General features: G+C 39.5%; 8 protein-coding genes, 1 long non-coding RNA gene and 1 other non-coding gene across 30 annotated transcripts in view; 5 read left to right on the top strand and 5 right to left on the bottom strand.

The window, feature by feature from the left end:
* The window catches only part of LOC103985751 (uncharacterized), a 3,631-nt gene extending 1,118 nt beyond the window's left edge, over positions 1-2,513 (bottom strand). Inside the window, exons 1-3 of one of the 3 annotated variants that reach the window (XR_010486666.1) lie at positions 2,256-2,513; positions 2,030-2,130; positions 415-540 (exon numbers count right to left, since the gene is read on the bottom strand). This is a non-coding gene — a long non-coding RNA (uncharacterized LOC103985751). Of the gene's footprint in view, positions 541-2,029; positions 2,136-2,255 lie in introns of all 3 variants that reach the window. The other 2 variants (XR_010486664.1, XR_010486665.1) reach the window with 2 other exon arrangements.
* Positions 2,514-4,882: 2,369 nt separating this feature from the next.
* On the top strand, positions 4,883-10,127 carry LOC135584359 (uncharacterized). 5 transcript variants are annotated; one of them, XM_065109432.1, is made up of 3 exons: positions 4,883-5,178; positions 5,290-5,511; positions 6,775-10,127. In XM_065109432.1, the coding sequence occupies exon 3, from the start codon at positions 6,887-6,889 to the stop codon at positions 9,905-9,907; it is 3,021 nt and encodes a 1,006-aa protein (XP_064965504.1). In that variant the 5' UTR covers positions 4,883-5,178; positions 5,290-5,511; positions 6,775-6,886; the 3' UTR covers positions 9,908-10,127. The 5 variants fall into 5 exon arrangements, with proteins under 5 accessions (XP_064965504.1, XP_064965505.1, XP_009401838.1 ...); XM_065109435.1 differs by lacking the exons at positions 4,883-5,178; positions 5,290-5,511 and adding exons at positions 5,844-5,985; positions 6,072-6,198; XM_065109433.1 differs by lacking the exon at positions 4,883-5,178 and having other exon boundaries at positions 5,495-5,833.
* A 3,113-nt stretch (positions 10,128-13,240) lies between these two features.
* On the top strand, positions 13,241-17,056 carry LOC103985747 (uncharacterized). 5 transcript variants are annotated; one of them, XM_065109441.1, is made up of 9 exons: positions 13,247-13,464; positions 13,798-13,827; positions 13,917-14,016; positions 14,490-14,701; positions 15,273-15,423; positions 15,560-15,684; positions 15,905-15,967; positions 16,067-16,135; positions 16,925-17,056. In XM_065109441.1, the coding sequence occupies exons 4-9, from the start codon at positions 14,513-14,515 to the stop codon at positions 17,033-17,035; spliced, it is 708 nt and encodes a 235-aa protein (XP_064965513.1). In that variant the 5' UTR covers positions 13,247-13,464; positions 13,798-13,827; positions 13,917-14,016; positions 14,490-14,512; the 3' UTR covers positions 17,036-17,056. The 5 variants fall into 5 exon arrangements, with proteins under 5 accessions (XP_064965512.1, XP_064965513.1, XP_064965511.1 ...); XM_065109440.1 differs by lacking the exon at positions 13,798-13,827 and having other exon boundaries at positions 13,241-13,464; positions 13,966-14,016; XM_065109439.1 differs by lacking the exon at positions 13,798-13,827.
* A 283-nt stretch (positions 17,057-17,339) lies between these two features.
* On the top strand, positions 17,340-19,133 carry LOC135612776 (uncharacterized). Of its 2 annotated transcripts, none has more exons than XM_065109437.1 (3): positions 17,340-17,540; positions 18,040-18,161; positions 18,225-19,133. In XM_065109437.1, exons 1-3 carry the CDS (start codon positions 17,340-17,342, stop codon positions 18,886-18,888), a joined length of 987 nt encoding a protein of 328 aa, XP_064965509.1. In that variant the 3' UTR covers positions 18,889-19,133. The 2 variants fall into 2 exon arrangements, with proteins under 2 accessions (XP_064965509.1, XP_064965510.1); XM_065109438.1 differs by having other exon boundaries at positions 18,300-19,131.
* A 7,294-nt stretch (positions 19,134-26,427) lies between these two features.
* On the top strand, positions 26,428-26,498 carry TRNAG-GCC (transfer RNA glycine (anticodon GCC)). The gene has a single exon. It is a non-coding gene; the product is annotated as a tRNA-Gly (tRNA).
* A 4,465-nt stretch (positions 26,499-30,963) lies between these two features.
* On the bottom strand, positions 30,964-37,871 carry LOC103985745 (AT-hook motif nuclear-localized protein 20-like). 9 transcript variants are annotated; one of them, XM_065109446.1, is made up of 5 exons: positions 37,131-37,801; positions 35,905-36,052; positions 34,826-34,880; positions 34,679-34,738; positions 30,964-33,208 (listed from the first exon to the last, which is right to left on the bottom strand). In XM_065109446.1, the coding sequence occupies exon 5, from the start codon at positions 32,105-32,107 to the stop codon at positions 31,295-31,297; it is 813 nt and encodes a 270-aa protein (XP_064965518.1). In that variant the 5' UTR covers positions 32,108-33,208; positions 34,679-34,738; positions 34,826-34,880; positions 35,905-36,052; positions 37,131-37,801; the 3' UTR covers positions 30,964-31,294. The 9 variants fall into 9 exon arrangements, 4 of the variants coding, with proteins under 4 accessions (XP_064965518.1, XP_064965516.1, XP_064965515.1 ...); XR_010487095.1 differs by lacking the exon at positions 30,964-33,208 and adding an exon at positions 34,265-34,580; XR_010487094.1 differs by lacking the exon at positions 30,964-33,208 and adding an exon at positions 34,265-34,606.
* Positions 37,872-41,313: 3,442 nt separating this feature from the next.
* LOC103985744 (uncharacterized) lies at positions 41,314-43,609 on the bottom strand. 2 transcript variants are annotated; one of them, XM_018825829.2, is made up of 2 exons: positions 43,261-43,609; positions 41,314-43,106 (listed from the first exon to the last, which is right to left on the bottom strand). In XM_018825829.2, exon 2 carries the CDS (start codon positions 43,021-43,023, stop codon positions 41,365-41,367), a length of 1,659 nt encoding a protein of 552 aa, XP_018681374.2. In that variant the 5' UTR covers positions 43,024-43,106; positions 43,261-43,609; the 3' UTR covers positions 41,314-41,364. The 2 variants fall into 2 exon arrangements, with proteins under 2 accessions (XP_018681374.2, XP_018681375.2); XM_018825830.2 differs by having other exon boundaries at positions 43,218-43,596.
* Positions 43,610-51,969: 8,360 nt separating this feature from the next.
* LOC135612778 (electron transfer flavoprotein subunit beta, mitochondrial-like) lies at positions 51,970-57,249 on the bottom strand. Its single transcript, XM_065109447.1, has 5 exons — positions 57,072-57,249; positions 56,709-56,996; positions 55,066-55,146; positions 53,044-53,138; positions 51,970-52,445 (listed from the first exon to the last, which is right to left on the bottom strand). The coding sequence occupies exons 1-5, from the start codon at positions 57,225-57,227 to the stop codon at positions 52,220-52,222; spliced, it is 846 nt and encodes a 281-aa protein (XP_064965519.1). The 5' UTR covers positions 57,228-57,249; the 3' UTR covers positions 51,970-52,219.
* Positions 57,250-61,982: 4,733 nt separating this feature from the next.
* Positions 61,983-64,163, bottom strand: LOC135611794 (RING-H2 finger protein ATL16-like). The gene has a single exon (XM_065107434.1). The coding sequence runs from the start codon at positions 63,384-63,386 to the stop codon at positions 62,409-62,411; it is 978 nt and encodes a 325-aa protein (XP_064963506.1). The 5' UTR covers positions 63,387-64,163; the 3' UTR covers positions 61,983-62,408.
* Positions 64,164-67,865: 3,702 nt separating this feature from the next.
* Positions 67,866-69,346, top strand: LOC135611795 (ethylene-response factor C3-like). The gene has a single exon (XM_065107435.1). The coding sequence runs from the start codon at positions 68,307-68,309 to the stop codon at positions 69,006-69,008; it is 702 nt and encodes a 233-aa protein (XP_064963507.1). The 5' UTR covers positions 67,866-68,306; the 3' UTR covers positions 69,009-69,346.
* Positions 69,347-69,418: the final 72 nt, after the last annotated feature.

Consider the following 69,418-nt stretch of genomic DNA (forward strand, 5'->3'; position numbering starts at 1 on the left):
TGAAAGATTCAAAGCGGAATCGACATATCGCAGCATCTTAAGCATAGATAGGTACTCGGCATGGCAATTACACGGGTCAAGAAGCATGCATGGAATCCATGGATGCATACATACATCATGCAAAGACAAGAAAAGATAGGACGGGGATTCGGTGAAGGCAATCAACCGAGGTGGTACAAAGGACCGTGTCAATGACATAGGTGGCATCCGCATCGCAGCCGTCACGTAACGTGCATGCTAGTCGCATGCAGGTGGTGGGAAGAACACGATATGGTGGCTAATGGATCGGAACAGGACCAAATAATTTGGTACCACCAATTCAAACATACAACGAACGCATCATCTAAAATATCCTCCAAAGACGTGGAAAATAGTAATTTACTTACATTGTAAACATGCGTCTACTTTGCTCACCTGTCTTGTTTATAAGGAATGGGGAGTAGATATAAGTGGAGAATGATTGTTGTATCTTTTCTTTGTATTGTATGATCCCAAGCTCAGGTCAACGTCGTGTGTGTTAGCACCGAGAAGGACGACTTCCTGTTTCAACATATGGTGGCTAAGGTTTCTTGCATGCGGCTACTATGTCTAGAATAACTATAATATTTCAGTTTAGTTCTACATCAAACATGAGAGATGATTGGAATCACAATTGGATGAGTCTCTTATCACTAATGTAGATAAATGAATCAATTATCTAATCAAATCTTATCATAATAGAGTTTTTTAGACATGTCATGTCATGGTCCACATTACTTATTTTCTCGTTCAGATTCTTAGATATTCAAGTTGGATTCTCTGCTTAACATGAGAGATAAAGAGAAGGCATGAGAGAAAGAAAGATCTTACCTTTATCATAAGAGCTCCTCCCTTTTGTTGAGCTCAAGTCGATTGATAGGGAATGATCTCAATACTACTCAAGTTCCAATAGCCAAAATCCTTTATCCAAACTTTGCCCAATTAATTAAAGAATATCCAAAGTCCTATTGTTCATTATCCAAATCTCAAGAGGCAGTTTAAGCAACAATAGAAGAGACCAAAATCAATAGTAATCATTAATTTTATCGAGAACACACAGGTGCTATCCAATGACTACTTATATTTTTATACATCTATAAGTTTTCTATCATGTATCTACAAGTTTACGAGCAATAAATATTGTTTTCATTTCGGCTTTATGTTTGTTTCTAGTGATAACTCTTTCACCGCAACTTCCATATGAGAGGTGATATCAAATCTATGGATTGTCGAACCTAAGCCTTATTTGGATCATCAATAATGATCAAACTATTTGCGACCCCCAAAGGATCTTCTTGTCCATACATTTCTTGTGAGCAACAACAACTTCTTACTCACAACTTGATCCTAAGAAATATAAGTTAGTCATTCTTTAATTGCATCAATGACCTCGACTCGAGCCACTAACATTGACAATGATAATTTGATGGTACTTGCGATCTCATCAAGGATTACGATCCATACTTAGATGACCAAATTCCATCTAGTGAGGAATGCGTTACTACGAACGCATCCGAATGATATGACATATGCACTGTGAGAGCTTTTCCAAAGCCCACAAGTTTAAGTGCTAATCCATGCTCGGGCTTGTGAATCACATAACAGACGCATAATGTAGTGAGATGGACTACACGGGTTACTGTGGCACCATAGAAACTCCACAAAAGCTAGCATGCATGTATTCAATTGAGTTGGCCTCAGTGTTGTCTCTTCACTGGTGTGCACTCAGAGACTGTTTCCACCGCTACCTATTTGTTTGCAGCCTTGATGTGCGAGTTGCTTTGTGGAAGTCAGTGAAAGCTTCCACCGGATGTGTCCTTTGTTGCTCTTCCTCATCATTAGGTTTGGCAATGCCAAATAATTTATATGATACTCTTTATTATATAAAATTACAGAAATAAGAGTGTAGAAATATCATAGTATGATAGGTGAAGATTTTGATCGTGAAAATTAACATCGGAATCAATTTAAAATTGAGATATGATGAGAGATTCGAATTCGGATAAGTTACCTCTTTGAGGCAATTCGTCGAGCACCCACCTGACATCTCACCAGCCGAACAGCTGGGACATCACATCATCCTTGGACTTGTGTTGCGCTCCTCTCTCCAACCTGGGCTGCGTCAGAAACCATTTAATTGTCGGCAAGCATTTCATCAAGCAGGTGGAGTGCAAGTCGCCGTATCAGGGAAGAGCATAAATGCCGGCGTATGTACAAGCAACAATAAAATGGCTTACAAGATCGATAGAGGAACGTCATGTGGTCCATCCGCACCGTCGCGCATTATGTCGAGCAGATGAGGAGTCCCTTTCGCGCATGACGTGCGAGGCATGTGTGCCTTCTCCTTCCGGGCCAGCGTGCGACGTGATGGGCGACTGAGCTGCCGCGATCCGATGCCGCTTTCGGCTTCATCAAACCGATGCGCCCATGGCGCTGGGACTCCACAAGGGAATGGGCCGCCTGTCGGCACATCAGGTCGCGTCCTACTGCGTGATCTTTGTCTGTCTCCGACAAAGTAAACCGTCTCCATCCAAATATAATTAGTTTTAAAGATTATATTTGTCTCTGAAAGATCATATGTTCTTTAATTAAATTTTATTACTGATAAGATAATTTAGTCCGATATTAGTTGATGAGCATGAGAATCAAGGGTTTATAAATCCGTCAAATCTCTTTTACCTTCAAATATGTCTTTTGGAGTTCTGTTCAGAAAGGACAAAACTGACTATCGCACAAAGCAGATCATTCCACATAAAGGGAATCAAGGTCCCTTATCATATTGGCGCTAGAAAGATGACCCCTACAGGAGGGAACACCGATAAGATTCCAATACTTAGGTTTATGCAAATACCATGAATCGTGGAATGCATGTATCAGTGTTGCTGTAGAAACCAAAGCCTCCAATTAAATGCTGTTGCTACTATTATTGAGCTGACAGCCCACGGTGAGTTTTACCCTTCACATTGGAAGAGTTTTCTATGTATATCTTGATGTTTTTATCTGATTATAATTTTTATTTAATTCCATTAAACCTGTTAGTATTTGTTCATATACAAAAATTTATTTTCCTTTGTATCCCGCTACTGAGCAGCACACAATGGGCTTGTTATCTGTGTTATCTCATCATCAACGCCGATGCTTTCACTGCAACAAGTGGATTGACAAAGAGAAGACACAGACTGGTTGATAACACTTTAATCTATTGGTTCTTCTTGCTCAGCACCTCAAAGAGCATGTGAAGCAGTGGATAACACCTGCAACTCGACCACCTCTGTGAGTCCACATGCACGAAACCCCACCATGAGAGATCAGAGACTCGTCTTGCAGCCTCACATGGGATTCAACTCGATGGCTTTGATTCGCAACCCGAAAGGGAAAGCCAAAAGGTCCACAGGTCTCATGGCAATGGGGCTTAGTTTAATTGTGATGACAGCAATAATGCTCTTCGAAATAATAATCTTAATTAGCTGCATGCCTACCCCTAACCCTAATTCTCTGAATGATCCAAAAAGAAATGGTGAGATTGTTTAGGGTTTCTTTGCCAGCTGACACAATTGTTCTTATCACAACCAAAGGCTGAAACGGTAACCCAACATGCTATCCACCATAGATTCACTATAGATCATTGGCCATATATACTAAGATATGCTTAAATTCCCTTTTAGATTCTATTATCCTTTTTAGTAATGAGTCCCATTATTTCCAGTTAGAAGTAATGAGGTGACCTAATTGATGGACCTGTTCAACTCTTGATTAGGTTGTATTACCTAATGAATCTATAATAATAATAATAATAATAATAATAATAAGAGAAATATATGTTTTCTCATGTTGGCACATTGGGAATGTTGTCTTGAAGTGACAAGATGCCTTTGGTTTCCTCATGCACCAACCATATCTTGTCAACCAAAGCCGGAATTCCATGTACTACTTGTGTTGTTGTTTGCATCTAACTCAATCGAATGTAGCAAACAATGGAGGATTCTGGCCAAGTAGCAGACCATCTCTCCCAAGGTTTGTGCTGTCCCATGGAAGAAGAAGAAGAGTCGTACATGAGTCCCTCCTTAATACCCTGTGGAGCGTTGTCTGCGTTGATAATGACACCCTCCACATTCTTCCATCCCTCATCCCCAGACTCCACCATGGTCTCGAGCACACCACATGTTACTTGTACTTCGGAGGACATATATCCTCCACCATCAGATGTGGTGAGCAGATCTCTCCGCCCACATTGGTGGACCAGATGAAAGCTTCCGGTGTTGGCCATGGAGGAGTAGCAGATGTAGAGGATGAGGCCATGACCACATCCTGATTACTTAGTTGCATGAGGAACTCATGAAGTCAAGCAGCTGCTGGTTTTGCTTGGGTTTTACCTGCTATTACCATCCAACACTGTCAGATAGAAAGATGGTTTTGTTTGGGTGCATGTCATGTGTCGGCCACAGAAGCTGATGGAATCACCATCTTCTCTGAACTCGTTACCAACCTTCCTGTGTTGGCCATCAGCTGACACTGTGTGACAGAGATATTGCAGTCAGGCAAAGTGTAACTCCATAAACGCCCCCTGAAAACCTTTCATATATGGTAGCAAAATCTACAAGGGAAGACTGGACAGATGGAGAGAGATGCACCAAAACAAAACAAAGCACCAATGTTTTCATCAACTATCACTAACTAAGAATAATAATAATGGTGGTGATGATTCCTACAGAAGTACATTACAGAGGCTGGTGACTCTTTCAGTTGCACCAAACACTAGAAGAGGAGGAAGAGAGGGTACTTCCATCTTCCCCTACCTCAGTGTCAGATGCACACCCTCATGCTGTTCTTGAGAGAGGGGAGGGCTCTACAGCCTCCTCTACCAGCAAAAAGGGGCCTAAAGAAGGAAGGATGGCAGGACAATGGCAACAAGTGACAAGATCAAAGCATTGTCGACAGAGACCTCCTTTAACATAATTGCAGCTCTTTCAAGGCCTCGGAGACCAAAGAAAGGGAAAAGGAAACAGTAACTCTGGTGCTCCCATACGGTCTTGCTTTCTGTTATAACTCTTCCCTGGATAAAAGTCTGAGATCAAGGCCAGGAAACATGTTGGGTTTTGTTTTCGGAAACACTTCCATCGATCTTGAGATTTGAGCTGCACCACAGCGTAAAGCTTTGAGGTGATTATTGGATTTTGAGCTTGGAAACAATAGAATTGAGATTTATGCTTCAGAATTTGATGTTTGCTTCTCCTTTATTATCATCAAACCGGTTCTTGTTTTCAAGAACAGGAAACACGAAACAGAAACAGTACAAAACTGCTGCTTGTTGTCACGCGCCGCCTGTCAATAAACAAAGGCACCAGCTTTGTCCCCTCCGATATATCTTATCGCTGTTCACGGTGGAGCTCCGCTGTTTTCTCAGATTAGTCTATTTGGCGAGAGTGAGAAGGGGAAGTGGAGGCAGGCATCCATGCGAGTGCGCGTCGGGGAGGGGAAGAGAGCAGGAAAGATGTAAGCTTTCTTGATCTCCACCCATCAAAATCTCTTCGTGCTCTGTTTTTTGCCAGAGATTGGTGGCTCTCAGGTCCCTGTCACGCCCTCAATGGCCGCCAGATCACCTTCCTCTTATGCGTCTGTTCCATAGCCCTCAGGGATCTCGTTCTTTTTCCTTGGCCACAAAAAAGGAACGATCTTGCGAGCAAGAATCACGAAAAAGATTTGGTTTTTTCGCTGTTCCTGCGATGTTTCGCTGTCCCTTGTTGGTTCTTGACGAAGCGACTCATTTGTTTTGTTGACATTTGGTGGGATCCTTTTGGATCTCGCGTGCATTAGGGTATTAAGAACATGCCTTTTTTATCATATGCAATCTTAAAGGCTGGATCTTTACATAGAGTTCATGAAAGGAGGGAAGCCAGCACAGATCTGGCAGGGTCGCTGCATCTTTGCATAGTGAACTTGTTGGATCGAAGACACATGCGGCTTTAGGTTCTTGGAAGCCCTTCTCCCATGTTGTGAATTTGAGCTCTTGTGCAGGGATCTCGCCTCAGTTTCCTTCCCATTCTTGTTTTCAGATTTTGCTCTCAGAATGCATTTAATCTGACGAGATCTTCGCCATTTTCTTCATCGTGAATGTATAAGGAAATGGAGGGTTGTTTCCTGAAGTCCTTGCTCCGAAAACTTCAGAGGATTCTGCTCCATGTTAGGAAGTTTAAGCTCACGAGTTGCTTTCCTTTTCGAGATCTATGCCAATAAGTTTCTTTCTTCTGCTTTTGATTGGTTTCTCAAGCTTAGGACTTCGTTTTTGTCTTCATCTTCAGATGGTCAGATTACCACCAGCACATATCTGTTTATCCTCTTTGACTATATTTCTTTCCCATCAAAAAGGAGAAAATTTCAGATTTGTAATCTACCGGATGAGAAAATCTGTATTGTTATAGTAATTTCAGTTTGAAATCTTCAGAATTATTTTGTTAGGTCAGCATAGTTAAGATTGCCCACGAAACTTGGTCGGTTTTCTTGAAACTTGACGTGATGACTGTCATCGCCATGGACTTAGGTGATGATCATGGTGATGACTGTCATCACCATGAACTCAAGCTTCTTACAGCTATGACTCATTTACCTAGAAAGAAAAGAAGAAATTCAAAGTTGGTGCACTGATTTCTTGATTTAGCTGTCAGCTTTGAGTTTTTGTCCTTTTAATCTCAAGATATTGTTGTGTTAATTAGATTTCTTATTTGTGCCATACTAATACTTGATCCTTTCTTATTTCAGAACACCACTTTATTTGGAGTTAATACATTTCCATGTTTCTGAGGGACAGCAAAGTCTAGTTAAATCAAATATCAAACACTGAAAGTGGTGGATATCTTATGAAGATGGATATATGGAGCTTCAACAAGAAAGCTCCAATGTCGGGGCGTTATCTGCCACAACCCTTCGGAACCCTTCATCTTCTTCTTCAGCGTTCGTCTCTGCTAATCAGTCCCCTTTCTTCTCCCCACGGTCACCATCAACACATACCTCTGAACCTCTAAAACATGACAGTGCCGCATGCCCAAACGGTGTCGGTATTACCGTGGATCATCTTGGCTCCCTAACTGGACGGTTGCAGTCAATATCTAATATCCATTTTGTTGCTTCCAATATTTCTCCTGCTCCCAGTTTCTGTTCTTCCAGTAATTTTGGAACTCCAGGAGCCGTATATAACAACCTTACTCTGGTTTCCTCCTTTAATGGTGTTTGCAATGGCAGTTCATCTAATAATAGCCAGGGAACAGGAAATAATTTCTTGGGTCGAGGGGAGAAGCAGAAGAGATTGGGCAAAAAACAGGGGAAGCTTTTGTGTTCCAGGCCTTCAGCTTCAGTTTCTTCAACTAGTAAACTTCGGAGCTACGATGTGTACATAGGCTTTCATGGAAGGAAGCCATCTTTGCTGAGATTTGCCAACTGGCTTCGTGCGGAGCTGGAAATTCAGGGGATCAGTTGCTTTGCATCTGACAGGGCCCGATGTAGGAATGCTCGCAGCCATGATGCAGTTGAAAGAATAATGAATGCTTCTGCCTACGGTGTGGTGATACTCACAAAGAAGTCATTTGGGAACCCTTATAGCATAGAGGAGCTTAGATGTTTCCTGAACAAGAAAAATCTGATACCAATCTACTTTGATTTGGGCGCTGGTGATTGTCTTGCCAGAGATGTAATCGAGAAGAGGGGAGAATTATGGGAGAAACATGGTGGTGAGTTATGGATGCTTTATGGTGGCTTGGAGAGAGAATGGAGAGAGGCCATTGATGGACTCTCAAGGGTGTTGGACTGGCGGTTGGAGGCATGTGATGGCAACTGGAGAGATTGTGTACTGCAGGCAGTTGTTTTTCTAGCTACAAGATTGGGGAGGAGAAGCGTGGTTGATAGAATTAATAGATGGAGGGAAAGGGTGGAAAAGGAGGAATTCCCGTTCCCTCGAAATGAAGATTTTGTTGGGCGGAAAAAGGAACTCTCCGAGTTGGAGCTTATTCTGTTTGGTGATGTTAGTGGAGATGGAGAAAGAGAATACTTTGAACTCAAGACGAGGCACAGGAGAAAATCTCTGGTTATTGGGCGCCCTGACAAGTATCGTGAAGAAGAAGATGCAAAAGATCAACAATCAGAGAGCAGCAGCAAAGGAAAAGAGCCAGTTCTATGGAAGGAATCTGAGAATGAAATAGAGATGCAAAGGTTGGGAAGTCCACTAAAACGATACCGCCCTCTAAGGCCAAAGAATGGAAGCAGGCACACCAGGAGAAAAAGATCCATGAAGATACTATACGGCAAGGGTATTGCTTGTGTCTCTGGAGAGTCTGGAATTGGCAAGACAGAGTTAATTTTGGAATATGCTTACAGATTCTTTCAGAGATATAAGATGGTTTTATGGGTGGGCGGAGAAGCCAGATATTTTCGGCAAAACTATTTGGCTCTGCGAACCTTTTTGGAAGTTGACCTTAGCATCGAGAATCATTCTCTTGAGAAAGGAAGAACAAAGTGCTTTGAGGAGCAGGAAGAGGAAGCCATTGCGAGTGTTAGGAAAGAATTAATTCGAGATATCCCGTTCTTAATTATTATAGATAATTTGGAGAATGAGAAAGACTGGTGGGACCAAAAAGATATCATGGATCTGCTGCCACGCTTTGGTGGAGAAACACACTTAATAATAACTACATGCCTTCCTCGGGTGATGAGCTTGGATCCCATGAATCTGTCTTATTTATCTGGTGCGGAGGCACTGTCTTTGATGAAGGGAGGTGTAAAGGATTATCCCATGGTGGAAGTTGATGCTCTCAGGGTCATTGAGGAGAAGCTCGGCAGGCTTACACTAAGTCTTACCATTGTTGGTGCCATTCTTTCCGAGCTACCCATTACTCCAAGTAGACTTCTTGATACTATTAATAGAATGCCTGTGAGAGATATGGCATGGACTGAAAGAGAGGCTCTTACATTTAGAAGAAATGCAGTTCTTGTTCAACTTTTAGATGTCTGTCTTTCCATATTTGATCATGCTGACGGACCAAGGAGTTTGGCCACCAGAATGGTTCAGGTAAGCGGTTGGTTTGCTCCTTCTGCAATTCCAATACCACTCTTAGCTTTGGCTGCACACAAGGTTCCAGAGAAGCGTCGTAGTTCCCCCCTTTGGAAGAAGTGCTGGCATGCATTATCCGGCAGCTTAACTGCTTCTCGTATCAAGAGATCTGAAGCTGAGGCAACTTCCATGTTGATCAGATTTGGGATTGGGAGAAGTAGCACAAAACCTGACTGTATCCATTTCCATGAACTCATCAAATTATATGCTCGCAAAAGAGGGGGCAATCGGTTTGCTCATGCTATGGTACAAGCAGTTTACCTTAGAAATTCCATTTCTCTATACCCTGAGCATCTCTGGGCAGCTTGCTTCTTACTTTTCGGATTTGCAACTGATCCCATTGTTGTAAGACTAAGACCGTCCGAGTTGCTATTTTTCATGAAACGTGTGGTTCTGCCACTTGCAATAAACATGTTTGTCAACCTATCACAGTGCAATGCAGCATTGGATCTTCTCCAGCATTCAACTGATGTTCTAGAAGTTGCTGCGGACTCCCTCGTTTCACGAGCTGAGAAGTGGCTTGATAAATCATTCTGCTGCGTCAGACAAGTTCAATCTGATTCTCAGAACACATATCTCTGGCAGGAATTATCACTCTTGAGGGCAACTGTTTTACAAACAAGGGCAAAACTAATGCTCAAGGGAGGACAGTATGACAAAGGAGATGACCTCATTCGAGAGGCTATATTTATTAGGACTTCCATATGCGGCGAGCATCATCCGGACACCATATCTGCTCGAGAGACACTAAGTAAAGTTACAAGGCTTCTCATGAATGTCCAAGTTAGTTAATTTTTATCTATTTTCTTCACAATTTGCTACACATTCTTTCATGTGGTTTCACATTAGAATCACAGAAATGTCTCGGCTTCAAATAACATGGGAATAACTTTCACTTTTTTAATTCTCCTCTCTTCTTGATTTACTTTCTGACAGACTTTTCTCTCTTTGGCCCTTGTAAAATTTATGGCCAATATATATTGAGTTAGATCCGAGCGGTGACATTCTATTATGTGGTTGCTTTTGTCTAGATGTTATACTGTGCTCGTTCATTCGGCATAGCTGAATACCGTCACTTGAACTGAGCTGTTAGCATATTGACGTCGAAGTGGTTGACACTGAAAAATTCTATGTCTAACATTATCCTCACTTGTATTTTAGATTCTTCGACAGCATTTGAAAATAGGAAAATTAGCACACTCTTCCCTGAAATGTTGCAATGAGTTGTATGTTGTTCGAAACTATCACAAATACCGTTTTTAAGAGTAAACATGGTACTTAGTTGTCTTAGATTCTGTGCTTGAGAGACGCACGACTCATTGCAACATTTCAAGAGAAAAATCTGATATTTCTTTCCTTGCTTGCTGCCAAAGAATTAAATTTACTGATCGGAAATATTACTATAGGAAATGCCTTGGACACATGACATCTTAGGAATGTATCTTGTGACCTCCAAGCCACAGAACCATGGAGCCACATTGGCACTCATATATGTTGCGACTCCTTGGTGGATTATATGCCTGTCGATGTATAGTTTTATGATACCTGAATTTGATTTGAATAACAATCTTTTGGCTTATCAGTAAACTGATGAACTGAATAGATATTGTCCTTAAATTTGCATCAATTTTCTTCCCATTCTATTATATCTAACTACACTGCTTAGGTTGAATTTGTTAATAACCTTGTTAATATGATATGAATTTTAGTGATTGCATTTGGTAGGTTTATGCCTTCTGAGACTGCTGCTTTTAACTGTTCTCAAGATTCTTGTTGAAATGTTATGTTAGTTGTGGAGCATATCATGGAAAACAAAGAAAAATGCAATCACCTGAAAATGATTGCAGCAGTAGATATGTCATTAATTTGTTCATTTAGAGTTCTTTGTCTATGTTATCTGGGTTGATCATATCAAGAATATGCTACTGTGGAGCAGAGACTCTGCTCATCTCAAGTACTATTTTGCCTTGAAATCTTTGTGCAGCTGACACTAGAAAGAATCCTTGTGGACATGTTATACAGATGTAAGGAAATATGGCTTATGTTTTGTATTGGTTACATTGTGATATCTCTCTTAGAAGTTATCATTAACCTAAACATACTTCTATGTGTTGTTTAATACAGTAGCTCAATTTCATTTCTCTCTCTCTCTCTCTCTCTCTCTCTCTCTCTCTGTGACACTGCTTCCAAGCTATTTGATATTTAATGTCTTTAGTAGCTAATTTAGTTGATATCTTTAATAGAAGCAATATTTTTTTATAAAAGTCAGATTAAGTTATTATAGATAGGATTGGATTTGGAATGAATTTAGATGCTCTAAATAGAGGAAGGATGCAATCCATGGAAGGTTCATCAGAGAGTAATTATTAATGTGGAACTCATCATCACTAATCACCTTTGTATTTCAATCCTGACCTAAATTTGACTCCAATGCCACTTTTCTATTCCAACTCATCCTAAATCTAATTACAAGAGTAGATAAATCCAATTCAAGCACCTTAGATAGATTTGCTTAACAAGATTTTAATATGTTTTTTTTGAGATGAAAACTGTAAGATGATTTTCTTAAAAAAGATTTTTTTGAGCTTTTTCAAAAAGATGTCTTGAGTTTTTAAATTTTTAATTTAAATTTTTAATATTTTAAGTATCTCTCGTCATTGTCGATCGTCGTAACGGGTTTCTTTATTATTATCATCATCATCTTCATCATCAATGAATATGATAAGCTACAGATTGGATTGTGAATTGATTAATGGATCTTTCGTTTCCATCTTCGATCATTAGGTGATTAGAAACTACAATATGCTCACATTTTGTCTAGCCAAGAGGGGGAAATTGATGACATGATTGATCAAAGCTCCATTCAAAATGTCCCCCTTATCCTAACATGTCCATTACTAATCAGTTGACTATTATAACCTGTATTTGACCCATAATTAATGTTGACATCTCTTTGTACATTATAACCCAAATATATGGTGCAAGTTCAGATGAAAAATAAATATTTTTGATAAAAGTACCAATAAAGGAGACAGATATAATATTTAAATTTATATTTACAAATATTTTTTATTAAAACACCGACAAAAAAAAGACAATTACAACATTCAAATTGGGATTTGATTTAGCCACCTATATACTTAGAGCAAGTGTTCTTTCTCTCCTCCTCATGAGATCAACTCATTCATTTCCAAATCATTCATCTAAAATATCTAAGATTCATTTAAGTGGTACAATAATTAAATGTATACTATGGTCCAATCCATCCCTATTCCACCATGTTCTATTCTATTGGTCTTTCTCTCATCAATTTTGGATGGATATGGTACGGTTCTACATGGTTCATGAAATGGATGTGGGCCCACGTCGGACACGTAGGTGATAATGCAAGTATATATTATCTTCCTTTCTATTTTTTTAGTTATTATTATTATTATTTATTTATTTATTTTTGAATCCGAGACCGGACTCCAAATGCTTCCTAAATTACGGACTTGTAGCGCGCCCTATAGATCTGTCACTCCCGGGCGCGCCGCACGGCTGGACGAACGCACCCACCCGACGCGTACCCGCGCGAGAAGCGATGCGGGCCCGCTCGGGTCCCCGACAGGGTAGTCGACGAGTCCGTTCCTCGCGGGTCGACGACGGCGTCTCCTTGCGGATTAGATCCCGACAGCCGGATGCGTACGCGTGTCGTTGTCGTTTGTTCCCCATGCGGCTCGGCTCAGCTCGGCTCGACTCGACTCGACTCGGCCAGTCGGCAGCTCACGTGAACCCACGTGACTCGGGTGAATGGAAAAGTTCGAACGCGTTGAGTGGTAAAAGCGTAAAAATAAAAAAATAATTTTAATCATATTTCATCGAATTTTATTTTACGAAAAAATAATTTGATTGGTTTATGATCTTTTTTGTGTAAGAGAAAACACGAAAAAGTAAATTAACTGAATCAAAATAATATAAATTTTGGACGAAAATGGTTCGGTGAACAAAAAAGGGTAAGAAGGAGTATAACGGTACAGAACCGTTTTAAGACTCTACCGGGTGAAGCCGAGCCGTAGCCACTGCGTCGGCTTCCGACCGGAAGGTTCCTTAAAAGCCGGTCCGAAACGCTCCCCGGCTAATACTGCAGCAGTCGTAATGCATCTACTGTGCCCTCCCCTGCGCTCTTCCCCTTCTCCCCTCCCCAAAAGATCGCACGAATCCCTTTTCCGGGTTCCAGTTCTCGCAGATCTGCCCGTTTCCGTGATCGCGGAAAACCCTAGGTCTTGTGATTTCCTCGGCTAATCCCCCGCATTTGGGCGGTTCGTTCGAGTTCGGTCCTTTGCGTCGTTGCTGCCTGCAGCATTGTGGTATTGCCTTTTGATCTGCTTGTTTGGTTTCTATTTTGATGTTTCGTCTTGGTTTGTTGTTGGATTTGTTTAAGGACTATAAGGAATTGAGATTTAGATCCCCGACGATGGATTTGAATTGGCTTCTTTTTTGGTGGGAGATTGGCATTCTGTTCCTTCAGTTGGATACTTTATTCTCTGGATTTAATGCATGCTTTATCCGAAGAACCACATTAAAATGTAATCTGTTCGTGTGAGATCAATTTAACATGCTCGCCTACTCTGATTTATGATTTTGCATTTAGTTTCCTTCTCTAATTTCTAATCCTTGGAGAGATCGATATTGTGATACAGGATGGTGTTGAAAAAAGTAATTTTTTGATGGTAAATATACAGTCTATTCTTCTCCGAGTGTCTACGAACTTACTGCTTGATTTGATATGCGATTTCAATTATACATTTCATTTTTGTAGGACTCGTAAAAGTAGGCTTTCGTCTCAGCACCTCTTTAATCTATAACAGGGTGATCACTCCATGAATATGTTGTCCAAGTTGCTCGGCTTATAGAATCAGGTGAGTTTGTGGAATATGTTGACATGCATGTTGGCATCGATCACTGTGACTTGATTTGTTCCCAAGTCACTCATTATGTAGCCTTCAAATAACTTTCAGAAATGTTGGTTTCTGAGAGTAATTTTCTTCTCTGACAAGATTTGTTGGATGTCGAGTAGCCTGTTACAATTTTGAGCATTTGGATTATATTCCAAAGTCCAGTCACAATCTGTTTGGTGTTGATCGAGCTTCTATTGATATTTTTTAGGTGCGGGTCCTGCATGGGGATAAGCCTGCACCTGAAAGATGTGATGTTGTACTCATACATACACAATCACCCTACTTATTCCTAATTCAAATGTCATTGCATTACTACGTGCCATATCATTTTTTTGCTTTTGCGATCTTGAATTATAGTATTGAGTTTATCTAACGGTTGAGCTTCTCTGTCTAGCCGAAGAAATCTGATGTATTTTTTTCTGCTTGGAACTCAGGTGGTAAGAATTTTATTCAAATCATGGAGGCCGAGTTGTGTTCAGCCCGGACCCTATCTACATCTCGGGAGGAAAGTGGTGATGAAGAGCTATCGGTGCTTCCCAGGCACACTAAAGTCATAGTAACTGGTAACAACAGAACAAAATCTGTTTTAGTCGGGCTTCAAGGTGTTGTGAAGAAAGCTGTTGGTCTTGGTGGCTGGCATTGGCTGGTAAGTAACTGTTTTTCATCGTATCTGTTCTTTTACTAACTTCCGCTCTAGTTCTTGCATCACAGAACTCATGATGATGGAATATTCTGAGGAATTAATTACCTATATCCATAATTCAAATTCCAATTAGAATTAGAATTCTTTTCAAACTGATGTAGAGAAAGTGAAAAAAAAGGAAAAATTTTTCTGCTAAAACAACCATTTCCAGTGTGATTTATTGAGCCACAATCAGCTTACCATATCAGTTCATAGTTGACTGTCCTTACTTTTCTAAGTTTTATCAATATGTTTAGAAATGCATAGGAGAGAAGGCTATAGTAAGTCACTTATTAATGTGTTTAATTTAGCTCACAGATATTATCTAAAAAAGTTTTGACTAGACCTGTGTGATTGCTTGTTCGACTCTTGTCATTATCCTTTCTAATAATTTGAGAAAACTTGACACTTGATAAGTTCCTTTTTGATTATTTCCATATATTTTTAGCCATACTTAATTGCTTTTATCTAATAATTTGAGAAAACTTGACAAATAAAAAGCTCATGTTATGACACTACGCTGACATTTGATCAGGTCCTAAAGAATGGGGTGGAGGTGAAACTACAAAGAAACGCATTGAGTGTCTTAGAAGCTCCTACAGGAAATGAAGACGATGATAATAATATTGACTGTGACAACTCATTCTGCAGTAGTTCAGCTGTGGGATACAAAGACATTGCTTACTGTGAGTTATCCAGACTGGCAAGTACTATTTGTTTAACTTGGTCCATCTAAATGGTAGGATGTAGGATTATGTTTGCCTGAAGTGAGAACTAAAACCTGCACTATAATCTCTTTACAAAATGACCTTGTTTGCACAGCTAGCTTAGAGTTCCATAAACCGACAAAACCAAGAGTTAGGCATACCAGGCCATGGACATCTTTGGCAAAGTCGAATGGACGAAGCAACCATCGAGGCACTACTCACTCTAATGGTCACAAGATGGTGAGAAAATATTGACTTGAATAACTTAAATGACATTATGTAGTAATTTCTTTTTTGAACTTTTAGATATTTTTTTATTGAATAGGGTGGTTGTGTATACATGTTAGGAGAAAATAAACTTTTTTATGTGCATATTATCGGTCATCTCAAAAATATAGCTTGTAGATTGGGTTATATACATGTTGAGAACCTGTGCTTATACTTTGTAGACTATGAACAGAGAGTAAATCTGGCAAAGCTTGGAACACCCACCTTATGGAGATATGGGAGGCATTTCAATCTTGTATGTTTCTTGGTGGAACAACCATTCAACTATTCTCATTGGTAGTTCTTTTACCTGCTTCTTGCAAAGTTTAACATCAAATGCGTAATTGATAAATAGGTAAACATCAACCCTAACCCTACAAAGGAACAGCTGATTCATGTGGTGCAGAGTCATTTCCGCTCACAGGTACTTGTTCTATCCATCATTCTTTTATATGTTCAAAGAATCTGCTACACCAATTGCATCAACAACTATTTTTCATATCTCCTTTATTTCCTTGTAAGCCCCCACTTTTCTGATTAATCTTATAATTGAACCTTCCCACTTGCAACAAGCAACTGGATGAGATGCAAGTCATCGTAGGCTTCATCCAAGCTGCAAAGAGATTGAAAACTCTCTACTCCTAGAGAAGAAAAAAGGAACAAAGCGGTGCGGCAGGATCGACAGACACGAGTAATTAGCATAGATCTGATCAACTGGTGAAGTAAGAAATCCGTGTGCTTGAACTAATTAGCCAATTAGTTGGTGCAATTCATGCCAAACCAACTTGAAAGAAATTGTAGTGTGATGATACTAACCATGCTGTCTAATGATTTATGTTGTAGTCAAGTTAAGAACATGTGTATCAGTGCAGTCTCTTTTAGAGGTTGCAGCAACCCAACTCCAAAAATCTTACACAGGAAAAGCCAGCTGATGAGCTCCTAAATTAACATGGACAACTGGTTGGTTTATTATGATGTATCATCGAGTGTGTTCATCCAAAAACAATCATTTTATGTGCTTCTCTCTCAATAGGCCAATATGATGACTTGTGTTTTTAATTAAATCGTGAAATGAAGATTGAAAAGAGGACTAAAGAACAGTCTGATTTAGATAAATATTGAGTTTGGTTCATAAGGTAATATTTATTTTATCTTCATGCTTACTTCCATTGACTCTCTTCTACTAATGAAAAGCAAAACCATCGACATGTAGACATCGAGGCTCCGACGACGGCGGACTTGCATGTTATGCGCCATCCTTTCACGCATCTCAATGCGGCATGGAGGGCATTTCCGTGCATTTGTGCAACTCCATGGGCATTAATGAAAAGAAAGAATTTGCCATCTGTTCACAAACGTTTCCCCGTTGGTGCACCAACTGGGCCCCGAACTGTTCCTCCAATCACAAGGTTGAGATCTGAACGGGTTATGACTCGATAACATTAATAATAATAAAAGGCATTCCAGGGATCGAGAGAGAGAGAGAGAGAGAGAGAGAGGCAGGGAGCGTCCCCGAGAATCCCAAGCAAGAAGGTAGCCACCACCTCCCACCTCTTCGCTTTGCGTCGCGCCGCCCGTCCCACCTTCCCACCCTGCCCTCCGCCTGGCTCGGCGGCCGTCGATCGGCCATGCGGATCCGAAAATGCGCCAACCGGCTGCTGGGGACGACCCTGCCCGCCTGCTCTTCTTCTCCGCTCCCCGCTGCGCCGCCGCGGTCGTGGGGCACCGACGTCCCCGCTCCCGCCGCCGCTGCCGCTCTCCTCTGCGAGCTGAACCGCTCCCCCTGGGATGATCTGACGTGCCTCGATCTCGTAGCTGCTTACGATCAGGTACGATCCATCTTCCCCTCACCTCCTCTTCCGCCTCCGTCTTTAACTTGCAAAACCCTTCCTTTCGGCTTCTGAATCAGCATACAAAGCTTAAATTTCGACTTCTTTTTCTGGCCTAAGACTCTGCCCCTCGCGTTTTCTCGAGCAAGAGTGTTTCCTTCAAAGTTAGGGTTTTTCCTTTTGTTTCTTGCTCGCTTTCATCCCTAATGCTGGAAATAGATCCGGTTGGGAGAGGCAGCATGAGAGCTGATTTCGGAAAACAATTCCAGCTAGCTTCCTGCTTCCTCTGCTGGTATTTGTTTGTGGAAGTTCCGCTTCCGATTCGTGAAAGAAAGGGAATTGAATCGGAAACTGGAAACCCTAGTTGCTCGATCGATCACGATAGAGCAATCAGATAATCTGCGCTGTCGCCCTGGTCTCATTTTCGATTCCCTTACTTTCTCTCTTTGCGGATTTTTTGTTCTTGGTCCGACGGCGACTCGACCTAAAACGATGGCAGGAAGAAGAGGATGACGGGGGCATTCTGGGAAGTGGCGTGAAAGCTGAAGTGGGAGAAGTGAGGGGCATTCCGGGAAATCGCATCAAATATGAGTCCGCTGCTGTAGCTTGTGTCCCGAAGAGGTAACCATCAAACCATGCTCTTCTTCTTCTTCTTCGTCTTCTCCCTCTTTCCTTTTTGCTCAGCTCCCCAGACCATTGGGAAATGGAGCGAAACGGAGACGTAGGTCCTCATGCCGGAAAACGATGCTTTTCTGACAGCGAAGCACGCATGAACTGGTCGCGGAAGAAGGAGACGGCCAAGACGAGGAGAAAGAAGAAAGACGACGTTGTCGAAGCCAGAGGAGGAGCTGCGGCCACGGAGGCCTGCTCGAGCTGCAAGAAGAGCGACGGCAAAGGTTGGCACTGTAAGCGGCGGGCGCATCACCCACACTCGCTCTGCAACTACCATCTCGCCCAGCTCCGCTCCTACAGCTGCAGCCATGGCCATGGCCATGGCAAGGCCTCAGGGTCACCCAAGGAAAGCCATGGTGACGTCGGCCGTAGGAAGAAGAAGACCGAAGCAGCTGGAGCCGACTCTAGCTTCTACTATTACTACTCCGGCTTCGGTCCCTGGCGAGGAAAGACGAGAGGCAGCAGCAGTGATAACGGCGACGGGTGTAGTCATCCGGCTGCCGATGAGGAGGAGGTCGAGACCCCGATGGCCGGCGAGGATGAGGAGGACAGCGAGGACGATGACCATGATAACAGTGGGAGGGATGGAAATGATGGTAGGAAGGAGGGCAGGAGGAGCTACAGGAGGAAAGGGAGGAAGAGGATGAAGGCGCGGTCTCTCAAGTCTTTGCTTTGATGCATGTCGTTGGTAGTTGTCGTCGTAACGTGCCGTGTTTCCTAATCATGGATCTTTGCATGCTTCGGACGTCGTAACGTGTACGTGGGCCGGGCTTGGGTGCAATACGTCGACATCTTTTCCTCACAATTATTTTTAGGTGATTTACCTGAAAAAATACTTTTTTTTGTGCTTTTCACTGCAGAATAATTATAGGCTTTTTTGTTCAAACTCAAAATAATTAATCGAATTTTATTTCTTGTTGACTCGACACAATGGATCAAACCTTCACAATAAGAACGATTTTTTTTTTTAGCGTGAGTTGGAATTAAGAAAAAATTATCTGTGTTGAAAACCAAAAACTGATCTACTTAATTAATTATACATGCATATAGTCTCATGTTTATATATATATATATATATATATGATGTTGTAATAATAATAATAAGGAGATATGCTGACGTCATCAGCCGGTTCTTTGTCCCATGGCGGTTGTCCCCTCGCTTCGACTCTTTCGAAGCTTCAAACCCATCTCGTCTTTGCTGACCACCATCGCAGCCCAACCTTTCTCGTCGCCGTCTTCTGCTCCTCCTATTATCCGCATTCACGCTGAGCCCCGGAGGAGCTTCCACCGCGCAACCGTTCGCCGTCGAAAACTTGCTTTTGGGGTTCTCGTTTGCGGCTGTGAAATCTACGGGTTGGAGAAATCTTCAGAGTTCTTGATGGTATGCCGGACTTCACGGTCCTTGTTCCTTGGAATCTTTCTTGATTGTTTCTTTTGGTAATTAATCACCCAGACGCACGTCGTCTAAAGAATTTGTTCTCTTCGAATTTGATTGTGCTTTTCGTTTTGGATCGGATAATATATGTAACCCTAATGACTGAAAAGAAAGGTGATCAACATTGGTGATGCGAGGTGGCATCGTCTAGTTTTTGTTACTCGGATAGTTTGTAGCATGAAGAGTGAAAATAGTGACGACTTGTTGGATTTTGAGTGGAAAGCAGTTGATCCCCGAAACTGCAGCTCGAAGGAGCAAAGAATCCTTATGTTGCTCACAGTTTGCTGGAGTTGTCTCCTTGGCCTTTTGCAGATATACGGAATCCCTAATTTAGGTTAGACTTGGTCGTGGGAAATGACTTAAGAGTTTTGGTTAACGGAATCCTGTTTCCTAAACCTGTTATTGACTCTAATCATGGGAGAAAGGGTAGACCTTGGGCCATTAAGAAGCTCATTCAGGGTGGAGTACATGCAAAACAATGGAAGGTGTTGCTATCAAGTAAAAGGTGTGGATCTTTTGCAGGACTTATACTGCCTAAGTTTGATTGGTCATTTTCTGCATAATTTTTGGTGAGAATCTTTAAGCTTAGAAAGGTTTTACACATACATGTCCATTTATGTATCTGTATATATACATAATTATATATCTTTGTGCAAGGATGATGCAGTTTGACCATATTCTGCTCTGGTCTTCTCCTAAATTTGGCTAATCAGTTAGTGTCCCTGTTTTCCATCTTTGGCTAGCAGGGCACACTTTTTTGTTCCTTTTTTTCATTTTATAGCCATAACATGGTATGTCCTCCATTTCATGTCCCTGCTTATATCTAATAAATTTCCAATTGCATTTAGCACTATTTAGCTTCAGTTTGAAATCTTTAGTTGCTTGTACGACTGTGGGTTGTTGGACTTGGAATATGGTTCATGTAGGACCAAGCAATGTGGTAAATTTTGGCCTCTATCTAGTCAGAGCACCATCTAATACTTTTCTATTTGAAACTTCACATTATTTACTTTATTGGTCTTTCTTGATGATGTTTCATAATTATCATCCTCTGTTAAATTTATTGTTCTTTCCTGATATCTTACAATTTAGCAATTGAATGATATGTCACACTTGTAATCAATCTTCAGTAGCTGTGGCATGTTTGCTAGCTGTTCTAGTTATATTGGTACACATTTGCATGAGCATTTATACACTGATTGTGAATTGCTTTTTCAATTTTGTCACAATAGTTTACTCCTTAGTGGTTCATAAGGGTGAACACATTGGTCCTTTTGGCCCATGAATCACAGAGATGCCATGTGGCATAGGTGACCGTGACAGTACCAGTCAGCAATCCTCTGTCTCAATCCACAATTGACTGTAAAAAGAATCAGCTAGAGCAAGTTCAATGTTCAGTGCATACTGATTTGTCCTTAAGAAAACTACAATACCAAAAGGAGAATCCTAATGCAGTCAATGGCTAATCATACTTTGAGCACTGTTAAACTCTTAAGCATTCCAATTTTTTTCCATATCAAATTCTGATCTAAGCGTCGGAGAACGATCCTTCTAGGCCTATTCCTGCTGGTCTTTTCCTGTTTTGGCAAATTGAGATGACAGTGATTGAGACATTGGATGCTTTGATATGGTCCACTTGAATGCAAGAGATGGTCGAGATTGTCTCTCGCGTTACTTAGAAGGACAGCCATATTCGACATTATCAGCGGTCATCTACTTGACAGTGTAAAACCACACATTGCTTGGGCATGTGTGTGTCGAACAAATTGTTTGGGCAACCGCCTACTTTATTCCAAAGATATTGGGGATTCCAAAACCTAACAAAGCCTCTATATGTTGATTGAGGTGCTGATGATGTCATGATGCATACTTACTATGATGTTGGCATTCTTACAAGTAATGGGTGCATGTAACGCTTGCCAATATATGGAATTTTAACAGCAATACCTGGCAAATGGCTGGTTTGATCTCACATAGTTCGGCATATACTATGTCAATTGTTGGCTAGTATGGCTAGGACCTTAACCCTTGTTTTCAATTTGTCTACTGAGGCTTTGATTAGCTTTTTTTTTTACTTTTTTAATTTTAAATTATGATCCATTAGTTTATTGGTTAGGAAGATTATTACTAACTATGGTTAATAGAGATTGTTAGTTTATGCCATCAGTCATCGTCATCGAAAAGTTCTTATTCAAGAATTATATTGCTTTAGTAAACAGAACACTATCGTATAGACATCTGAATAACCTGCTTGTCTTGTTCAAATTGTAGTATGGTCAAGTTATAGTTAGAAAGCTCTGGGCCAGACCACTTAACATTGGGTTCTAAGATGCAATTATGATGACAACAAAACCATACCTATATATATGATCATGGCCAAACATAAACCTTTCGAATGCTACATCTATTAGGAGCTCCAGGTATCTCTTTCAGTGAATTGCACTGCAGGCTAATTTATGTTTTTTCAACCAATGCACTTCTTCAGCCCTTCATTTCCATAGGTCATGTTTCTCCAATACATATGTAATTTTTGTAAGCACTGAGGAGCCACATAGGAGAAACTATTATAAATTATGCATTGCATATGTTCTTTTATGTTTTGAGAATGTGAAATATTAGAAAACTGGTTTTGCTTTCTGATGTCCTGTCATCATGGTAGGTGTACTTATGCTGGTGTTAACATTCAAAACTTTGGAGTCAAAGATTATAATGCATGTATATGTACACATATAACTCTCTACAAGATAAGGTATATAGATAGCATGTTGATATATGATCATAATGATGTGGATCAAAATCTGGCTAATACTGTTTTCAATTTTAACATAATCTTTCGTTATAGTGTTTCCTCATTTCATCTTTATAACTTTGATGGGCCTATCGTCTCTACTAGTTGTTTTAATCAAGATCTTTTGAACAATGTCCATTGCTCTGATATGTGCACCAATACTATCTTAATTTTATCGTTCCTGTGTTTGATTCTAAATGTCTCTTTCACGCTCCCTTTAAATCAATATCACATTCATGCCTAAACTATCATTGTGCTTCCTAGTTATATTCATTGTCCTGAACAGTCCTGTCCACAGGAACTATAACCAATATTAAAGTTGGTTATATCTATAATAAATTATGGTTATTGAGACTGAGGTGTTCCTGACTTTGATCATGGATTCATCTACTTTTAGAGTTAGTTTTAGCTTGGCATGTTAAGTAGCCATACTCTTCTCCAGATTCACTGATTTAATCTGGCATTGTAATCTGAATTGGTTTTCATGAGTCATGGTTATATATAGATTGAGGAACGATGATTTGACCTTCATGCTCTGTGACAAAGACTACAAGTTATGAACTTTTCTAATCTTGTAACTTCTTGAACCATGTTATCTCCCATAGCCTTTGACAAAGGCTTCTGTGTAATACTTCCATAGCCTTTGAACACAATAGCCCTCAGTAGATATTTTATGATTCATTTGTCTAATCTAGATTTTCATTATGTTGTTGTTGTTGGGTTCTTAGTGACTGCATCCATTATAAATTATCTTTATCCAGTGGGCTGATGTTAGTGTATCCTTTGTCATCGGTTAATTTGTATGATATCAGTGACAATGATGTAGCCACCTCTAGGTTACATTTATGTTTCTGTATCTAGAAATCTAACTGGAAATTTGAGTGAGGGAAAAGATATTACTCATACTTGAGACATTCGAGTATAGGAAACATCAAAGTGGTTTCCAACTGATTGCTTTGGACTGACTGATTAATTGCAGAAATCCATTAGATTGCAACTTGAACTGTTACTTGTCATCTGTAGAAGGATGAAGGATTATGCCAATTGATAGTGCATCATCTTTAGAGAGAAGGATTTTCTAGGATGTTCCTTTTACACTTGTACATTTGTAACACCACTATGTGCACCCCTTTTAATTGACATGACTCTGACAAATATGAAGTGATTAAAATGGGCTATATGCGGGCTTTCAGTTGAAGGTCTCCACTTGCTAACCATTTCAGGAATTCCTTATTCTATTCGCTAGCATCATATTTCTTACAGCACTACAATTGGACACAAAGCATCAGCTTTCTGAATCATCTTGTGTTCATCATAACATGAAAAACATTAAATTGAAACTATGAAAATATGCAAATTGTCTTTTTTAAGTGTTACATTTTAAATACTTTATCTTGGTAAGTCTTTAACATAAGTATTTTCTTCATGTTAATAGAAGACAAAATCTACATTCCTTGGAAAAACTGGGTACGGATGGAGTGGGGCAATATTGTTTGGTATTCACTGCAAAGGCAGGTCAATAAAATAACAACTTCCTTTAGTTTCAATATTTTTTAACTTTGGAAGTTACGTGCAGTTTCTAGCTAAGATCTGTGGTTGGAGTAGTGGTTTCTTTGAATGACGTATATCGAAATAGTTCTTTGTTTTCTTTTTTTACTTTAATGTGGCTTCTCCTATATCTTTGTTATCCTGTATCAGGTTCAGTTAGCATAAGCATATTCTTTTTGGTAGTCCATCTTAAGGATAACATTCATCATGTTGAACCTTTTCGCATCATCATGTTTTAGTGCTGTCATTCAACCAAATGCTTGATCAACTTTGCTTGCCACTTCTGTGAGGTTCACAGTGACAACTGTTTGTTAACTGATCAGGGCACCATGGATAGCTATCGCCACAAAATTGACATGCATAAGAACTAAAATATTTCAATTTCCTACTGCAAGGATGTGCTGATATGTAAGAATAGATGCCCTTTTGTTAAGGGAATTTAAGCATTAGATGTTCTTATCATCACTGTTAAAATGGAGGCATGGAAAATTTAGGTTCATCCAAATACAAACAACCTCAGATTCAAAATGTCCGGCTGCCTAGTGATTTTTTTTTCCCCTTGCTTGTTAATTAAATGAATTAGATTTCTGTTTATTTCTTCACCTAAATAGTAAGACTGAAATGTTATTCTGGAGACTCATTTGCAAACACAATGGTTGTCCTACACTGTTTATTCACCTGCAGATGATGCATTGCATCTTTTGTTAGCAGTGCATGAACTAGACATCAAGAATAATTTCTGTGTTGTGTCTGAATCATGTCAATTAGCTTGCAAGTTGTCATAGAATCAAACTTTTTACCCTGAAAAGGCCTTTCCCATTACGAGAGCAGTTATGGGGCTTGGTGGCTTGCATTCTTTTTGGCCTACAAAGCATAACTTTATTAGTCTAAAGCAAGATAGTTGTTTGACCGTAAGCTAGCAGACATGACAACTGAACAACCCCCACCCACTCCTTTACTAAAGGAAAGATGAGAATCATATTGTATTGATGCAGGAATGACCCAAGAAACCCGAAGTCAGCCCCCTTCCATTATAGAAAACAGAGTGGGTTTAACCAAAAAAAATTTCTTAGGTAGATAAAGCTAATTTTTTATGTCAGGGATACAGCTTTCCTATCAGCACATTTAGAGGCTAGTCTGTGTGACACATTCTTTGCAACAGACCATTTAAGAAATAAGGGAAAAAGGACAGAATTTAGAGGGCACGGCTATAATTGTATCTTATACTTTGCTTTTTTTTAGTGTTCTACCAATCAATAGTAAAAGTAATACATGAAGGAGGTTTTTATTGAGACATCCTGGTGATTAGCAAACTGTTTGATAAACATTAGATTAGAGACCATGCTAAAGATAGGGAACAGAATAATGGTATTTGAAAGATCTTATATACTAAGAAAACTTTCGCATTGGATGGTTTTACTACTGAAGATAGGGAACATGCTTACTGCCAGCATTTAAAATTACTGCATTGAATTTATTGTGGTCGTAATTGTTTTATTTTTTGTTCCAACCCATTGCAGTATCTTATTAGTCTCCTATTTTTAACTCATAATACCTTGTCGCCTGAATGATGCTATAGGAAACTGTTTAAATATTCTTTTTATGATATGGGACTTCAAATCTCAAATAAAATCTTTCAACTTTTGCAGACTTTGAGACCAGTTGTAAGACCTACACCTCAATTTGTTCAGACTAAAAAGATGCAGTTTTTTGTCTTTCTTGTTCTGATTAGATATTCGTCACTTTTATCATAATGTACGACCTCCTCCATGTACAGAGTCCAACAATGCCATTCCCAGCAGGACCTTATGCAGTTGTCGGCTGCGCTCATCAGGGTCGTGTGCATATCTCAGACCATGGGAGTAAGTGTTCTGTTGCTTCGAGTTGGCACGAGACTCTGATTTCTTCACTTTTTAAAAACAGAGTAAGGAAAAAAGAGAAAGAAATAAATAATCGTAGTGAAAGACAACAGACAAAAAAAAAAAAAGAGAAAATATCATATTCACATCTACAGTTCTATTACAGTCGTAGTGAAAGATAATATAAATATAATCCTTCAATATGTTAGAATGGTATTTTGCAATTTTGGTGCTTCGATACTTGAGTGTCAATATCGAAAAATGGCACACCCACACTAATGAAAACATGATACATCGGAGGAGGTGTATGTGTATACTAGGCGATGAAAGCGGGATGGTCGACTTTTTATGTTCTCATACGCAATTTATATTGAAATTTTATTTATTTTGATATCAAAATTTTATTATCCAAAATCTTTCGAATATCTATGTAAAGATCAGTACTATCTGTATCCACGGTCAAGAATAACATTAACAAGAAGTTTCCCAAAATCTTTTCTTATAATCCGGCAAAATTCTGTGCTTGTTGGTGCTTTGATATTTTAGAACCCTATGGATATTTATTTTGGCAAACAAAATGCAACGGCACCAGTGGTCTAGTGGTAGAATAGTACCCTGCCACGGTACAGACCCGGGTTCGATTCCCGGCTGGTGCATGTGTTTTTGGTAATCAACCGTTGCCTTTGTTGGTGCGGAATAACGGGAAGAGTGAAGGGGTGGGCGGGAGCAAGGACACCACATCATTCAGAGAACCTCCCCGCATTTTGCGGGCGACACTCGACATGGGCCCCTCTTCGTACCCCCTACCGTTGCTTTTCCCGCGCGCTCCGCCAAAGCCTGTTTCGGACCCCACGCCCACATCCCATCATCTCTCTCTCTCGCTGCCGTTCTATTGTTATTTTCCATTTTCCTTCTTGTACTCCCTTCTTTTTAGGGCACTAAATGGGAAGTAACAGACTTCGACCCTGCGGGATCCGTCTCTGGGGATGTTGCTGATTCTTTTAGAAGTTAGCTCATTGCGAACCTTACTTAGAATGTGGAATGCTTTTGCTTATGTCCACTTCAAGGAAGACGATGATGGTTGGAGTAATCTTCCCTCTTATCCAAATATATCCGGTAGAAGTAAGAAGAATCCTTCTGCTCGAGGAGGCTTCTTGGCTTAACAGCTACCTCCATTTGGCCATCCGACTTGCAAAGCTGGGTCATATTCCAGTAGCTGTAAGAATCCTTGTGCTCGAGGAGGTTGGCTCTCTTATCCGTATACATCACTGTAAAGACAACTCATAGGACATGCATGAGGAACGAAGGATTTGGTGCTGCTACTTCTATGGCTTCATCAGGGTCCTCAACCAAACAGTAGAAGAACTTCGATGACCAGGGAAGGGGAGTGTGTAGGTGATGTTAGATGATTACCAATTCTAAAAGGCATGCTCAGTCCCTCACAAGAACCCTTCGGTGATGTTAGATGATTACCAACCTCTACACTACCAGCACAAGAACCCTTATCACTGCAACAAAATATACTTTAGGCTGCAGTTTTTAGCAAAGAATCACTTCAGGAGAGAACTTGCGATTCCAAGAGAGAGAGAGAGAGAGAGAGAGATTATTTTCATATATCCAATCACCTGTTGATCCACTAATACTTCAAAATGGAGAAGGTCCACCAAAACAGCACCGAAGTACGTCTAGAGATCTTTCCAGTGATAACATAACCATGGAAATTTGACTCGGGTGCTGATGGACATGTCGTTGAGAACCCTTTTTGCATTAGGTGGGTTAAAATCAGTCGAAGATATTTTGAGACATGTCTTCATCGATCAGATGCACATTCAATTTGGTCAATGTAATTGCTGCAGTTACTTTTTAATGCAACTTTTAGCCAAATCATTGATTTCCAAGTCGACTGTAATCGATTGCATGGACTGAGTTCAAAAAAAGCTTCCCCAAGTGCTACAAACTCCTTTTTTGAGCTAACCTCCAATATATATATATATAGACTGATTCTTTTCCTTCCAACTTATTTGAGCTAACTGTGTTCAGATGTTACACCACTGAACTCTTCTTTCCAGCATCATCTAGAGAGCAAAGGGATCTGATGGTACTACCCAAATTACAAGCTTTGACATATTCCTTCTACGTTGGCTAGGCTGAGTCTGAAGGCCACTTATAAGAATCCAATTCAATTCAATTGTAAACTAGTGATAGATATATCATCACAACAAGGAAGGTGCCACTTGAACTCTGTTGATGACACACTCATCACTTTGAAATCACATCTCTTTGCCTTCATCCTCAGGTTCTCTCTGACTAAGAAACCCACTTGAATTCTTCTTGTGTAGGTTATTTTGATTCAAAAAAGTATATTATATTGGACCAAACTGCAGTTGGTCTTATTTTATTGTCTTGATCGACTCACTCAAAGAATGCACAACTTTCTCCTGACAAACATATCGCATTCAAAGAGCGGACTGCTTCTCAAAGTTCAATCTAATTTAGATCATTAGGAAAAAAAAAAAATGTACTTCTGCTATGATCCACTGGTTCTTCCTTCCTTCTTCAACTTTTACGAACCAAGTGCAGGGAAAGGACCACTCAAATTTGTGTCTTTTCTTTATGCGATGGCAAGCTATGCTTAGGCAATGAACCCTATCGATTGGTTACCACTATCTCAGTATATAACAATACTATTGTTACATGTTCCAAGGATATCTTTTCAATCTGTAGCAGGTGGCAATGAGGTTGAGCTTGGAAAAGCAAGTGATACCAAAGTGGGGGAATCTAATGGATCCAAGAGTGTTTTTTATTGTTGTTGTTATTATTATTAGTGGATGCAATGATTTCACTGTTAGGGTTGATGGACTTGAAGGTTTACCATTGGAATGCTACATCCAAGTAGCCATTGATTAATCAAATATTAGGTGGAATAAAGTAAGTAGTTCTTGTGATCCATGTGAAGCTGAGGTGTCCTCATTTGTGAACACCATCAATTATGCATTTCTTTGACGAGAAACTGTCCATGTTTGCTCAGCAGAGAGATCAATTGTTGACTGTTTCTATGGTCGGACTGATTAGAACAAGATCTACTAGTTTTTGATGTCTCCATTGCTCTTGATTCATATTATATATACACTGAGGCATGAAGATTAGTATCATATGACCTGTTCATGCTAGATTATTACTGTAGCTTATCACAGCTTTCCTTAAACCCAAGTGAGGAACCATTCATTCATTTGCAGTCACAGGAATCAAGAGGTTTGTGAATCTCTCTCTTACTCCTCCAGAATGCAATATAATAATGATTAAAATATTATATTAGAAAATTAATATAAGATTTAATATGGTTCGATAATTTTTATCTATTCTATGTTAATAGAGAAAATCAAATTATTCATCACATAAGATCAATTACAATACTCTTTGAGTTATCCTCAGTAAAATATAAATTTTCTTGTACACCCTCTCGAAAATATTCCTCTCTAGAAACTCAGTGATATCAAAAATATTCCTTACATATTGTTCTTTCCTTATCAAAACTTAGAATAACCAAATCCTAATTGTTGAGATTTTCTTTCTCCACTATGACTTCTTTTCTTATCATTTTAAGATATTTGACTATAGGAATCACGAAATACTTATCGATTCTACCAGCATAAAAGAGATAAGAAGACTATAACTCTAAGAGTAACAAGCATCACTCATAGAAGAAGGTAAATAAGGTAGGTGTGGTAAACTTATGTCATGGAAAGCAAGTTAGGTTCACAAAATTATGCATTGAATCTTTTGGATCCCTATATATGATGCGACAAATTATCCTAGAAGATAGATTATGAGACATATTTGGTCCACATTAGCAGCAGTAGATTAATATATCTTCCACGAAAACATGGCGTGGAGCACAAGTCATCGCAATTGGCCTTCGATATGGCATCTACGCATCTTTTGACCACGTAAAAAATGATGATTTATTATTGATTAAGAGAGACTTTTCAACACCACCATCTTCTAAAGTGCGCCTTTAGGGAAACTATCCTCCTATTGATGTTCTTCACTTATTTGAGGCATCAACATTAACAAAACGATTTTTAGATTAATTAGAAATTTTTAATGATCATTATGTGGAATTCTCTGCCCTCAATCTCTCAAGCTTTTTCTTCTTCTTTTTAGTTAGTTAGTTGCCACTCTTCACTCTGTGTCAATAGCTAGCTTATTTGGATTGAGAGATTAGGTTTAAGCATTATACATTGGCAAAATGAAGTCACTTATTATCAATGAAAAATCTAGGATTATTTTCAGTGAGCAATGAATACTGTTTCAAGAAAAATTGCATACTAAAAGTCTTTTTTGTTTGCTGTTATGTTACTTCTCCCAAGTTTATATTCAACTTAAGAATAAGAAAAATTGCAAAATATGTAGACAATGAGGTTATGATGTTGCAATTGTTGGGAAAAAGCTTGCTATCAAGAAATGATGATATGAAACCCAACAAGTTATGTGGTATGCCTTTGTAATGTAGAAAATACATGGGTTATACATACATATACCCCAATAGAATATACGGTCGAGCGAGATAATTAAAAGTTAAACATTAGGTTGTATTTTGGGTATTGCACTGAGATAATGGACCGATAATTACCGAAAAAAATAACAAAGCATTGTAGTAATGACAACAGATTAAAATGACTCTCTATTAGTGCAACAAATTTGACCAAATATTATTATTAGCTCTTTGAGGTTGTGATGTGCTGCATATTTTTCCCTGGAAAACACCCTTTTCACTGTAATTGTGAAAGCTGTAATCTTGTATGTGTTTGCCTTAGTCCAGCAGTAAACAATTGCCCACATCCTCTTCTCTTGTTTGGAAAAGTCTGATCCATTGTTCTATCTTTGTTCAAATGCAAGAAAAATGGATTCCAAATGTATACAACATTATAATTAGTGTCATATACTCCCTACTGGGGTGCATATATTTCTACAAGTAGATTTGTGTCAAGTATCAATCATACTTGTCAACCTAGCAATAATGATGCAGCTCCAGTGGCCCTAATGATTGACCATAAGAAGAAAATGAGCATCAGTGAAGAGTAATAATATATGTAGAACACAACCTGCACTCAACAGTAGTTCTCAAGTGATTCCTGTTTTGCATATCAAACTATACAATGGTGGCATCCACCATGGTTTCATAGCTTAATCAAAGAGTTGCTCGAGACAGACCTTGAAGCAGCAGCAGCAGCAGCAGCTGTTCTTCCAGCTTTCCCAATCTCTCCTGCTTATTAGCTATGGTACAACGTAATTGTAGGCTATGCTAAGCTAATAAGGGCATCTAAGCTGCCACCAACACCATCGTTGCACGCCACCACATCCGAGGAAACAGAAGCCAAAAGCTCCAAGGAATACCGTCATACACCATGGAAGCAAAGAGAAGCTTCTCTTTCGTCGTCCTCCTGCTAAACTAGTATGGCGGGGGGCGCGCATGAGCCCACGCGAGGGCGTCGTGGCCGAGCTGCCCGCCGTTGGGCATTAGATTCGGCGGCAAGCTGTACATGTTGAGCAACGATGGATCGGGCAACCCACCCGTGAGTGAGCTCGGCAATCCGGCGTTGGCGCCTGCGGCTTCGTCTTCCTCCTCGAGTGGCAGCCTCTCGTAGGTAGCGGTGGCGAACGTGGCGGCGACCACCATGACAGGCCCCGTCGCGATGAGCGACCCCACGACGGTGCCGCCGACCACCTGGCCCTGACCGCCGGCGAGGTAGACGGCCAGGCCGCTGGTCCCCGGCGGGGCTGGACCCGGCAGGAACGTGCCAGTGAGCGACAGGATCTCGAAGCGGCCATGCAGGGCGACGACGGAGCCGGGTGCGGCGGGCTGGCGGAGCGTGACGTTGGCGACTGCACCGGCGCCGCTGAGCACGCTGACGCCGCACTGCCGGCGGCGCGCGAACTGCGCGATGCAGTCGGCTACGTCGGCCCCGGCGGCCACCTCCATCACGTGGCTGCGGAGCGCGTTGGGGCTGTCGCGGGTGATGAAGATCGGCGGCTTCGGCTTGTTCTTTGATCCAGGGGGGCGCCCGCGGGGGCGGCGGCTGCCGACCTCCACCGCCCCCTCTTTGGGGTCGTCGTTGTTGTCGCGGTCGTCCTCGTCGTCTGCTCGGGAGCCGAAGGGCTCGGTTCCCTTGGGCTGCATCTCGTCCTCCAGCTTTTTGCGACCGGAGGACGCCGGTTCAACTCTGGGAAGTCCCAGGTTCCCCGCCCACCAGGGGTTCGACATCTTGTCAGCTTAAAGCACCAGATCTACCAACCTACAACTCTCTCTCTCTCTCTCTCTCTCTCTCTCTCTCTCTCTCTCTCTCTCTTCCTACTGCTTTTATGCGTTCCACTTCTGTGTACAATATACTAGAAGAGAGGCAAACTGAGAAAAGCTTCTGAAGATTTAACAAATTCTCTCTTTCCCTCTCTCTCTCTCTATCTCCCTTTTCCTTCTATCTCTTCCTCTTCTCTGTATACTATACTAGAAGAGACGCAAACTTGAGAGAAGCTTCTTCTTTGGAGAAGACGAAGGAAAGTCTCTCTCTCCTTCGACTCCTCTTTTCCTGCTGCTGCTTCTATCTCTTCCACTCATCTGTACACCATACTAGAAGGGACGCAAACTGAGAGAAGCTTCTTCTTTGGAGAAGATTGAGAAGGAAGGTGGGAGCAAGAGGAAGCAGCTCGGAGTCAGTTTGTATGTCATCCACCGGAAGAGGCGAGGGAGAGGGATGAGGGAATTGGGTTTGGTCTACATGATGGACAAGGAAGGAGGCAAGAAGAACCTTCAACATCTACTACCTAAAACAGAATTCCACGCCGATCTTCTCACACAGAGGAGGGCAGAAACGGGAGTTTGCCCTTTTCCTCTTCTTTCGGTCTACACAGAAGCAGCAGCCAAGTGGTAGTAATTAAGAAAACCTGGCCACTCACTGAGAGGAGAAAGCGAGGTCATATCTTCCAATCGTATGTGTGTGTGTGTGTGTGACAGAGAGAGAGAGAGAGAGAGAGATGCGGATGGGGTGTACATGGAATAGTTTACTGGTGGGACGTTCTTTAGTTGTTGCCATAGGGTGGTGCAAAGAGAAATAATAGAACAGTGTAAGAGAGAGAGAGAGAGAGAGAGAGAGAGAGAGAGAGAGAGAGAGAGATGGTAATTGTTTACCTCATTGCTCGCGTGTAGGGCCGCGTGCGCATGGGAAGGTGGGAAGCACGTCCCTGTCTCAAGCCTCGTCGTCCCAATCCTCCACCAGAGATGCTCGTGAGAGATCGAGTCTCAACGCACTCAGACTCTGCTGCTTTCAACTCCATTCACTTCAAGAACAGCCCATCTCTTCCACGCCCCCTGCAAATATATATATATAGTTCTTAGCAGAATTTATAGAGCAGTGACTGCAGGATCTCTGTCCTTCCTTTAGTCTCTCAGCAACAACATGAAGTCAATTGAAGGATTCAGAATGTCGCTATGAGGAAGATCTAATTGGTGGTAAATTAATTCGAATCCTTTTTCTCTGATGCAGAGTTTTCAATTTGAGAAGTTGTTCAGCTTACAAGAGATGACTTGTAACAAAGATTTGCATTACTACCCATCACGATTACTTTTTCTCAAGAAACTGGATATCAATGGTGATTAAGAGAAATTGCTAATGAAATGTTGATAAAGAGAAAACATTAAATGTTTTTGGTAGTTTCATTAGAGGAAATTAAGAATTAAATGTTCTCTTAGGGTCTCATTTCTCTTCTCTTTGCATATCTATAGATAGATATCAATGGTGTTATTTGCAACATTTCCAATCAAAAATCAATCATAAATACTTAAAGAGGCTCCACATACATACATACATACAGTAGTTAAAAGAAATAAACTAATTAAAATTAATGATGTGAGAAAAAGGTAATGGAAGACTAAAAAAAATTTAATAAAAACTATAGATAAAAGTTTCAAGGTGACAAAAAATTCATGTAGTCATCCTAAATAGTTAAGACTTTCCACGTAAACATATTAATAACACATTTAAGATAAACTATAAGCAAAATCAAGCATCCTATCATAATAATTTAAGTAATTCATCATCTAAGATAGTATAAACATGTGCTTAGGAGATCTATATATACGATAGTTAGAAAAAAAATAAAATAATTAATATTAATGATATAAGGAAAGACAAAGAAAAACTAAAAAACTCTTAATAAAAATTATAAATAAAATTTAAATACTCTAAATTTAACTAAACATATGACGTTTTACAAATTTCTGGAGCGATAAAAAATTTATATGATCAGCACAAATAATTAAGACTTACGACTTTATTGGTTTCGTTGATTCGACGTGAACATATCAACAACACATTTCAGATACCTTCCAAAATTGTTGGCAGGATCAAGCATCCTATCACAATCATTCAAGTAATTCATCATCTTTATTAAGATTCTAAAACGTTCAACAGGAAAATGATAGGACTACAAGATAAAAGACCTGAAAATGATAGGACTCATTCTTAGTCTTCAACCTCACAAGATTCAACATCTAAGGTGTCAATTTCACATATACAGTAATAGTACGCAAAAGGAAATCACGCGTGAGGGCTACAGTCGCAATAAATCACTTTAGAAGGACCAACAATCTGCTTGTGTACTATAAAGCTGAAGATTTCTACTTGGTTAGGTAATACATGAGTAAGAAGAGCACCAGGAAAGAGATCACAAGTGTAGCCATTCTGCAATTCAACTTTCTCTCAAAAACCTAAGGAAGAAAATTTAATTTTGGCCAAAAACAGAAGTAGAAACCCAATGAACAGATGTGAAGTGTATTTACCATCTTGAATCGATCAACTGTTCCAGAAAGGACTCCGCTGGAAGTATCCATGTCATGACCCTAAAACCAACACCAAGAAATCACAATTGGATACTTTGCTAGAGAAAGAACAAGAGAGTGAGAAGCCCCCATGTGCCCTGCACATACCATTTGGTCCAAGGCATGATTATGGATCTCGACTTCTTCATGTATTTCCCATCAACTTCACACCAAGATGATCATAATAACTAAAATGTAATATCAACAAATATCCAAGTTTTCTAAGATAATTAAATTCCTTATCGCTGCATGTTAAGATAGATAAATAGGCATCAACTGTGTCACAAAAAAAAGGAAATGATTGAGATGATTGTTGCAATAAAAATAAATGACAAAGGCATAATTTCTCTGTTAAACTGCTGATGTTTCAGAAGATGAAAAACTAATTGAATTACCAAACTCAAATAAAAGAGATGCAATTAAATGAAAATAAGAAAAGGATACACAAACTGGAAAATTAGAAGATATTTTCTCTTTAGATAGCTAAATAAAACTTTTTAAGTAAATTTGTGACAATTTTAGAAATAATGAGAAGGGCAAAATATTTAGGGTGATCTTGAAAAAAAACAAGATCTAATCATAGAGTGTAACATTTGCATATTGACCAAAGATATGCCACCAATATTAAGGTCTTCAACTGGGTAATATGAAGCATGACTCCTTAGCAGGGCTCAGAGTTCTGAAGATCAAACATTATAGCATTAAATAGGTATCTCTGGACAAAGAAACAGCAGAGTATCTCTTATCAGTCCATATGGAACAGCTCTAAAGAAGAATATTTTACACATTCATCATCAAAAGCAAAATTCTAATAATCTGGAAGAACATGACCAGGTAGATCATAAAAATATGACTGAAGCTGGGGTGTCAAGTTTAAACCCAAGCATCAACTAAAATAACTGTCACCGGTCCTCACCCAACAAAAAAAGAACTGTCACCAGTGGCAGTGAAGAAGTAACAGCTCAAACACATCACAAAACCAAAAAAAGCACAGGTCCATCAAGAAGCTTCCAATCTTAAGAAAGATGTTTGTTCTAATATCAATCACAATATCTATGAAATATATTTACAAGATAAACAACAGGTCCAACAGTTCTATCAAGAGAAATTTGAGTAGGACTTGATAAAATATAATGAGTCAGGAAATATTTACCAAAAAATCAAATAAAATATTGTAAATGACCTACTCTTTTTTAAAAATTCACTCTATCTTGCAACCCATCAATATATTTATCTTAGTCATACTCAGCAATTTCATGAGAGGATTAAGATGAGGCCCGAATGCCACCCTCCTCAATGCTATCAAACAGAGCAGCTCTGTTGCTTTGATAGTCTCTGCAAGCAGTTAAATTAAACATAAGATAAGAAGTGACAAATTCAAGGACTTATTTAAAATACTAGAATAAAGTACAAATTTTTCTGAAGATCCAAAAAAAATACTGCCAAAGTGCTAATAGGCAATGCAATTCAAAAAATGAATTAACTCTTTCCTTTATGTCGAATATGCCACTATCAAGGAACACACCATATGAGCTACCGTATGTAATAAAAAAGCTACACTTAGAGCATCACTAATGAAGCTCAATGCATTTTAGTCAAGTTTGTGCCATGGCCTAAACTCAAGCTTTCTATAAAAGCGGTCCACTTAATGCGTTGAAAATCTTTAACAGCCAAAATGCTAAATTCAATTGCTGCTGCTGGCAAGCACATATTTTTATACTAATAATTTCTGTTTTGGCATAAAGTGGGCCTAATTCCCTTTCTCCAAAAAAAACTCGTTGTTAATTTAACGCAACATCATTCTTCAAGTCCTTCAACTCTAATGATGCTCTTTGGTTTGTCCATCACTAGTTTTCCTCTTGAAACTATAAAGAGATTCAAAGTTTTCTCTAGTAGCATACAGCATAAAATTGGTGCCAATTTGTTATTGGTCAACCACTTAAGGATCAGCTCTAAAATTGAGCTGCTGTGATCCATTATTCAACAACTTGAGACATAGTCCCAGTTTGAGTATAAACATATACTATAGTTCGAAATTTATAGGACAAGCCACAACTGCGCTGACATGCATAAACAAGATTCATGTCTCTTTATGTACTAAAATGCAGTGCGATCAGTTTCAATTTAAAATTTACCAAAAATATTGTTAAATAACAAATGCAAAGACCAAAAGACGATTCTACTAATAATTGAAAGGCAAAAATATGAACATATGAAATAGCCATAAACTTTAAAAAGTTTGTTCATATGAACTTCCATGAGATTAACCGAATAATTAATGCACAAAGAAACAGGGCAAGCGAACTGTGGAGCGCTTTATATGAAAAAAAGTTAATTTTTGTCATAAAATCTCGCAAAAGCTAGTCCTCGAAGCAAATCCTTGGATGGAAACAAAATAAAATGACGGACGTACCTTCTCAAATTCATAACTTTGGTGAATTCAGAGAATTCCATTATTTATCCTGATATCTTCTGCTTTTTTAACGTTCCGTATATTCCGCGACGGCCACAAATGCAGCGCCAGAGGTGTGGCCGTTTCAATAAATGGATACAAAATTGCATCTTTAGCAAAAAAAAAAAAATGTTAGCAACAATAACATCGCAAAGGAACCAATAGCTGCAAATAGCAATTCATTCTGGAACCGTTTCTTAATCGAACAAATAACGTGTATTCAAAGGTCTTCTCGTCGTTCTACAACTCATACTATGATAAAATCTGAGTTATGAACCCCCATAATTCAGACAACAAATCATCCAAGAAAGCTCAAATCACAACACTAGTTGATCAACGAGAACTCGAAGCACTTAAATTCCTAAATCGTAATTATTCTCGGTGATAACTCATTCACAACACCAATCAATTCGACAGATCCCACGCAAAAGGCAAACCAAGATTCGACTTATCCCATTCCGAAATGTAACGAGAACAGGGGAAAACAGGAGGAAAGGCGAGACCTTCGATCCAAGACATATGAACAGATTAACGAGCCTGTGTCTTAGGACGCAACAATATCCATCGACAACAATTCTAGGGTTCGGGTTACCTCGCAGTACCCAAATGCAGCGGTGTCGGTGGTGTGAACCGCGAAGACGAAGAAAGGGGTAGCGGAGTTATCCCCACCGGCTTTTATATGCGGAACGCGCTGCATCCTACGCGCTGGCCACGTGGCGTTCGCCGATTCGGAAGGGTTTGTTGCAATGGAAACCGCAGAAGACGGGTTTGTTGAACGGTGATTAGTACGCTTAGAATAGGAAGGGACGTCCAGTGATGCTGTGGATGGATGCGAGGAAGTTTGGGTCGGAGAAGAATGGGTCGGGTCGGGTCGCGTTGAAGGAAGTTTGAACCGAAAAAGAACGGGTCGGGTCAATTTGGTCAAATATCCTAATTAATCGGATCATAACAAATGATAATACTTCGTAAAAGAGGAGATTTCAGGCCAAGTTCGGGCCCTGAAGCCCAAGCTTATCCCTTAAAATTTGGGCCTTTAATAGGCTCACTCCGGCCCACTTAATTGACTCGATTCACGAGATCGAACCAAGCCGGTGACAGAGACACGACCACATGCCTGCTTGCACGGCGGCCGGCACCCATCGGCCCTCTGCTTTTTTACTTGCGTTTCCCTTCGAAAGCTTCACTGCGGGCTGCTGCAAAAGGGGTGCACGCTTGTCGCATGATTCGACCAAATGCATCGCCTCGTAAAGCCACACGCAGCCTCCGCATGGCATGCATACGTAGCAGAAAAGGAACGTAAAGTGACTTGCAATGAGAAGCAGAAGGCTTAGACCTCCACCCGTGCATGCAATGATGATCATTGTGAAGATAGGAACAGATGCAGTCTTCTCAGGGAGCAGTCGTTCATGTGAAATGCTCATGATTCGTGTGAGGCTAATCATTTACCAAAGCTTGACCCACCATTGCGACAGAAGTAGATGAAACTCTCAGAACTAGCTATGAGTATCTCTCTCTCTCTCTCTCTCTCTCTTCGCATGCACTCTGTAGAAACGTTAATGGAAAAACATAATATCTCGTTTGATATTTTTTTTTCCTTTTTTCCTTGTATGATTCTTAAGACATCTTTAAACTATTGATTCACTCTTGAGTTCTACTTTGGGAGTTATTTCTCCCGTCTATTTTTTAGATTTTTTAGAATTTCTTATCACATTCTTAATGATAGAAGGATCAAAGCCTAATCATACATTAAGTACTTCTTAAGGAACACTTATACGGTGCAATGAATATCCTTAGTCCAATATCATTAATTTCTTCGAAATTTCTATTTCTTGTTCCAATATCATTAGATTTGCATTATTCCGAAAACTATGTGTGTTTTCAAAATAGTAAACTCATCGTACTCTTATAAATCAATTCAAATTTTAACTCATTTCTAATATGAAACTAAATCATGAGATTAGAAAACAATAATAAAAGAGGAGATAATCTCTGAGTAAACCTGCTTGAATCATCAGAGAAAACCAAGATTTCCTGAGCAAACTATGCCATTAGTTTGATGGATTAATCTCCCAGAACGAACAATCTATCGTGTTCAAAGGAAGAAGATGCCAGAGAAGGTAGGAAATGGAGCCCAACATGCTGTAGACTCCTGCAACAAAACTGAGCAGCAGCTGGCCATCATCTGACAGAAAATACATTAATGCACCATTAATTCAGCATCAAAGGTTAGCACATGAGAATGCTCATCTTCCTCCTACCCACTCCTCCCAGTCTCTATCCAGCTTTAATTCCACCATTAATGGCTTCAACCAATTGGGCCCAACATTTAACAACAGGAAGCTGCACTGTCATGCATGAATAATACACCATAACATCTGTGGCCAGCAGCACCTGCCTCCAATTCAAATGTTTGAATTGGAGTAAAAGGGCCAGGTTGAATGCTTGGTCGCTTCTGAGAACCCACAAGTCAAACAAACGAACACCAACATTTTTGCCATGTAAAAACTTCTGCTATCACTAACAATTGCTTAGACACCATATTTTTGTGAGCATGTGTATGTTATTAACAAAAGACACACAAGTCTTGCAACCGTAGAGACCGCCTTGCCATAGTTAATCGCTCATCAAGAAGGACCGATAGTGTTTGCAAAACCTCATTGTTCACAATGGTCATCGCTAGCTGAATCTTACAAACACCTGAGACACAAGCAAAAGTTACATCAAAATCTACCATAAATCAGATTTTATGCTGAAAATAAGGTTTTCAACAGTCTAACCAAACATTCAATATTACTGGCTTAGTAATGTCGGGAATCAATTAGCATGTATCCATTTCCTTTAGAACCATAGCAGAACATACTCGATATTGCTCTTAAACTGTTGCCTACTGTCATTATGCTACAACAAATGGCTGCTACTGGGATGAAATGCAACTGACTAGAAAGATTCATAGCTATTAAGGCATGAAAATATATTACAGTCCACGGACGAGAGAAGGCTCAATGCTATATTATTAATTGAATTGGAGATTTTAAAAAGAGGTCAAATAATGGACATTTATAATACAAAGAGATGTTTCATTAGTGGATTATTACCAAAGGAACGTGGAGAATGGAAGAAAACATGTCAACATTCCACAAACAGGTGCCGCACAATTTTGTATCACCATAGGCCAATGATAGAAGAATGTTAAGTCAACATCACAAACCCATGAAAAGGATATACCGGAAAGTATGTTTGTTTGTGATGAAAAGGAAACTGGCAGCTCCCTCGCCTGCTGTCAGCTCATTAGCACCTCAATCCTTCATTATTTACCAACTTGCAAGACAAACATAGTCCACTGCTACTTAGATAAACATAGGGACCTGTTTCACTGTTCGTCGATGCACAAAAAACACTTCATGGATTATAAAAGTAGGTAGAGAAGAAAATTAGAAATATTAACATTTAAAATCCTCCTATGAGAAGGCACCTGACTGCTGAATGATGCCTAATATTCATGTTTGCAATACCTATCTGAAAAACAAGTACAAGGACCAGAGGAATTTAGATTGTAGAACTATGAGATTGTATATCCTAAATGATACTTTTTCTTTCATAAGCTTATTATTGTCAGGTGATACATCATATTCAGAGCCATATAATTGAGGGAAGATGATAGAGATATGTGAAGCTGGAGGACGTTCTCCATCTCTATGGCTAAAAAAATATACTTATTGAGGGATTGGCAAACCATGAAATAAGGAACTTATAAAGAGTAAGGTAGACACTAAGCATAAGTGTTGTCATTTAACTATGCATAGTTTAGTTCTACGAGTATCAATTCCAATCAACCATGTTTTTGCTAGTGAATTCATAAAAGTTGAAACATGTATAAGTTGTACAAGCAAACAAACTTACCATGTAAATGAGAATTATGGTGTACCCGTCTTGTAAGTTTACCAAACAGATATAAAAGCTGAAAGGAATACACATAAAATTTAACTATGTGACAGTCGTGAAAAATCACAGTGAATGAAAATGTGAAATTCCTATAAGCATAATCATTGAATTCTGAACAGAAGATTCATATCCATTAGAAATAAGAATTTGTACCTTAGAGAAGAAAAATCAGCAACTCTTTTGCTTTTGCTGGATGCAGAAATAGGAAAAGGTAAAGTTCCAAATACCACATTTTTCTTTAAATCTTGATGAATTACAAGTGGAGCTGAGAAACGTATTGCATATGCCATGCCATACAATCATCAAAGTCCAGACTACTTGTACAATCCAGTAAAGCATTTTGCTGCTGTTCATACCGACAAATATAGTTCAACCCTACCAGAAGCTCACAAATAGTCGCCTCTGTCTTCTCCCTGTCAGCAAAATGTAAAGTCTGAAGCAACAAAACATTTTCTCTCGACACTATTTGCTGTTGCTCAAAGTTCCGCTCAGTCTGCCAACGAATCATATCATGAGCCATGGGTAGCAGCCAGCTCAAGATTTTAGCAAGTGCTTCCTTCCAATTGTGTGCAAGTGGAGCATCATAAATAGCTAAATTCTTCACATACGACTTCAGGCTCTTTCTAAGAGCTGCTCTTAAGCTCGAGGGCAACATCTGGTACAAATCATCTCTTGCATCCTCCCCAACCAAATGCGGATACTTTAGTAACTTCTCAATGATAATTATGATGTTTGCATAATGCAATGCAAGAGCTGATCCACCCACGGTGGAGGGTGCCGCAAGCATCATTACGTCACTCCTTGGCCCAAATTTTGATCTTCTTCCACTTGTATTCTGCACTATTTCATCACCAAATGGAACCAAAGCACCAATTGCAGGCCGACTGAGGCAACTCTCCTTCTCTGACTGCTCATTGCTATCCTTCAATAGAGCAGAGCTGCCTAAACTGAGGCACTGCATGAAAAGGCGCCCAGGACTTGCTCCACAGTGGAATCGGAGACCCTCTCCCCGGAAATTAACACCAGTGACAGCATCAGAAGCCACGGCAGGGATCTTCACAGACTTGCTATCCAGGGAACCTGATCTTAGGGACCCTGAATGAATTGGGTACTGAACTGGACTAACAATTTGGTCTGAAAGCTGACAACTTTGATCACAAACTAGGGAATCCAGGGTGCCGATTGTATCCCCAAACACGAGGCAGATCCGAGAATGGATAGTGCAGACAGCTCGGGCGAGGAGGAGGACGACCTTGTCGAAAGTTCGGTTCCAAAGGGAGGAGTCACGCAAGTGCTTAACGTCTCGCCGCTGCCACTGGATCTTCTGGTCGAAGGCCTGGCGGCTCGCGTGGTGGGCAGGGTTCTGGTGGAACTTCTTGGCAGCGTGCTCCAGCTCCGTGAGAACCTCCAGCTCGGCGTAGAGAGCTGAGGTGGAGGAGACGAAGCGCTCCATCTTGCGGATGGTCCCGGCCATGTCCCTGGAGAGGAAGCCGAGGCCGGAAGGATCGACGCGGCCGGCAAGGAGGTCGGAGTACACGTGCTCGAAGCCAACGAGGGCGGGATGAGAGCAGCGGCGGCCCAGGCGGGCGGCGACGGCGGCGACGCAGTTGAGGTCGTCCAACTTCTCGGCGAGGGCGAGGGAGAGAAGAAAGGGTTCGTCGGAGGAGACGAGGTGGTTGACGCCGTAGGCGGTGAGGGTCTGGGAGTGGAACCGCGCCATCTCCGATTCGGACAGGGAGCGGTAAAGACCGATGGCGCGGGACATGGCGCTGGCAACCTCGAAGGAGAGGATCCCGACGGTGGCGGTAGAGGCACCGCCATCCGGCGGCAGCTTCGACCCGTTCTTCTTCTTCTTCTTCATCTGCTTCTTCTTGGCGGTGTTGGCGGCGGCGGCAGCGACGGAAGTCCGCATATTGTCTATCCGCGGCTGGCGAGATCTAGCGTTCTCCTGACTCTTCCTCTGCCTCCGATCGCATTCAAACAAGGCTTCGTCTTCTGCGAAGAAGCAAACAAGCAAAAGGAAAATTGAGCGCTTTCGCAGGGCAAAAAAATCCAATCTTTACTACGAAATCAGCAGCCTAAAACAAGCACGAATTCAAGTCATACACAGCCAGCTCAGAAGGATGAAAAATTGGAATCTTTCATTCACCTCCTCGATTCCCAAGATCTCATCTTTTCCATTCCAATCCGAGCACGATTGACCTCCAGCCAACACTGGAGAGTAGCGCAAACTCGTACTTCCGGGATTCGACACACGGCGACTTGGATAGCCTACAAAAACTGACAACACCAGGAAGGGGATAGCGTCGGGAGTTGTAATTCCGCCTCAATTTGCTTCTCCAAACACGACGGCAGAGTAGCGGAATTGGATTCCTTCTTTCTTCGCCTTCCTCCGAACACAGGGAGTCATAATTAGATGAGGGAAGTGTTGCGGAGGCCGCTTAAACGAGGAGAGGAGACAGAGGAGGGAGGGAGGGAGGGAAACACTTGGGAAGAAGAGCAGCACATGGAGAGAGAAGGTTCTGGGTATGTTATATATACACAACAACGTACAATACCGTAATATTATATCAAAGACGTATGAATAGGGTAGGGATAAATGTGGGTGAGACACTCTGAGTCAATGAACTTTAATATGTGAGTGAGTGAAATAGGTACATTTACACATTATGCATGCAATTTTTCTAATATATTTTATTTATTTTTTATAATTAATATTCATATTTGATAGGTTTTATAATTTCTTCATCATTTACTTAATTAACATAATATTCACATTCATCATATACATCATATAATTCAATATGTAAGGCTAGACATCATATTATATGAGATTCAAATTTGAATGTTTTAACCTGTCACTCTCTCTCTCTCTCTCTCGAGTTTTTTGTCTGACAGAAGATTTTTGTTTTGGTTATTTTCCGGAAAAGTGTTTCTCCTTTTTCCTCTTTTTGCTTCTTTTTCAAACACATTCAATTGAATCGATTTAACCTAATTCAATATTTAGATCATTCCAAAATAAAAATAACCAATAAATTTAAATAATATATATCTATTCATTTGTATTAATAAAATAGAATAATCGTATGAAATTATTTTTATGTAGAGATGATGTTTCCTATCCGTGTGTTAAGTGGGATCTTAGTATTTTAATCATCTAAACCAATGGAAACATGCTTTGGGTTAAGTAAAGCCAAGCATGGCTGAGGTCAAAAAGAGTTGCATGGCTTAGGTTTGGCTTTCGTACCATCTCCATCTCCATCTCCGCAAGTTCCTATCCCTTTGGAGTTTTCCCTTCGTGCAGAACATCATCAACTTGGGACCTCATCCAGCCCAACTTGCCTTTGGCAGCAGTACATTCCCCTCTCTCTCTTTCTCTCTCTCTTCATTTCTAATAGGCGATGGTGCCGCAGTTGAACCGGAGTGGGTTTTGGCTGTCGTCAGTTCTCTGTATGTGGGATTTGGTGCATTGGCCTTTATAGCTTTTGGAGTTCAAATGGCTATGTCATGGCGAATACCGACGTGTGTAAGCTTCCGTTGCTTATACTGTGTTACTAAACTCGTATCAGAGAGGATGAAGAGAAGTGCACAGCATTCAACATCACCAGCCTCCTTTTCCTTCAATCAGATCTTATCCACTTACATTTGGAACAGGTAAGACTTGCTGCTATATGATAACAGATGAATGCGATGTCAGTGGTAATCTCATCTGAACCAGAGTTGCGAGGATGGGGAATGGTTGGGTTACAGTAATATTTTCATGGTCAAATGAACTGTATATTGGAGAACAATCAATTCAATGTTTTGCAGTGACATGTAGGCTCGTCTCCTTCATGAAGGTGTAGGAAGCAGCAAAACACAGGTATCATCATCACAACCAAGCATGTCCTCGAATAATTTATTGGGTTTAAAGGTGATATTTGCCCACATTGTTTCTGAAAGCATGATAAGGACATGAGTAAACCACCAACCATCAGCATCTCTACTCGAGGCTGAAACGAGACTATATGTCTTCGATCATAGGCTTCATCTTTCTTTTCTCTGTCTTAGCTTTCTTCACATACTTAGAGACTTCTATGTATGTTCCTTCGACATGCTTTGCATCGGGTGTCTTTTCTAGGTTCTCCAGCAAAGGCTTCTCCTTCTGCCCTAAGCTTGCTTATTGCAGATGCTAATCTATCGTCAGGTAAATCCAAAGCTGTGGATTCTGGCTTCTGTACCACCTCAGAAAAAGATGTATTATGGACAGCGGGTGTCACAGCATAATCCTCGTTGTATTTCGTTTTACATTTGGTTGAATAAGTATCAAGTTTATCATTCACATTGCGGGCAGATGAAAGATTCTTATCGAAATGTAGTTTCAGAATCATTTAAGTGCAAAGATATATGTATGTATCTATAGGCCTTTTTCAATTTATCTAGCATCATACTTTCCTGCATTTCTCGACCGACATCATCATTGGAGCCACTAAGCAGTTTGATGTCCACTTCGTCATACTTGCTAGATTTCACTCCTCATCTATTTCCTATTCCATCATTTTATTTGAACATCATAACTTCGACCGTGATCTCAGAAGATATTACTAGGGCAGAAGATGGACATGCTTCAGAAATAGTGAAATCTGGGATCATTTTCCTTATCCTTTTCCTTTGCGCCTCTCGTTAGCAATAGTTTCCTAATTATCAGAACCTATGTCATGACATTTGATCTCATAATCATCCTATGAGATAGTTTGTATAGATCTATAAAAATTTGATATGATCATAACTTTTATGTCATACCGTTGATTCATCAATTACAGTAGCACTACTAAGAAATTCAAAGATAATAAGGAATAAATTTTATTTTTTATCATCCTCTATCAATTTTTTTAATTTTTTTTATCATAAATCAAGTATTTTTTACATAAAAAATAACATAATATACTTTTTCTCATCAGTTGTCCTATACCGACAAGATTTTATTTTAAACTAAGAATAAATATTAAATCATTAATATTTTTTTTTATCAAATTTAGTATTCATGATAATTATTTGTTTTTCTTTAACTTAAACCTTATGAGCGATTTCGGTAGAAAATCTGATTCGTAAATCACTTTAACTTGTAACCAAGCAAGATGTAGTTAAAGCAAAGATATAAAGGCAGTTTGCAGTTATGATAGAAATCAGAACGTAAACGCAAACTGAAATATGATGTTTGTACGATAAAAATGATTTACGTCTAAACGCCGATTCGGAAAATGCAGAGCTTGAAACACGATCGTATATGCGCAAAAAGTAGTAAGCTTTTGAGGAGGTTTGCAGTAAAGATAATATGCTCAAAGTAAATGCAAACCGAGATTTAGAGTGGTTCGATCAATCTTGACCTACTCCATTTTTGGCTTCCTCCACCGACGAGGTCACCGACGTCAACTAGAGGCCTTCCTTCAATAGGCGAAGGCCAACCACCCTTTTACAGTTTCACTCCTTTTGACGGGCTTAGGAGACAACCCTTACAGAATTTCCTTTCCTCTCTTAACAGATTAGAACTTGGAAGAAAAAAGGAAGAAGAACTTTCAACTCATACAACCCTTATAGCTTCCGGCAAACTTCCGTTGATCATCCGATGAACCCTCGGTGATGCTCCTACGGACTTCCGGCAAACTCCTGGACTTGCGATGATCCACTTGGCGAGTTTCGACGAGCTTCTTTGGCAAGCTCACGGACTTCTCGGATTTGTTCCCATAGAACCTCCGACGATTGTCTGAACTTCTGTCGAACTCTCGAACTCCCAACGTGATCTTTGTCTTGATTCCAGCGTAACTCATGCTGCATATCTTACTTTCATCGTAGTTAATCCTGCACACTTAAAACAAAACTTCGATCGAGACAATTAATCCTAAGCAATTAACCAAGTTGTTCGGCATGTCATTGGTCCCTCGATGTTTCGTCCGATTCTTCGGCGCATCGTCCTCTCCTGCAGCCTATTGCCCAATCGGCCAGTTGACTCCGCAACTCCGATATCCTTGGCACAATACCCGCTCTTCTTGGCCCGATGCCCGAGTCCACGGCCCGAAGCCTTCTGTCGATACGTCGATCGATCCACCGGCCCGACGTCCAATCTTCTGACATGTTCCTCTGGCATAACATGATTTTCCTGCTTTAATTGTCTCATCCTGATCGAAGCATCCTGCGTCACTCAAAATACAGATTAAATCATAAACATATATCAAGTAGTTTCATCATCAAAATACGAGATTCAACAAATTGTTGTCTCCTATCATATAATTACTAAGCAGATATATAATTCTTCGTTAGATGCTATAAAGAAAATATTTTTTTCATCCTTTTTTTACTATTATTTTCCTCATAATAATTTGTGTGATTTTTATTCCAATAATCTTTTTAAATACTATTTTGATTTTTTAGAATAAGAATAGAGAAGAATATTTTGATTTTTATTTTAATACCAATAATTTTTTTTTCAATTGTCTATTTTTTTATAGTAAAAATATTGACGAGTTTCTTTGTTACCGAGTTCTTCTAACCCTCATTTGATCAATCGCGAACTCTATTTTTTTTATCTTTCCATTAAGATCTAGGTTTTGAATTTTTCATTTGAAAATGCATGTTTTGAAGTTTTATTCGAAGATCTATTCACTTTTTGTTTATGAACTAAGAAGGAGCCCATTAATTCATCAACTGATAATGTACTTATATCCTTAGCTTCTTCTACAATTATAAAAATTATATCAATTTTTGGAGATAAACTTCGTAAAAATTTTTATAATACAATTTGATCATTTAGGTTTTAACCATAAGATCTCGTTTTGGTTCACAATAAAAAAGACTTTCAAGAAAAAACTAACGATAAATTCAGAATATTTCATCATAAAAGTTTCAAATTTATGTAGAACTATTTGAAGCTTTAAACTTTTTACTTTGTTTGTGCCATCAAACATACTTTTTAGTATCTTCATAGGCCTCTATTAATGTTGATGTCATGATTCTAGGAAATAAGAATTCATTGATGTAGTATGAAGAGAACTATTGCATCCGTTTACATATTTTTATTCATTTGATTTTTTTGATCCTCAGTAATATTAGGATCTTGTAGATCATACTCAATAAAACCATCTTTTACCAAATTCTATAATATTTATGAAATAAATAAAATTTTCATGTTAATAGTCCAAAATTAATAATTATCAAGAACAATTAAATTAGAAATACTTATTTCAATATCTACCTTTTTTATCTATTTTTTTATTTAATAATAAAAATTAAATTTATGATGTATTTTGATGTTACAAATTGTATGACTATGAAATTTCATCTCATGACTTAATGTGATAGACTTAATTATTATGTCGTTGAAAATATTTTATGATAGATGCACTCAACTTCTTCTAATCAGACTCATACTATATTTATTATGTTGGCTTTTCTATAAAAATTCAAGGAGAAAAAAAAGAGAATAGTAGAAAAATGTATGGATTGATCCAAAAATACCTGTTTATATTGATCAAAAGATAGAGCATAATTTTTAAAATAATAAAAGAATTTATCATATCTCAATAAATATTCTCACTGTCATCTATTTATTTTAATATAGATTTTAATTTTTTATTTTATCTAATCCTAACTATTTGAATTATTCTTATCAAAACTGTTCCACGCTCTTCAACTTCCCATTGCTGATGTGCTACAGAACCCATCAAAGCAGGCGAATGAAGAAGTCCAATTCAAGTAGTAAGCAGTCAGATTTGAGATACCTGCAGGAGATCGCCCATGTTGACTGCTACTGCTCCTGGGATCGGCGACACGTCCACCCACTGGTCCTGGTGAAGCACCTTCCGGCCGCCGAGCTCGTCCTCCACCAGCAACTTCAGGAGCGACGGGTCCGCGTGCTTGGTCGATGACGGGGACTCGGAGACCGGTGGGCGCACGGGCCCGCGAGGACGTCCGGCGAGTGGATGAAGATGATTCTAGGGAGCTTAGTGACGCCAGCGTCGACGAGCCCCTTGGTGCCGTCGAATTCCTTCAGCTCCTCCGACCTGTCGTAGTCAACCGCCGCTGCCATTTCGGTATGTGTGGCGGTGGTGGATGCTCTCTCAGTGGCTTGGAATCGAGCTTGCTTCCTTCGTAGGATGTGTTGTTCGACATGATTTCCTCCTACAAGTGGAGCTATTTCTTTGTGGACGTTTCACATCTTCTGTGACGTGAACACAGTGTGAGTTCAATATTCTTCCAAACCAATCCATCTTCTTCTTCGTTGAACTCCATTTGCTGTTCTTATTTGATTGTATGATTGCTTGGGTGAATCCAAATATGACAAGCCGCATGTAGGACTACTTGTAGCCAATTATTTTTCTAGATAATAAAGTAACAGAAAGAGAGGAATATAAAAATAATAAGCAAAAATAATTATTATTATTAGCGATACCTCCGCACGTGTGAACAAGCAATTGACTCTTTCTACTTCCGTGCACAGTCGGCTTCTCGTTGCTGATATTTTTCTCATGGATGGAAGACTTGTTGGCAGATAGCTCTATGCTATCTTCATTACTGATTGATAGCTCTGTGCTATCTTCTTCATGCAATTCACTATCACTCTTTCTTTCATTTTCAAGCATTGTTGTTTGTTCTAAAAAGAAACTACGTTAATGTAAAATAGAGCACTAATGCGTAATTGGCATAAGTTTTCTTATAAGAATCTCTATCATTGTTCCATCTTTAGTCCTATGTCGAAGGGTTTAGGGTTTCAATTGTCACCAAGGGGAGTCAAGTTCCAATACATCTATCTCATTGGTTTAGGCTTCTAGGGTTATAGTGTTTCTAACCGTCTAGTTATAGTAAGGGTTACTTATTAACTTTGTAGGATTTATCTTTTGATATCTTTGGTTAATTTGGTAGGATTTATATGTATTATAATTTATAGGTTTTATATGATGAATATTCTATTATTAGCTTCAAAATAAGAAGTTACACTCATATTTTTTTCATATATCTAAATACAAGAGTTAGCATACACATTGTTCAAATGTTGTTTCCCCCTCATGTTAAATTCATAATACATGACGATGTAATAGATACATATTTCAATATTCTAATTCAGAGGGCATGTGCACATTTATCTTTCAAAGAATCCTACGTATCATTGATAGTAATATATTCACGATTCGAGATATAGATATATTTAGAATTCAGAGTTATTTTTTCTTATTCAATATGAAATTCTAAGGTTACTAATAACAGTGATATTGTTTGAAGATTTCTTTTTGGCTACATGGCCTCCAATAAAATGCATGATGTTAGGTCAATTAAATATATTTTTCTATCATTAAATAATGAAGATATGAAACATTGACACCTTCTAGTTATACGATTTGAAAATAAATACTATAATTCAAAGCCTAATATTAAAAATAAAATAAAAAATTATAAAACAATAACTCAACAGGAAATTTTCTGTAATTTGATCGTTTCGATAAATAATTTTTTTAATGATGATGTTTCCCAATTTTGTAGGTACAAACATTGAAGAAAATGTTATCTAAAATTGTTGCAGCATCCCAATATTGTGCCAATTATTAAATCTAAGGGATGTATTACAAAAATATAGTTTATCTAAAGCAAACTGCCTATACCTCATAAGTTATCATATTCGAACATTTTGAAATAGCATACACATTTTCTTATTCATCAATTATATAATTAGTGATCTTTTTGGATTTCTTGTGTCGTTCTCACAAAAATCATATGAAGCATTTTCGATCAGAAATTGTAGGAGCTCTTTTGAATGACTCACAATTTTATGGAAAATGTCAATGTCTTTCTTAAAGAGTTTGTGAACTCTGAAATTATACAAAAAAATTTCGTTTATTTTTTTTTGTAAATATTGTACAAATGAGAAAAGGTTTATAAATATAAAAAAAGAGCATTTATTGTATTATATACATGAACAATTTGTATCGCATATTGGTGTATAAAAGAGTAGTTTTTTCAAGTTATAAGAGTATGTATGATACTTTCTCGTTGAAAAACAAAGTATTTTTCTATTTTATCTTTTTTTTTTTTTTTTTCACTGAAATAAGTTGCATTCATGTAATGTTTTTTTGATATCTGAGCTTCTATTTAGTCCAAAGAAAAAAATTAGACTTGATATGTGATACACTATTTTAGGGTTAAAATCAAAATTAGTATATCATATATCAAGACTAGTCCAAATCATTTGAAATTTTAATGAAATCTATGTATTAGAATCATATGAATATGTCACTATTTTTTTTCTAATTTAAAATTTTTTAGCTATTTTTTGAATTATTTAAACCTGAACAATATATCATTTTTCTATTTTCTTTAAGTCTTTTTTTCCATTTGGACCAAATCATGATGTATCCATCTAAATTTTTTAACATTTGACCTTCTAAATAAGTTTGGATTCTATTATAAAAATTTGGTCTAGAGAAAATATTTTTTAATATACGATGATACATTATTTTTAGTATCGAGACGAAAATTAGTGTATCATATATATACAATGGCTGGTCTAAATTATTTATTTATTTTTATAAAATTCTTAAATCAAACCCAGAGGACATGTCATTTCTAATTTAAAATCTTTTAAATACTTCTCGAAATTATTTAAATCTAAATAATATATCATTTTATTATTTCTGTAAATTATCTTAATCTGCATATTATGTTTTAAAGATCCGAATGCAATATAAAAAGAAGGGGTTGAGATTTTAAATTATCATTGCAAGCCAAATGCCTTTTTTATATTATATTATTCTTAGCTCTCAAACCATAAATATTGGGAAGGGAGAAACAAGAAAAGTAAATTGAAAGAGAATGCTTCAAATCTAAAATAGTATTAAGCAAGAGGTAAATCTTATTCGTGAAGATAATACAATGATATAGTTCGTGAAGATACATACTCTCCTTATTCGTAACTGCATCAATGACAACCATTACAGAAGGAATAATTTCTGTGCTCGATGATGCGATAATGGTTACATTGAAATGCTTGGAATTTTGTATGATTTAGGCAAGATTGATAGAGATCAGTTAGGGCGACCAAGGTTTCTACCTCGGATCACTTGGAGATGGAACAATCAAACATCTTACAGGATACGAGCTTCATTCTTTAACTTGTGAATGAGCTCATCCACGGAGGAGACGATAACACCGGCTTTCCTTTTGGGAGGTTCCGCGACTTGAACCACCTCCAGATCTGGCTTCAGCTCCACATTCAGCTCTGCGGGTGTAACTTTTTTAATGACCTTCGATTTCGCTTTCATTATGTTGGGAAGAGTTGCATATCTTGGCTGATTTAACCTCAGATCAGTTCTGCAAAATTGATACCATGTCCGGCATCAAGCAAGAAGAAAATCCAACTGATTGGACAAAGAAATCAAACTAAAAACAGTCAACAATGTTTACAAAAGCTCCTCCTTATACCAGTTCCGATTAAGAATTAAATCTTATTTCTCCTTTTTGGGTTGAGATAATGTTTACAAATCTTTTTAAAGAAAAACAAAGTTAAACGGTGTGCTATATAGACTCCGCAAGTTTATGTGATGCACTAAAGCAAGTCTTGATCAAGATAAAATTCATAGTGTTTATGATGTCCGACCTGCTTCTAGATTTAATAGCCGCTACATTGGTCCATCACACAATCAATCGCCGTGTTAGTGGGTTCCATTCTCTAGTCAGCAACGGAGGAACACGAGAATAGATAACTCAGCGCCGAGTCAAACACAACTTGTCTAAATTTGATTGAATTTGTTAGCCAAGTGCGTTCCAAATTATTCCAATTCGAACACAACTTCTCGATTTTGATTGAATTTGTTATTCGAGTATATACCAGATTATGCCAGTGACTGCAAATCAAGGCAAAAACTTATAACCAAGAAATAAAACAGCTAAAAGAAAGATGAGAAATTACGTGATTACTGCTGGCAAATCTAGAGATAGAGTCTCAATACCACCATCCACTTCTCTTTCCACTGTTGCTACTTGTTTTTCTTTATCCAGCACAACCTACTAAAAGCAATGAACATGGTTGAATAATATTATGTTAACTTCTGGCAAAAAGAAATATTATCCACATATAACATCTCCAAAAAATAATACCTGAACACAGATCAAGAAACAAGAAACAATAGCTTAAGAAGAAAAAAAAAAGCAAATAAATATCCCAGTACAGAATAAGAATAAGCATGGTACTCTGCAATAGTTGGATCAATGGTCTAGTGATGCCAGACACAAATAGAATGGATGCCAGAAACAGTTATCTAATAAAATATAACAAAAAATCATCTGCACCAAGAAAAAATAACTCCAGTACAATTTTGTGCAGGGTAAAAGAAAGATAAATCAATGTATGGTTTAATGGTTCTCAAATATAATTCGAGGATGTGATTCATTAATATAAATAACAAGGCAGTTTGGTGCATTCTCTCGTATGTCATACCAAAAATAATTCAATTTGCGATCCGTATATATTTTTAAGAAGGATGGTTCTAAATTCCGATTTCAAGTAACCAGACATATATAATTTGGAAGCCTCATCACTCATCAGAAAAGAACTTTATGACTCTCCTTGTTTCAGTTTTTGCTTCAGAAATTTTATAATGGTAATGTTGAAGGTTCCTAGTAGAGTAACCCAAACATGAGAAGTAGATGTGTTTTCCAAACTACAAAAGATGACTATTCATTAAGAACTTTATTTCAATATAATATAAGCAACATAAACATTTTTATGACTCAAAACTTCTTAACCCATGTCCTATAAAAGAATAATGCTTGATCCATAATGACATGTCAACTGGCAGAACAAATGTAATGAAAAGTCCAAAACAAAACCATTCCTTGAGTTCAGAGAAAGTGAACTTCATTGGAAACAAGTCTCAAACTTTAGCGGTGTGTCACGTCAACATTCCTACTTCTAAAACTGCTTCCATTACATGATTTTCTTCTCCAATTACATGACTTACTTAGCACCACTCCTTTTTATAATCCCTGGATTAAATTTAAAAACCAGTCTCCAAAGCAGAGAGACGTTGTTAGCACAAGGGGACCAATACAGCCTAAATAATTATCACAACTAAACATGTAAAGATGAAACACTTGAATTTCATATAGTTGTTCCCCTGTGTTTTGCCTCCCGTCTTTCTTAGCTTCAACAGAAATATGCATAGATCCACCTCAACATCCTCAAATTCTATGCGACCATTCATGCTTTTCAAAGCTGAGAAACATAATCAAGCATGTATTTGCCTTAAAGTACTAAAGGAGCAGCTAAAAGGAGCACAAGTAACAGTGGGTTAATCAAAAGGTAAAACACCTGATCTATGATTAGTGTTTTTTTTTCCTTCATGTTAAAATTTCAGTAATAATCATTTCCTTCAGTTTCCTTTCACAAGGACTCATGCTTTGGTTCCATTATTTTAATTAGAGGGTGGTGGAGTTCAAATAATCTTCCTCTGTTTGTACATGTATTAAGAACTTCAACTTATGCTCATTGGAAATATTAGCTGGTGCATTCTGTCTCTTCTATTCATTAAAGAAGAAGAAACCTTTAAGAAACTGTGAAAGGACATACCAAGTATTCAATATCTATATGATTGTATGACAGTGTATTAATGTGTACAACCGCTTTATAGCTTAATCTCATTTTTCCATATGGTTCTTAGGATCAAGTAATCATCAAAGTTCCATATAGCTCAAGGCCCTGGAACAGTCTTCAAACTTCTTTCATGCTTTTTACAAACTTGTGTTTCATAACTGAGACATACATCAAGTGGATTACTTTTTTTTTTTAATAAAGACTACTGTATCTGCTCAGGATTTCTGTTGATATATGCATGTCGAAGATCAACTGGATTTGGAATATCACATAATATGGTTATAAGTTGGGAACTCGGAAGAGTACCACTTTGTATATATCTGGGTTATAATGCCTGACCTTTGAAGCAAAAGTTCCTTGTGGCCATCTAAGTAGTCCAGCTATCATTTGTCCTGTTTGGTTGCAGTCATCATCAATTGCCTGATACATGTAATTACAAGGTCAACATTCAGACATGAATCAAGAGAGTACAACTCTTATCAAAAGAGAGTAAAGTCATTTCACAACTAGCTAGATCAAGGATGAAAAAATCCATCTTAAAAATTTTTGCACAAATATGTAATAACAATAAATGATTTAACTAAACAATACAAGTTTAATTAGTTTAAAAGATTTCAAAAATACATGCAATGTCTGGATAATATAGCACTAGAATAAGTGTACTGAGCAATAATTTTACAAGTACCAAGAAAAATCATGATATTAGGTGGCACTGACTAGCCAAACAGGAATGAGGCTTGTGCATGTCATGCTAACATCAAGCAATAGAATGATTGTTCTTTTACAGAACAAAGAATCAATAGAGGGAAGACATTAAATATCAAACAAGACTTGTAAAATTAATGGACAAGCTAGAGGCTATTCTGATAATTGGGATAAGCATAATGATCATCCTTTACTACATTCTGCCAACCTAGAACCTTGTCATGTTCACAAGAAAATCTATGTTCGTTAATTGTAAAATTTACGGTTTCAGTTCTCAATAGCCTCAATTAAACCAAAATCCTAATAGATCACCAAAATATTGCAAAAGTCTAAAATCAGAACTCTATGTTTAATCAAATGGTATTAATTTCTAACTGATAAAATATACTCAATTGGATTACATAAGTTGTCTTATAAAGCTGAAATTTATATGATGGGCATCTAATTATTGTTTCTCAATAATCACTGGGGGGATTGACAAGTACTACCTCAAGGAACTATACTTTTTACCATGGTTGTATGTACCATTTAAAATATGTATGTGCTGCTCAGTATTTACCAGTTTAATCAAGACATATAGTAAGTTTGGTACCACTCAGTATTCATTTTTTTCAACTATTTTTTAGTGATACTAAAGATACAAGTTGGCGAATTTTCTTGGTATACCAGCACCATACCAGTCCAAATCGATAACAGATATTGGCACCAGACATATATTCAAAACCATGCTTTTAGCCATGTTAAGTGATGTGCAATACTTGAGAAAAACAATCAAATACCAACCGCTACGAGTTCACGACTAACTAAAATATAGATAACATTAACACCCAAAACCACTCTGAACAACTTGGTGTTATTTTCTCATCAGAATATTATCCCCAATACAATTAACAACCGTAATACAGTGATCACTAACAAGAACACTCAAAGTCTCATCTTTGGTTGATAAGGCAACCTAAACAGTGTAAAAAAGACGGTCATCCATTTCCTAATATCCAAGAATTAACATCAAAAGCAGACCAAAGATGTTATTTTTCTCACCCGAATATTAGCCCTGAAACAGATAGCAATTCTAATACCACAATCACTAATAAGAACACACAAAAACTCGCTTTTAATTCATAAGGCAAGCAAAACAGTGAAAGAACACAGTACTCCACTTCTCTAATCTTTAAGTATAGGAATAAAGATTGAAATTAAACGGGCCCCACGTGTCAAGAACCCAACATTGGTTTGATTCAAGATAGACGACACAAGCTTGGATCCAATTCCGATACCTGCTTGCCGAGGATCAAGAGCCCAGGCTGCTCCACCTGGACGAGTGCCTTCAAAATCTTAGCCACGGAGAGGGGGAGAACCGGCGCCGCACCGGCGTCGACGTGGACGGCACGGTCGGCGCCCATGGCGAGGGCGGTGCGAAGGGTGTCGACACACTGGGCGGGGCCGACGGAGACGGCGACGACCTCGGCGGCGGCGCCGGCCTCCCGGATGCGGAGGGCCTCCTCGAGGGCGATCTCGCAGAAGGGGTTCATCGACATCTTCACGTTGCTCGTCTCGACCCCGCTCTGGGAAAGGCGGCGGCCCCCGTCAGAACCCTAGGTTGAGAGATGGAGGCTGGTGGTCGCGAAGGGACATCGTACCTTGTCGGGCTTCACCCGAATCTTAACAGCGTAATCGACCACCCGCTTGACGGCGACCATCACCTTCATCTCGCTTCCGCTGCGTGCGCCCACGAGTCGGTGTCCTGTTTTGGCTTCGCTTCTCTCCCTTTCTTCCTCTCTGCCCCTCTTCTGCATACAAATCGGTCTCCCAACACATCCTGACGTGGCTTGGATATGCCTTGTCGAAATCTTGTTGGCATTTAAATATTTTATGTTAAGTTATGATTTAAATATATATATATATATATATATATATATATATAAAGTTTAAACTTTATAAATTATATGAGCATAAAGAAAATATCTGATATTTATAAATATTTTATAAATATATCTTAAATGTAAAAAAATTATTTTTTAAAATTATTTATTTGTAATAAATTTTGTGATTTGTTCGTACGACTATCTCTTAATTTTTTTAGAGTTACATAGCAAATGCATGGTGGACCGATTAGGACTCGAATTATGTAATCAGTTTATTTAATAATTATAAATATCATGAACTTGAATTGGTTACAATTTAGAATAATATATATTATATATATATATATACATATATATATATATATCCTATGGGTTGATTAATTATAAATTAAATTATGTAATAATTATACTATGGGAGTTATTTGTTTAGGTTTTTGACCTTTTATTTTATTTTTATAAAGAAACCTATAAGATTGCAGTATTATATCGCCTTCCACTTTTCGGTAGATTAGATTGATGGCATTACAAATATAATAAAAAAATAAGCAAATTTTGGTTGTGGTGAAATTTGATAATGATCATCAAATTTGATGAAGACAAAATTATCAGAAAGTTTTAACTCATAATCTTACTGTGGACAATAAAAGGCTTTATAGCTAAATTAATTGGCAAATTAAAGATAATTACATTTTTTTGAATATCTTATTCTCATATGATATTAAAATTTCAACAATTATCAATTCATCTAATTACTCAAGTCATTTATTAATTCATCTAATTAATCAAGTCATTAGATAAGATAAATTTTATATCTGCTATATTCTAAAAAACTAAAAATGCCCATCAGCCACTTTTTTTAAATATTTTTTAAAAAACCTATTAGGATCAATAACATTACTAAGAGAGGGTGGGTGAATTAGAGTAGTGGATAAAAAAATAATAAATTTTAACGATTTCAGAAAACTTCGTCCCATGAAATTTTAAGTTCGACGAAAATCGTTACTTACACTCGAATAAGTTTACAAGTGAGTAGATAATAGATGATTAGACGGTTTACAATGAAGTAAAGTAGTAAAGAGAACAAGCATAATGGAAAGAACATGTCGAAATCTATAGTGGTTCGGTCGTTGTGACCTACATCAACTTCCAATTCCTCCTCCGTCAAGGTCACCGGTGTCCACTAATAGTCCTCCTTTAATAGGCGAAAACCAACCACCTTTTTACAGCGCTTTTACCTTTTCACAGGTTTAGGAGATAACTCTTACAAGCCTCACACATCTTATTGGATGATTATAAAACTAAAGAGAAAGATAACAAGAACTCTTGCACTTTTACAATACTTTTTACACCCCAACACTTAAAGATTTTTCCATACTTAGATATCATTTTGTTGCCCTTTCATGCATAAAATGGGTGGCGTATTTATAGACTCCAATGACTTCAAAATTAGAGCCAAAAAGTGTTTCATCCTGGATTTCTATGGTACTAGCGGTGGTACCGCCAGTACTAGACGGTATCACCGCTTGATACTTTGACACTAAGCGATACCACCGCTCAGTTTGACGGTACCACTGTCTGATAATGTCTCAGATACTGAGCTTTCGCGGTATCACCACCTAACAAGGTGGTACCACTGCCCAGACTACTTGGGAGACCATTCCCTAGGCGATTCCAACACCCCAGTCTGGCGATGCCACCGTTAGACAAGGTCCAACAACCTAGTTGGGCCTTGAATCCGACCCAAACCAATCCAATTATGGGCCAATTGGCCCTTAACAGAGTTAATGATATTACCTCCTAAACCTAACCCTAATTATGTGTTAACTATAATTTTTAAGATATACACTAAACAAAATAAGCCCGGTAAGTCTAGGTTTCTTCCAATGAGCTTCCGGCGATCTTCCAGCGGACTCCCAATGATCTCTCGGTATTCTTCTAGCGGACTTCTGGCAAACTCCTGTACTTCATGATGATCTTCTTAGGCAAGTTCCGACAAGCTTCTTCTCGGTCAATTTCGGTAACATATCCGATGAACCTTCAGACTTCCAATGAATTCTCAAACTCCCAATGAAATCTTAATCTTCACTCCGACATTTCGTTTTGTTTTATGTTATCGTAGTTAATCTTGCATACTTTTCTCAATATATAGATATAATCAAATAATTTATTAATTAATTTTATCATGATATTAAAAAAAAACAACTTAGGTTTCAAATACAAAACTGGGCTTGAACAAGAGCTTTGGAGCAAATAATTAACCTAATATGACTAACAGCCTGCGATCAAATAATATAATATGGAGTGATCGCTTATAATTTAGACTCCAACAAATGAATTTAAGAAAAATACATCACTGGGATTTTATCCTCCTCGGACGATGCAAAACATTATATAGATCATCGACTATCTAATTAATATTTGTTTGTCTAGTTTTCATTCACATATTACACATTATTACAAATAAGATAAGGATGATTTGATTTTTTTTTTTTTTGCTACTGTTGTGATATTAGGTGAAGAATTATGTAATCATATTTGTTGTATGTAGTTACATGGAAATGATGGAAATAAAATTCACCAACAACACCTTCACATTTGAATTGCAATTATTTATGATCCGGTTGAAATGGAAATCTTATCGTCTGTGGCAACTCTCTCTCTCTTGTTTCTTCTCATGTGTGTCAGCTAGTTTTGACGATAAATATGTGTAAAGTCCTAAAATCAAATCTCATCTTCCTCATTTACCATTATTCAAAAAAAAAGAAAAACAAATTCTTTTATGTTGGGCTTTACCCATCTTGCTAGCCCACATATATCCACTGATAAGAGACTGTATAGATCTTTCGTGCAAAGAGTTATCACATGAGCTTCTTGCTGACGATACGTACATGTCATATATTGAGTTCTTTGATGATGAGAGAGAGAGGCACTGGTTGTGTCTGGAACTGCTCATGACTTCATTTGCTCTTCTAAAGAGAGATGGATTTAGAAGATGGAGACACTAAGCGATGGGCTCTACGTGAGCTTCTTGCTGATTATACATATATGACGAAGAGAGAGAGATGGAACTGTTCATGACTTCATGGACTTTTCTAATGGGAGATGGATTTAGTAGATAGAGAAACTAAACAATGAGCTCCACATGAGCTTCTTGCTGATGATACACATCATATACCAAGTTTTTTGGATGAAGAGAGAGATGGGCACGGGTTAAGTGTAGAACTGTTAATGACTTCATGGATACAGCAACATGCAGGTGAGTTTTCAGGGATGAGCTGCCTTCTCTGTCATATGCCTTGGGAGTGAATGCACTGAGATTGTAGTCATATGCCTCAGACTCTCCCATAAGTTTGAACAGTGTCATTTGCCCGCAGGTCCTTGCTGTTGATGCTGGTGTTCCCCAGAGAGTGCCTTTTGCAGTGTACTTCTCTATGCAATTTCCAATGACCAATGCAAATGTAATCTTTGTGTGACACTATCTACCCACAGCTTGTTTTCCTGTAGTTGGCCTTACCATGTTGCTTTCCACTGTCCAAAGCAAGTCTCCTTAGCTGAAACAATTGGCTTCTTGCACCATTCCCTTACCTCATCATCAATTCCTTAACCCAAGTATCTCATGTTCATTGTTTAGTCTCATACAGTTGTCTTGATTTTGAGGACTAACAAGAAAATTCTGCAAGATGAATCAAGTTGAATGAAGAATAGATTATCATTAGGTAAAAACCAAAGAAGAGGGATATCTTCAAGTATTTTGTCCTTGTTGAGATTTACCACTACCATATATTTGTTTTATCTCATCATTTTCCTTCAATTGGGCAGGCTCAGATCATTCTTCTCAAGTCTCAGTAAGTTTTCCCTTCTCATGAAACATCATCGATCCTTTGTGATGCACCCAATGAGTTCTTAGTGGAGGACCAGCCTCTCCCTATCTATATCTATCCGTCTGTCAATCTAGCTATCCATCTCCTCTGTATGCGTTTGGTCCTTGTGGTGTCTGCAAACCATTCCTCTCAATTACTCTGCAACATGAATTGTGAGGTACACTTATTTCTCCATTACCTCACCTTTTCTGGTCCCAATGAATGTTTACCACCATGGCAATAAGTATCCTACTGAGTGCACAAACCTAGTCTCTCTCTCTCTCTCTCTCTCTCTCTCTCTCTCTCTCTCTCTCATCACAATTCAGCACCATACAACATTAGTGGCATGCCATAGCTTTCCTTGGATTACAGTGGCAGTTCCACAGCAGATGGGGGAACCACAAAGGAGCTTTCCCCAAGTGATGGGGGGCCAAGCACCATGGACACCTTCCACTGTTAGTTTGCATCTTTAGGCTGTCATGAGTGCATTCATGACAACTCCCAGTACATCAACAGAGGCACATGCATGCGCGCAGTGTTGAGGCAATTATAATAGACAACACATAGGTAGGCACAGTTCCCTGTGATGTGCACATGTGGGGGAGGCTGCTCATGGCACACAGAAGAAGAGCTGTTCTGATCAAAGGGAAGGATGGTCTCTGTATGGTCGAGAACAGTGGGAGGAAAATAGAAAGAGGAAAACACACATCTGATCAACCTTCCACAATTCTTTTCCTGTTGCAAGGATTCAATGATTCATATGGTTAGAGATCACAAGGATTCAATGATTCAAATCCTGTGTAGATCTATTGCTAGTGTAAGAAAATAGTAAGAATCGTGGAAGTATGTTGTGAAGTTACAGTAAGTAGATTTCTTGCCAACTTTCTACTTGTTTGACAAGCCCATAAATTTGAGTGGGTGAAGACTGTTCCTCTGCAACCCTTCACTTTTGTTTGAAGAAAGTTCCCTTCCTTGACATGGCAATTGCATGGATTTTGTCTTCATGTGCTGACACTTGTCTCATGCAGGTTTACAAGCTCCAATTCGCAAGATAAAAGAAGTTTTAAGGAACTTTTAATAGCCTTAATCATGCCCACTGCAAGCAGCACTACATTTCTCTTGAGCTTCTCTAACACCTACGTTTGCATGAGAGTCTACTGCAGACCCTCTCTTTCAGGCTTCAATAACACATTACAAAGCAGGAGATCAGAGAGAGACGTTGTCAGCAGTGCAGCAGCTAAGATCTCATGCATCACGCATGACGCTGCAGTGGAAGGACGGAGCTTCTCGAGCTCCGGCCAAACGAGAAGAAAGACCGCCGAAATCGTCCGGTCTCGCCACCGTCTCCACCCCAAACGTCGCTACTGCTTCCTTCGTCATTGCCTCCTTCAAAACAGCAGTGTTGCTTTCGTCTCAGGATCTCCTGGACTGAAAGGTAAAGCTGCCTATCAGTAGACGAGTCCATGGAGAGTGACCTCCGTATAGGCTGCACGCAGAACTGCTCATCCTTCGACCTGACATCAATGCATTCGTCCCCCATGCTCCCCACTTTGTGATACTTCCACCAATTCTTCCTCGGCGACGGATCAGTACCCTCCTCGCTCGAGCTCTGGCCGCCACCAACTTCATCGCCGACCTCGATCACCGTGCCTCCACTCTGCTCAGTCCGAGGGGCGAGAACTATGATGCGATCCATGGCCAAGCCGATGGGAGAACTCGCGATATCCGACCGGCAGAGCGGGCATTTCGCGTTGAACTGGAGCCAGGTATCAATGCAGTCGATGTGGAAGGCATGAGAGCAGTTGGGAATCAGCTTGAGCCTTTCCTCCTCTCGGAACTCATTCAAACAGACCGCGCAATCTCGAAAGGACATTCTCTGGTCGGTGTCAGCGTCGTCGTCTCTGGCTTTCGTGAATTTGACGACAGGAATCGAGCGGATGACAGAAGGATCGAGGCCACGGAATCCAGCAGTAAAGGCGTGGTCGACGGGAGGTACGTAGAGGTGGCGATGGCGGCGGAAATGGGTGGAAGAGAAAACGCGGCGGAGGATGTCGGAGCGGCGCCAGCTGGGGCTGCACTTGATGACGAAGACGTAGTAGCTAACGAGGAGGATGGCCGTGGTGAGCATGCCAAAGATGGTGGTGGCCAAGATCGGGAAGCTGGTTATAAAGGTAGAGGAGGAGTGTGGAGGTGGTGGAGGTTGCTCAAGATGCTCAACGGTTGCATCCATTACAGGTGACTGTCACAAGAGAGCCGAAGACGAGAACAGCGATAGATACAACGAGATACGCTTGGAGGAGGTCTTGAGACGAAGAATGAAGAAATGGAGCCGACTGCACTCCGCTTGTTCTCAAGATAAATAAGGCGGCCAACTCAGAGGAGAGAGAGAGAAGGATCAAGAATCAAGGTGGGTCAACCAAGGTCTACTGAGAGGAAAAGACAAGTTGGGAATACATGGGAAGACATGGATGGGAAAGGGCTGCAGGCAGAGAAGCAAGAGTGATGGTTTAGCTTCACAATGGCGACAATACATCGAGCAAGGAGCGAGAGGGGTTCGCAAAGCTTGCAGCACATCAGCTGACACCAGCAGTCATCGACAGCTTCTGTCGAAGCTTTTAGCCCCGAGGCGCAGAAGACGAGGAAGCCATGGTTTCGGTGTCGAAGCGCGTAGTAGACCCGAGAGTAGACCCTGGTTTCTGTGTCGAGGCGTACGTCCTTCGAAGCAACCGGCCTCCATCAATAACAGGAGAGGACCTCAAGAGGAAATCCCCCTCCCTACATAAAGAGAATTGTTCTTGGTTGTTTCTGCGACTCTCCGTCGAACACCTGGTGGGAGCGTGAGATTCGCAAGGGTCATAGTCGACGAGATCCCTTTTCCATCATGGTCTCATCATGTTTGGCTTTTGTTTTCTCTTCGACATAGATTTCGGGGATCACAACCTGCTTTGCTGTAGGTAGAGGTCGAGTGACAGCAAGGGTGAGGAGCGTCTCGTCTACCTCCCACACACCTCTCAGGTACAGGAAAAGCTCGGTCAAATGACAAAAGAGTTCGTGTTTGTCCTGAGAACGGATCACGTGAACTCGTGCTACGTTTTCTGTAGGATTCGACTAACACGACTAATATGTGATCGACAAGCAAATTATTGTCATTGTTACGTAGTCAAAGTATAACTCGGGATATATCACAAGCATAGTCAATAAAATGCTTTATTTTAGTCAACACAAATATCCATGTGACGTCAACAACAAACGATGGTGTTGATATTGAATGTGGTCATACATCGGTTTAGCCTCACATCAAAGACAATAATTAATTTATATTTAAATATTTTATACCAATAATTCAAACTTATGAAGTGAATCAATTAAATCTCTCTTACTCATAATTATAATTTTTTATATAATAATTTTATCTTGAAATATATATATATATATATATATATATAATTTTTTTACTTACTTTTACAAGAATATTTACTGTAATACCATCCTCGGGTCGTATGGAATGGATTTATAAGGTGTAGATGAGGAAAATACTTTCTCCTAATCTGTATAAATAGGAGAGGAAAATCCATTCTGTTAAGTTTTTTCACTTCTTCAATAAAGTTTCTTTAATAATTATTTTTATCTTCTATTATTTTCATCATTTTGGACTGATGATTTAGACAAAACGAATGATATGATTTGATTTTGGACTATATCGACCCATGAGAATCTTGTAATATTATAATGAAATCACTATGGAAAGACCAAAGTTTATACCAAACCTGAGAAATTTAATTACCTAAATTAATAAAAATGAAGCTCAATCTTGGGTTGTTGCATAGCCACAGAAGGGCCGAACTCTCTCTAGTAAAAGAAAGACACAGTCCATTTGAAATCCAACTCCATCTCCAATTCAGCCCATCAGCACATACGGTGTTATTTTAGTATCCTCAACAAGAAAAGGAGAACCGATAAATCTGCAAGGAAGAGTCAGAGGTTCCAACACTCTGCCCCATCAAACGCTTGTCAATCAAAGCTGCATGCTTCAATAATCATAAAGAATTCCGCACACTCGCCTGGGAGTGCACAGCTTCCACTTCATCCCTGCAAAACTCCAAGGGCATAAACAAGCACAAAAAGTCTCTCAGATTCATGCACCTTCCCATGGCAGGTGGACATGCAAGATAAGGAACGAAAGTAGACCATAAGCAACTCAACCAAACTGCACGTTTCCTCTATCCATTTCCTCCTCCTCTCTCACATGTCTCACGTTCCCGGCGACTCCGACTCCATGGCCTTCTCGCGTGCCTCTTATCCTGGAAGCATCCATTCCTGCAGTTGGATGCTGCCCTTCAATAGTTTTATGCACCCATTTTGTCTACTAGTGTTGAGGCTGACGCCTTACAGGTCACACTGGGGAACTTGTGATGTCACCAGGATTGGGCAGATGCACTGAACTTGAATCAATGTATCAAGTGGATGATTTAGTCTAAAAGATAACATTTCGACGAGTGACATGCAAGTACATATATTATCTTACACAGGGTTGTCACAATGTAAATGATTCATGGATGGTTTTGATCCTACCAACTGATAAAATGTCAGAGAAGACAAATCCATTGCTTGGTGGAGAAGCGCATAACATTGACTTCTATTTAGGCTGTAACCTCAGAGAGCAAGGAACAGGAGCTAATGTAGTGCATCGATGTTACATGAGAATCTTTGATGGAGGTTGTTTTCGTGACTCGTGTCAAATCTATATTAAAGATTTATGGTCTCTTTTCGGTTTTTTATGAAACTTTGAAGTCCCAAGTGGTGCCTTATAATACCAAGTTTGCAGCTTCGTTCTATCGGAATGGTTGTGTGGAATATGTAGGTCGCATCCATCCACCTTCATCGAAGGAGGCCATTCTAATGGCTGCTGGGGAATCCCTTGTGAGGAAATGAACCTAGAACAACTTTGACTGCTAACTCATCATTGCATACTTCACCAAAGCTCAGTGTGTTATGAACCTGATAAGTGTGAACTTGAACTTACAATTATTTATTTACGGGAATTAAAGCTGTTCATCCATCAGCCACTCATGACTGATGAACAATTTATGTTTCCCTTCACCCGTTTGCTTTGCTCTGAGGTGGAAGGAGCTTTGCTTCTCGAGCTGTATGACTCTGATTCCTGAATTCAAGTTAGGCTTTGCAGTTCAAATCGTGAAGCCTATTAATGCTTCCTCATTATCAGCGAAACCTTCTTCGATGGAAGAATTCGTCGTTGAACCGATGATTCAGCAGACATTTCAAGAGGAAAACTAAAAGATGATCTTTCCTGGAACTTGTAGGCCACTTGTTTGCATCATCTTGATGAGGTACTGCATGCTACAAGACGAGAGAAACTATGAACCCTACTAGCAGTCTCCTTGTATGCTTTGACTTGAACGCTTTCAATTCCCTCCTTACTAATGTGAAATCCTTGTGACTTCACCTTCGCCATCGAAAGGATTAGAAGGCCAGTGGGCCATAGACGATGAGGGGGCATGGAAGCATGTCCTTGTTCTCTGCATCTGGTGCACATCAAAGCAGGGGGATGCATGCTGCCTAACACTGAACCATTGTGTTCAAAGCACCACCAGCTGAGAAAAGAGACATGCAAAGGGACATCACAGATCTGTGGATGGTTCACCTCATCTACGAGACCTCGTTGGCTTATTTGCCATGATCTTTGAGGAGCCAAGGCAGCTCCCTGGCATGATCAGATGTTGTTCCAAGTATGGTAGGTCTCTTTTAAGCTAGAGGTGTACAATGATGAGCCTACGAACTTCGATTCATTGAACTGGGAATGTAGTCTGATGATTGCGGTCCCCAAACACCAAGCTTGTTTGAAGAGTCCCTAACACACAAGTCTCTTCCCTGCAATCAGCTCAGTGGACATTCTGATTAGAGACTACAAGGCAGTAAACCATGGAGATCTTGTGATGCCGCTATGTACTTCACCTTCTGTTGTTGGCTTTCATCAGTCATTGCACTCAAGATGAGATCAATCTGACATCTTCAAACACCACTTGATTCAGCCACTCACTTCACTGAAAAAGTGTTAAGGACATCAACCTGGAGTTTTATGGCCTCATGATCCATGTTACTTGGCCATTTGAAATGAAGCTGTTCTTCCCCACACCACTAATAGATTCAACAAAATATTTTATGGCTTCATGACAGGCTACTTGGCCAGACTTAATATTTCATCCTGACTTATGTAATCTATTACTGTCATTGCTGTCAGGTAAATAAACATAAAGCAAAGGGAGGTCAAGAATGCCACAGGATAACAGGGGCAGCAGTCTTTATAATGGGGAATATTTCCACTCTTACTGCCTGCTAATTCAAGGGGATCTGTATGTGGACTTCTTCTGCCAGTGCATCATCTCGTGCACATTGCAAGAACCTCGTTTGTATTCCACCAATCTAAAAGTACTGCGGATGGACACTTGTCCACAGCAGCACAGAGCCTGAGAAACCAAGATCTGGATGCCATGAAGACTATGGGTGTTATTGCATTCATAGGTAGGAAGAAGTTGTAGCCCACCTTCATGGATTGATACTTGCAAGGGGTGAAATCCCAATAACTCAAACAAAAATGCTTTTGATTAATTCTCCTTGATGATAGAAGCCATACCTTGCCTTCCTCAGCTCTTTCACTTTCACACTAGAGTTTGCACAGGTCACCAATGCAGCACTCTAACCCAGCTCTGCGAGAGAGAGAGAGAGAGAGAGAGAGAGAGAGAGCGTGTGTGTGGTGGCTGCAAATACAAGAGGACAGCACAAGAGATCTCCCACCAAAAACTGTCACCCTGCAGCGATGGCTTCAACACGGGACATGGAGCCACGAAGTGGCCACCAATGATGTCACCGTGCTCGTCTCACGGATACTTCACCCGACCTCTGCCGCCGTGCGTGGCTGACCCACGTGCTCCTTTGGCCCGGCACGAACCTTTTCCCGCCACCCGAAACTCCCAGGTGGCCCCAGTCAATCTATCCATCGATTCCCCCTCTCTCGTTCAAGTATAAGAAGGAGCGGTCTTAGATCCTGTCGACTGGACGAGCTCGAGCACGAACAAGGAGGTGGGAGACACCCTGATTTCTCTCTCTCCTCATCCCTTCCTTTCTCCCCCCCATGGACTACTCCCTCTTCCAGTCGCTACACTCGCCGGAATCTTCCACTGGCTCCGGCGACCCCTTCCCCTGGACCGGCGTCGGGCTGTTCTACCCGGACGTTCCTGTCCCGTTCGACATGAACGACTCCGAGGAGATGCTCCTCCTCGGAATGCTCGCGGAGGCCTCCGGTAAGGCGTCGTCCTCGTTAGAGGCCTGCGAGCGCAGCCCAGCCCAGCCCAAGGAGGAAGAGGTGGATTCGCAGAGCAAGGTGGCGGACGATCCCAAGGTGAAGTCGTACCGGGGGGTGAGAAAGCGGCCGTGGGGGAAGTTCGCGGCGGAGATCCGGGACTCGACGCGGCACGGCATACGGGTGTGGCTGGGAACGTTCGACAGCGCGGAGGCCGCGGCGCTGGCGTACGACCAGGCCGCCTTCTCGATGCGGGGCTCGACGGCGGTGCTCAATTTCCCGGTGGACCGGGTGCGGGAGTCGCTGAACGGCATGAAATGCTGGGATGAACAGGAGGAGGAGGGGGTGTCGCCGGTGGTGGTGCTGAAGAGGAAGCACTCCATGAGGAGGAAGTCGATGGGCAAGAAGGCAAAGCAGAGCGAGACGAGCATTCGTAGCGCGGAGAGCGTGTTGGAGCTAGAGGACTTAGGAGCAGAGTACTTGGAACAGCTTCTCACAACATCAGAGGTTGTGCCAATCCATGCTCAGTGTTAAGCATCTGTCTTGTGTTTTTTCTGTGGGAAATCTCTCCCCTGTTCATCAAATTTCTTTCTTGTTTTGTTCTTCCAGTTGTCCAAGTAATAAGAACCTCCTTTTTACTTGGCTACGTTTGTGATAGTAAGAGATTTTGAGATCTTACTTCCCCCTGATGCAACTCATCAGCTCCCAATCCTGTAAAGTTTCAAGTTTGTACAAAACAGAGTTGCACTTCATGACACAACACCTGCCTTGGCTCAACTCAATTCTTGTATCAAACATCTCTGTCACTTCAACTTGTCTTTGTAGGCAGAAGAGGAAGTGAGAATTATCCCATAATGAAATTTATGTTAACATGGCTGTCCAAAGACTTCTCTTCCTCTGCTTTTGTTGAAAGGATTCATGTTAGGAGTATAACTCCCAGTTTC

This window comes from Musa acuminata, chromosome BXJ2-5, assembly GCF_036884655.1.
Source record: "Musa acuminata AAA Group cultivar baxijiao chromosome BXJ2-5, Cavendish_Baxijiao_AAA, whole genome shotgun sequence".
Classification (NCBI taxonomy): domain Eukaryota; kingdom Viridiplantae; phylum Streptophyta; class Magnoliopsida; order Zingiberales; family Musaceae; genus Musa; species Musa acuminata.

Coding starts and splice junctions, on each gene's coding strand:
- LOC135584359 (XM_065109432.1), top strand. CDS start 6,887: ATGGAGCTTCAACAAGAAAGCTCCAATGTCGGGGCGTTATCTGCCACA.
- LOC103985747 (XM_065109440.1), top strand. CDS start 14,513: ATGGAGGCCGAGTTGTGTTCAGCCCGGACCCTATCTACATCTCGGGAG. Junction 14,702..15,272: donor TTGGTGGCTGGCATTGGCTG/GTAAGTAACTGT, acceptor ACATTTGATCAG/GTCCTAAAGAATGGGGTGGA. Junction 16,136..16,924: donor AGAGTCATTTCCGCTCACAG/GTACTTGTTCTA, acceptor ATCGACATGTAG/ACATCGAGGCTCCGACGACG.
- LOC135612776 (XM_065109437.1), top strand. CDS start 17,340: ATGCGGATCCGAAAATGCGCCAACCGGCTGCTGGGGACGACCCTGCCC. Junction 17,541..18,039: donor TCGTAGCTGCTTACGATCAG/GTACGATCCATC, acceptor AAACGATGGCAG/GAAGAAGAGGATGACGGGGG. Junction 18,162..18,224: donor GTAGCTTGTGTCCCGAAGAG/GTAACCATCAAA, acceptor CTTTTTGCTCAG/CTCCCCAGACCATTGGGAAA.
- LOC103985745 (XM_065109444.1), bottom strand. CDS start 32,107: ATGTCGAACCCCTGGTGGGCGGGGAACCTGGGACTTCCCAGAGTTGAA.
- LOC103985744 (XM_018825829.2), bottom strand. CDS start 43,023: ATGCGGACTTCCGTCGCTGCCGCCGCCGCCAACACCGCCAAGAAGAAG.
- LOC135612778 (XM_065109447.1), bottom strand. CDS start 57,227: ATGCAGAAGAGGGGCAGAGAGGAAGAAAGGGAGAGAAGCGAAGCCAAA. Junction 56,997..57,071: donor TTCGGGTGAAGCCCGACAAG/GTACGATGTCCC, acceptor CGCCTTTCCCAG/AGCGGGGTCGAGACGAGCAA. Junction 55,147..56,708: donor TCTTGATCCTCGGCAAGCAG/GTATCGGAATTG, acceptor TACATGTATCAG/GCAATTGATGATGACTGCAA.
- LOC135611794 (XM_065107434.1), bottom strand. CDS start 63,386: ATGGATGCAACCGTTGAGCATCTTGAGCAACCTCCACCACCTCCACAC.
- LOC135611795 (XM_065107435.1), top strand. CDS start 68,307: ATGGACTACTCCCTCTTCCAGTCGCTACACTCGCCGGAATCTTCCACT.